This window comes from Pseudomyrmex gracilis, unplaced genomic scaffold, assembly GCF_002006095.1.
Source record: "Pseudomyrmex gracilis isolate BER0280 unplaced genomic scaffold, ASM200609v1 scaffold_441, whole genome shotgun sequence".
Lineage (NCBI taxonomy): Eukaryota > Metazoa > Arthropoda > Insecta > Hymenoptera > Formicidae > Pseudomyrmex > Pseudomyrmex gracilis.
In genome coordinates, this window is record NW_018021025.1 from 12,657 (window position 1) to 84,745 (window position 72,089).

A 72,089-nucleotide genomic window follows, 5' to 3' on the forward strand; every position below is an offset into this window, starting at 1 on the left:
TAGTATTATAATAGTATCAGAATAGTGTACTAATAAATTAGAGAAATAAGTTTATCAATAAAAATATTCACTTACTTTTAGGGCGATTGTATCCAGCATAGTTTGCTCTTCCTCAGTAATGGGTTTCTTAACCGAGTTTTTTGACAATAAATCAACAACTTTTCCACATATATCACATTGCCAGTTAAGTGACCTAAAAAAATCAATCTAATTAGATATACAAGATTATATTAAAAAGTCACTTTTTTATTATTATTTATCTAAAATAGTACTTTTTAGCAAGCTTTTGTCGTTCTTCAGTGCTGTAGTCTAATGCTCCAATAGTGCCACTGCCTGGTGTAGGCATGAAAGCTATCAGAGCCAACAAAGCTGTTCTGATACTCCATGACGGTTGCCAAGTTTCAGGATGATGACCAGAAATACTCAAGCATATTTTCTTATTGGTTTCAAAACGTCCATTTGGCTGAATCAAATGCATATTTGATGTTTTACTGTGATGATATTAATATAATTTAGATATTAGCTTATGACATATGTTTTACTCACTGTCAATAGGATGATATTTGGTGGCTTCATGGGATATTCTGGTGGCAGTAAGATTCTACCATGATAAACACCACCTTCAAAGTCTGTAGACGGTGGTCCTTGTACCGTAAAATGCCATTCGAACAGATTGTCATCAAGAGGAGATGCATAATATTCTTCTGTAGCCTCATGTAGCTCTTGTGCCTCTCTCATTAACCTTTTCACCGCTAAGATGTGTAATAACATCACAGTTTTCACATTATGCAAATATACATGAGCTGTCTATTTATTAGCGCTTTTGACAAATAAACAAGTTAATAAGTGAGTCGAATGTGATGTGTTGATAGTATTTGTTGTTGATAATATTTGTCAAAGATAACAAAACGAAATAACAAAATAATTTTTTTTCTAAAAAGACACACACATACTATCTTTACCTAATATCAATGCGATTATTGTGAAAAGACAAACCATTAACTAATATATCTACGTAGTGAGTGACGAAACTATTATGTGACAGCTTTGTAAAAAACGTCAACGCAAACGGTACATGTGTCAAAACAAAGACACCGGCGCAATTCGCGTGACGACTTCGTACATCGACTCTCGCTCACCTGGACTTTTCGCGTTATACTTCCCCTCGAATGACATTTTCGTTGAATTCTCTTCTTCTTTCGTTGTGGTCGTTTATATCTCTTCGGGTCTTTCTTCTTTACGAGGGCGGCAGGGTTACACAGATCGAACGGAAAAAGGGAATTACGTGCTCCGCAATGAAAGACAGGGAGAGACGAAAAAGACGACGTGTCTTACGCTATCTTCTCTCGCGATCTATGTACGACGGATGACCTGCCAATTCGCGTCTCCTATTAACATATTTCTTATCGCCGCGATGCCTACTGCACCGCACTGATAATTCGCGATGTTCTGCGAAATTGGAACTTAACGAATTGTAACGTGGCCCGAGAACGCGCTGCTGCTCGCGACATGAAGTCCGACGTGACTGGCCGCGCCATCGCCGCTATTTATTGCTATTTATCTCTCTATTACGCTTCATTCAAATAGCTACGTCAGATAGCAACCGCGAGAAATATAATTACACGATTACATGTTTAATTACACAATTATTATTTTGAAAATTACCTCAAGATAATACTTTCAATTATTCGTCTTTCTTTCTTTACTTAGTCACATATATATATATATATATATAACTTATATATACATATATATATATATGAAAACACAGTTACATCTATATTATACTGTTGTGTTGTATATCATATCATTACCATTTATAGTAAAATTTTTTAAAATATATTTTATTTTGTAGATTTACAAAATAAGGAATCAATGAGTTTTTAATTCAAAATTAATGAATGCTGAACTAAAAGGATTTCTGAAAAACTAATAATTTAATTAGTTCCTTTTAATTTAATTAATATTTTATAAACTTAAGATATTTTGCGATGGAAAAGGGAAATAATAGTTGTTTTTTTTTTTTTTTTTTTAACTTTGTTTCGAATAAAACAAGCTGTGTGCAACTTAACAAATTACTCAGTTTTACAATTTTCACAGTACACATTTTTTACTTAGATATTTATTCTTACGTGATAGGCTTGTCGTTAGGAAAGATAAAAATATCATAGAAAAATCTCGTGACATCTCATATATCAGTGAGCTATCGTGAGCTCACGTGAGAAGGAGAGCAACTCAAAAATCCGAACATTCTTGCCCGGACTCGAACCTGTGATCTCTTGGTTACTGGTCCTGCACAGACCTGAGATCGCTCCGATAAAGATAAAATATAATTCTTTTTTTAAGTGATTTGTTTTTAATTAAAAATTATTCACGAAATATCTTTACATTAATTTTTTTAAATAAATAGGATATATCTTATTTTCATTGTTTTAATAATAGAAGCAATTATATACACATATGCATTCCACAAGTGTGAAAAGTGCTGCAAGGAAGTGTTCAGTATAATAACACGCATGATGAAAGTTTCGTGGAAATTATATAGACTTTATTTTTAGAATATTCTAAATATCTCATAAATCAACGTAAACATTCACAACAGAGATGGGAAAAAGGTGTTATTTATAATAATAATGTCATTATACATGTTATCGTAATAATTAATCGTTACGAATATATCGTCATGACGTATTTATAATTATGTATAAGTAAGACTTCCTTTTAATTTAGTTTTTTTTTTCTCTTTATAATAATTACTCATCTTGTATCTCTCCACGCACGACGACAATAGTGAAGACGATATCAATAATGATAAGAACCGTGATAACGTTAACCATAATAATGATAATAATAATAGTACCGATGTGTCTATATACGCGTGTATCATGTATATGTATATATAAACAAATATAATATATATATTTATTTATATGTATATGTATGCTTATTTTTTTCTCTTAAAGAAGAGGATAGAATGGCGCGCTAAAAGTGTACGCGATGAGGTTCTCGCTTTCTTTTGTGTTGTTTTCTTTTTCACGATCAGAATCTCATTTCTATAAAGTGGTATTTTTAGCCAAAGATCTTAAGAGTAAGTCTCGTAATAGTAAGTAGATAATAGTAAACGCATGTATATGTACAGTTCATTTTTTATTTTATCGTTGAATGCCATTCTTTGAGAATGCCGCGAATATATATATATATATATGTATGTATATATACATATATATATATATATATTAATAAATCCGATGCTCACGGCTCTCTCTTTCGTGTGATGCGCTGGACATGTCCGATGGATGTGTTCTAAGGATCAATCCCCGTTTTCGAATCTCTTTTCTCTCTTGATTTATACAACGTCGATTACCGATAGCGTTGTTGAGGGAAATATACATGCAAGATGACAAGCACAAACTAATTAGCAATTTCTTTCATATGGTAAAACAAACATACACACACCCACCCACCCACCCACCCACACACACACACACACACATACGCTTTTAGAAAATAAACTTTCGGGTTCTCCAATTTCTAAGTCAATCTCATTCCGCGCGCGCGCGCGTCGCCTCGAAGCCGTTTTTTTCATAAGTACATTAAATATACATTTGTTACTTACCACAAAAAACATAGTAAGAAAAAATTTTTTTTGTCTGTATATTATATTATAACGGCGGTAATGTAGGAAGATATTTAGCAAATTATGAGCAAAAGAGCAGTTTTGACTGAGAAACATTTTTTGTTCTAATAATATATACTTTCTTCATGAAGTAGTTCCTTATAAAAAGCTAGCTATTTTTAAAATTTCCATTTGTAAATTTTCACGACTTTACACTACTCTTATATATTCGCAATAAAGTCTACTTACTTTCTTAAGTCACACGGCCTTTTCTCACACACATATCTCTCGAAAATGTGGCGATCGACTCTCTTTTATCGATTTCTATCTCCGCGTTTCTTTGAATCCTTAATTTCTATATATTCCCGTCGTATTATAAATTTTCTGTACTTTACAGTTTTCAAGCAAGAAAATCACGTCACACATCCACCGGGCGATGCTCGCGTGAAAGGAACGACAGGGAGATGAGAAGATGGAAAACAGAGAGTTTAAGATTTATCTCTGTTTTCGTTTGGAAAAGTAGTTAAAATCGCGATCTCTTCAATGTGTTCTTGTTTTTTTTTTTTTTTTTTTTCTGTTATTTCTCCGGCGCTCTTTTTCACATTTTCCGGACGACGCGATTCGGTAATTGTTTTTTTTTTTTATATATTATGTAAAACGCCAAAAACACGATGCTGGCAGAGCGTAGAAAATAGATCTAATTAAACGACACACTATACAGGTACAGTTATTTAAATAGGGAAATGCGAACCACACACGCCGTGCTTGCAGATTACATCGCGAAATAATCGGAGAGAGGGAGATATTAAATGAATAATTTAATGTACATACTCGTAAAGAGAGGAAGTATATATATATATATATATATATATATATATCCCGCTTATAACCGCGAGAAAACTTTCCTGATCGATAGAATACGCAATCAAAGCGTAAAACTAAACGCAAAGAGAAACAAATAAAAAAACACAAGAAATCTCTCAGTAGTATTACGTCAATAACGACGATACACGTGTAATGTATCTATAAGACCGATCCTTTCGTTTCTTTCGGGACACATTTACGTTTTTTTTTTTTTGTTTTTTTTTTTTATTTTTTCAGTCGTTCGTTAAATATATTTACGGTAATATCTATCTTCCGCGCATCTCATCTGCAAAACAATCGTGCAAGTGATATGCAGGCGAACGCCTTTTTTTTTTTTTTTTTAAAACAGTTGGGCCCATCGGTGCGTTTTGTACGACGTGAGCCCGTTGCACCCGATATAATTCACTGTTCGCTTAAATGTTGTTGATTAAAATGCTATATATTTTATTGCTACAAACTTGGATTTCAACGCTAGGATCAAGATTATTTTTACTCCGAGTGTCGAAAAACTTTTTTTCAGTGCGTTTCAATTTTACACTCTCTCTCTCTGCGTTTCTCTTCATCGCGGTTTACGGAAACGAAAGAAAAACTTAAAACGTAAAAAACCACAAAAAATATTTCCGACGTAGCTAACTTTGTGGTACAACTGACTCACCCCGTGGTTCCACACGCTCTTTCCACGCGCCCTTCTTTTAAAACTCGATATGTACATACGGTTCAGCGATTGTAGCTAGCCGATCGCAAGCCGTCACAGTAACAAGCAGCCAATGACATTTAACGATAGTTACAAAACAATTGTAACAGTACAATAATATACTATATAGATATATATACATACGCACACGGGCATGTGTATGTACATACATATACACGTATTGTTCTTTTTTTCTCATTGCCCTTAGCGATAGTACATGATAATAATCAGTCGTAACAGGTACACAAAATTGTTTCACGGTTGAACCCCGGTTGATTGCGTTCTCGATGGCGACTCAACAAGCAGATGTGAGTCTTTCCGAAAAATCTTCATTTTTTCTTTTCAGAATTATCGCTGATGATGTGAAAGGAAAGAGAAAAGAAAAACGATTCTCTGAAAAAACTATGCAAAGAAGCGCTCGTAGATCTCAACAACAGCGATAAAGAGAACGTCGTGAAAGCGCATGATATATCAGGGTGACACAAAAATGTAATTTGTCTAATTGCAAGTCTGCGAATCATCTTGCTATTCGTATGTATATTTCTTACGTTACAAGAAAATTATCGTAATCTTTCGATTACATTTATCGTAATTCTTTGATTACATTTATCGTAAATTCTTCCGATAAAAGAAAAAGTGTTACACGAAATTATCTTCCGTATCCGATAAGATTTCTGCTTATCGTCCGATCAATAATAAATACGACACGAATAGATAAATAAACAAAACTACACGCCAACAAATTTACATGTTAACTATAACGCACAACCGTGAAAATTACACGTAGCACTTCAATTCGATTGATCGTTCGTTAAAAAAAACAAAAAGAAAAAAAATATGTACGAGATTGTTGCACTGGATCTCAAAATTCCTACTTTATGTATTATATAATACATAAAGAGCATGAAAAACTTGTAAACACTATCGCATTTATTGCTAATATCTTTCTTGACGATATATAAACACGCGTATTTGTTTCGGTAACGACGCCGTATTTCTCGAACAAAGAACAAACGGGGATGTCCGTACGCGTTGACGAAAAGTTGACCTATTTTATGCAGAATTTCTCAGACCGAGATGCGAGATATCGCACACTCACAAAACAATTCGAAATTAAGCATAACGCTTTTATTATGAACATACACTACAAAAAAAAAAAAATCAATATTTTTCACTATAAAAGTTACTGAGGAAGACCGTTTTTTTTTTTTTTTTTTTTTTGATAGAAAGAACGATAGCGAGAGTATATATATAATCGAATTGGATTTTATATTGTTCATATTATTTGTGGTAGTTCCCTTCATAAAAGAACAATCTCAGATGCATTCATTCGAGAGAGTGCGAATCGAGGCGCGAGTTAGTCTGCAAAAAACGATTGGAAATATCTAAACAAGGCACAAGTCAAGACTGTTATCCGAAAAATGGATGGTCCGAGAAAAATTCGTATATGTGCAAGAGGGAAGTCTTCTTTGGTTTTTTTTGTTTTCTTTAAATCCATTCTTCGTGTTAAGAGTTAAGTCGTTACTAAGTTCCGCGATCGTTCGTAGATGACGGTGGAATGATACTCTGTTTACATTTTCCAACGAATTTGTTTTATTTCTCAAAAGTTAGCCATTCTATAATAAGACATTCGGACTACAATGAGTTTGTTGAGAGAAGAAATTCGAAACGAACGAAAACTCCGTCCGTTTTTCGCGCATATCTTCTCTACCTAAAATATCTCCACAGTAATTAGCTGCCAGTAATTTCGCCAATCCCGCGTGCAATGCTATTCCCACTTTGCTAGCTTTTCTTCCCCTGTTGGAGGAAGAAAATTCGGTCGATTCTCTTTTTTCATTGAACTCGGTGTTCAATTCTGTAATCAAAAATATTTGTTTATATTTTGACTCGAAATGATCTGAAAAAGAACAGCAAAATACAATATGATGAATGTTTTTTTTTCAGATGTCATTTTGGATCAAAATAAACAAATGGTTTTGACTACAGAAATATTTTGAACTATTTTTTTTATTATAATAGAATAGTCAAAACTTTTGAGAAATAAAACAAAATCGCGCCGAAAAATAAAAATTTAGTGTATCCTATCGCCATCTACAAACAATCTGCAGAACTTTAGTAACGACCAAGTCAAACCACTACCGAAACTAGTGTTAAGTGAAAAAATGCGAAGTTCTCCCTCGTCCTGCTTTCCAGACAATTTTCCAGACACTGCACTTTCGCACTATTATCTCTTCCGTTCGATGGAATAGTCTGAAAGAACAGCACTTCAAAAAATTTTGACAAAGTGAGAAATTAGGTCGATAACTATTTTGCCTCCAAAGAACCATAAGCTTTTCGTTGTGAAATTTAACTTTTGCCGGAGAAAGGAGCAAAGAGATGGCGGCCGTTATTACATTATTATTCAACAAAAATTATAATTATATTATTTTACAAATATTTTAATAGTAATTTTTATAATTTATAAACTAAAAAAATCCGCAGAACTTAGTTAACGACCTAATATCTTCGTGTTCTTTACGTTAGCATATTCGTATAAAAGTGATTGCTTTTATAAAACCAAGAGTAGACAAAGAGAGCGACTCTTCAATCGCGTTCTGAATCATCATTATCGTGTCACCCTCGTCGTATCGTAGCGCAAATTGACGATCGCACTTATAACGTATATGTAAATAACATATACACGTATATATATATTTAATTAGACCCACGTGTCAGTTTTGTTTTGAAAATTTACTAGCGCCGAACGTATGCGCTTTGTGTTTTTCATGATGGCAACAATAATAGCGATGATTGTAGCGGCGACGATAATGATAATGGCAATGATAAGATCATAATTAAAGGAGCAATAATTATCGTAATTATGATTGTAGTAATATTGGATATAACCAACGCTATATAATGTATACACGTGTGTGTATGCAGAATATCCCGGAATTATATCGAAAGTTTTTCTTATCCTAGAATTTTTTTTTTTTGATCGACTCTTCGATGTGTGGGAAGTAAAAAAATTTGAATACGACAATAACTCTTTTCTCTAAGAAATTATAAACGAGTGAGGATGAGAACCACTTTTTATTTTATTTTACATATATTTCACTTAACTCTTCGAAACTACAAATTACAGAGAACTGCGATGTGATAATCGTAAAAATTTTTTTAAATTGCCGAAAACCACAGATGAAAGGAATGACGATAAACTCTGGGACATTCTGTACACGTTGTAGTGTTCCTTTTTTATGTATATATATATGTATATATTTTTATATATATATTTATATTTATAATTATATTATGTATTATATTTATAATTGTGTTTATATTATATATATATTTCATTATTATTTAACACATTCTTTTGTACAAGTAAATTAATTAAGAATAAGTACAACTTGGTAGCAAAGAGAGATAGAATTATTATTCAATATGTATATATATATATATACATATATATACATATGTATATACATATGTATATGTATATATATGTGCGTATATATATTTTATATATCATAGTAAGAAGAGAAGAGATGTATGTATATCTCTTATTTCATTCATTATAATATTCTTTATTTTTTATTATGTTTCAGATGACTGTAATTCTGACGATGCCGCCGCTCGGCTTTCCGAAAATACACGTCTACGCTTTTCCTTTTCTTTTCTGTTTTTATTATTATTATTTTTTTTTTTTTTTTTTTTCATACCGGATATGACTAGGCTTGCAATCTTCCGCGCTGCTTGTTGCGTTAGTAACTTAGCTCGCAACAAAACTCGCTTGTAATTACACAACGTCTCGATCTCTAGAGAAGAGGTAGAAAAAACAGCGAAAACGACGACAAAATCCCGTGACTCGATCGCGGGCGATTATTACTATATAAATATTACACGAGAGACGAGAGAGTATAGCCACTCTCGGTTCTGATTATCCTCGGGACGTCACGTGCGAGAACAGTATGGAGGAGCATGACAGCGCGGATGACTGAAAGCGGGAAGCGTCTCGACGATCGCGCATCTACACGAAACGGTTAAATCCCGTGCTTCACGTAAAATCTTTTCTTCGAAATAAATAACTCGCAAAGACTCGCAATATTCACGAAATATCCGGCAACGTCGTTGTGTTCTCGCGATACGCGATTTCTGATTATTATCTCACGCTCGGCCGTTCTGTTTTGCTATCGCGAGCTGACTTATCGGGAGGTCCATTTCCGGCGCCTGGTACAAGCGAAGTGCGACTGCGTGATACTGTCCACAGTGCGACTGTCCGTATAATAGGAGCATATAATAATTGATTAATAATAGTTTAAAAATAATAGATTAACGGCGCTCCCCCCTGTCTGCGGTCTGTGACGCAAGACGTCGCTTCTTCAAAAACGCTCTCCCCTTTTCTCTAACTTGTACCACTTACTTTGCGCATTTTCTTCAGCACCATTATGACCTACTATCGGATTTTAATTTCGAGCCTGCTGGCCGAGTTCAGCGTATTAACGATTTATATCCTATGGGCTTGCCCGCGTAATCGTTTCAATTTGCACGTCTCATTCTAGCAAACTTGTGCTACCTATTTAGGATAAGAGATATGCGTCAAATGTCTTAAGCACGAGAGAGAGCGTACATATCATTTAACTCTCTCACTGATATATATGTATATATATGCGTTATGAAATTCCTTCGTTCGTATGCGATCGAGTCTCTCTGAGGAATCAAAAGTATCTCGTTTTCGATATATGTATACACATACACGCAGACATACATATGTATATATAAATCCTAAATTCTCATCTCTACGCGATTCAAATATAACACAAACGAAACGAAAGTGTGTGATGTTAAACGAAATGAAAGTTCACAGAGACGACGTATTATTCTAAGGGGATCATAATTCAAGCCTGATGTTATACCGTGTACGATACAAGCGAGATTCTTGCCGTGATATCATAATAACTGATGCTTCGGTTTAAACCGAAAAAAAAAAAAAAAAGAGAAAAAAACGAGATATTCTAATGGCGATTTAATGTGCAGCGAGATTCATTTTTATAACTTATACAGATAACGAACGTCTTGCATGTTCCCTTTCGGTGAAATCATCATGTACCATGCGCAATTTCGTAAGATCGACATGCAACGAAAACGAGATAATTTTTTTGCGATATTGCACGAATAGAAGAAGAACGCTCGAATGAATCCTCGAGGCAGAACGGCCGAGAGATAGATAGTCGTTAATAATGAATGTGCTTATTAGAAAACGATGCATGCGCTCGTTCGTTGCATTTCTTTCGCGTGTTAATTATTTCGCGCGACCGTTAACGGACGTGTGTGTGCACGCGCGGCAGCGAAACATGGTATTCAGATTACATAATGAATAATTACTGATGATAATAATTAATAATTATTAATAATATATATATATATATATATTATTTATAATGCGTTTTATGTATATATGTCAAATAAAGTCTCCGGCGTTACATGTATATAACTCACGACTTAAGAGAGAGGGAAAGGAATTTAAGTCAAGCTAAGCTTAAGGGCTAAGTCGCGCGCGCAAGTTATATATAAAAAAAATCAGAGAATTTATTTAACGTATACACGCACACATGTATAATTAATTTCCACCCCGTGGTGCCGGGAGATGCCCTTATACGCGTCATCTAGGGCGGACATATCTTAAGAACCTAGTAAAATCCTAAAACCGGAAGCTCCGCCGTTGACGACAGGCCAGCTGCCTTTTTGTTTCTTTGGCGGAGACCGTTCGTCCGTTCTCTCTTTCTCTCTTTCTCTCTCTCTCTTTCTCTCTTTCTCTCTCTCTCTCTTTCTCTCTCTCTCTCTCTCTTTCTCTTTCTCTCTTTCTTTCATTCTTCCTTTCACACTGTCACTATGCGATTCCTCTCGTTAGACAAACGACTCGCAACCACGCACGTATCGTTCTCATTTCGTCCCTCTCTCTTTCTCTCTTTTTCTCTCTTTCTCTTTTTTTTCTCTTTCTGTCGTTTTCTCCCGCGTCGAGAAAAAAAGACGAGAAAAATGATGCCCAAGAAAGGAGGCAAGAGGAACAAGAAATTATGAGAGACAGAATCAGTAAGAGGAGAAGAGAAAGAGAGAGATTATATGTGTTTTATATATTTCACGAATGTGTGTGTGTGTGTGTGTGTATGTGTTTTTTTAGAAGAGAGATCGGAGAACGTCACGCGCGCGGTTTATCGCAGAAGAGAGGCTAACACATGGTCGCGCTCTGTTCGCAACAAACAAAAACCGGAGGCAGATCTTCGAAGAAGGAGTCCCGATGGACACGCCCTCCCGGACGTTTCATCGATGATCGTGCGGTCACATTTAATTTCGGCTGGTTACTAATTTCTTGAGCTGTGCACAAGCGGACGATGATGACCGTTGAAAATTGCATCAATGAGAAATTGCTTTCCATTTCGCGTCCGTCCGTTCATTTTGATCATCCTTTTGTAATGGCGGTAACTCCTCTTCTGACTCTTCGGTGAACAGCGTATTTGTAACAGCCGGGGAGTAGGGGAAGGGGGGGGAGAAAAGACGAATTTTTGCAAATGTTCGGTGGTAGTGGCGGGATTTTAAGACCCGTCCATGCCATCTGAAAAAGAAATTTATTCTGCGATATGATTCAAGTTTTCTAAAAACATTTTTGTATGTTTTTAAGGGGATCTTAAAGTGAATTTGTGTTTTATCGATAAAACTGAATTTGTTGTGCGCACTAATCTGTTTTTTTGGCTGTGTATGGATTGACAAATCCTTTTCTACAATTAAAGTACATATACGATAAGAGATCCGGGAAATTTATATAACAAAATGAAAAAAAGAATCTTTGTATGTGAAAAAAAGAATGTTTAAAAAATTTCGATTTTTTTCATTTTGTTATATAAATTCGAGCTCCCCTTATTGTATTGTACTTTAATTGTAGAAACAAAGATTTATTGATACAGCTAAAAAAAGATTACTGTGCTTAAAATATTTTTTCTATAAGTGTTGTGTAGAGTTAAACTTTGGCTAAAAAAATTTATATCGTTAAAAATAATTCTCACAACATGGTTTCTCGCACTGTCAGTTTTCACCAAAAAATTGACTTATGGAATTAAAATTATTATTACAAGAGATAGCCAACGGCGAGATTTGAAAAATCTAAAAGCTCTGTAAAATTTACCGGGTGGAAAACGTAAGTTATCCTCTGTCTCTCTCTCGACGTTTAGAATCTGCGAATATAGCTTGGGCGCGCATACCTTGATCGGACGAGTGTGCGGCTCACGATTGCGGTTGCGGCATGTTATGGTCCCGCTTGTCTCCCGCAGAAGGCGACGGCTTTGTCACGGGCTTCTCCTCGTTCACCGGTGTAGGCGGAGCGTCCTTCCTCGGTGGCATTCTTTCGTTTATGGCGTCCAAACCCTTGGCCTCGGCGAATGAGGTAATTTTGTGATTCGGTGAGAAGCCTTGGAGAGCTTGAGAGAAAAAACACGTTAGTACGCGAGATTGATAAAAAAAAAGTCTTGTGCTGGATACATTAAATCACTATTGTGCGACAATATTGCGTCTATACAAATCTAAACATATCCTATTCTAACTTTGCAATTGTTTGATGACGATATATGTGTTCGAAAGAGTGCGGTATGTTAAAAATATAATAATACACATATATATATATATCTCTCATATTTTTATCAGAGCTAATACCTCATGAAACTCTTACCGTTTTTCAGTGAGGTCTTTCCACCAGATAATGCACCAAGCGGTAAAGCTCCAGTCGGCGTCAAGCCTTTCAACTGCAGCACGCTCTCGCTCTCCTCTCTGGAAGACAAAAAAAAAAAAATGACACCGTCGGACGTGCGCTACACACTTGTGATTTTATAATAATACATTTTTTTACTCGCAAAAGAAACCGAGAAATCAAAATAATTAAGATTTATAGTTTTAAATAAGATTTTAAATAACATTTTATCTATTTTATGTATTTTAAATCTGTAAAATACATGTTTTTCTTTTTATTTAAAAAGTATGTTGTGCGTGTGAAGAAGTATAATTTTGTAATTCGCTGACCTCAGGACGGAGAACACACGCGCCATTTTGCCGATGGCTCTGATCTTGTTTCTGATGACTTCCTTACGTAGATTAGCTGCTGCACCTATAAATACGAGAGACACATTATGTAGCATTCGGATGATAGTACGTAACAACGCGATAGTAGCGTATCTACATCATCGAATGACGATCAACATAGCGAAAACAATTCCGATACATGATTTTGTGTAAAAACAAAACACAATGTTTGAGAGAGAAAGGGAGATAATTTTTAAATATAAAATTTAATATTAAATTCAATACATTGTGACAATATTGTTATGATGCTGATGTGTAAATCACGCGCGAAATAATATCACATCAAGAGCCCAATCAATAAATGTCGCAACAACATCGAAAAAAAAGCTGATCGATTAATTCACAATACATTTTAATCAACGGACTTAATGGCTTCCGCTATGTCGCCATCATCGATTTGCCTCACACGTCTTTCGCTGCGCATTGCAAATCGCTTGCGATGATTTTTTTCTCGCAGTTTTGGGGGGGTGAGATGTACATTATAAACCACTACGTTATATCATCACAGAGCTTACCGAGCGTATATTACGTTATTATAAATAATCACTTGTTATTTTCATCGGGTCACGGGCAAGACAAATCACGCCAAACTACAAGCAAGAAGATCTGTCACGGGCGTATCATAAAAAAGCAGCAACTGCGTAATAATCAGAAATTTCGTCGTAGCGCTCGCAAATAAAACGCACGCACTCTTCGCGATAAAAACACACAAATATATACTTCATTTATTGAATCAGAGAAGAGTCGAAAGTACAAACGAAAAAACTAATTGCGCAAAGAGTACGTAGAAATTGCGAGTGCGTGCGTGCGCGCGCGCGCGCGTGTACACTATCAAGCTGCATAAAAAAACGTGCGCAATAAATATATACAGCGTGTATGTAAATATCTCGCAAAAAACCTACTACAACGTGTGTGTGTGTGTGTGTGTATGTACATGTGCGTGTGTATGTACATCTGTGCGTCTGTAAAATCTCAAGCGCATATCCGAGATTATTATATGCTGCGCGTGTGAACTCGAGATGCGAGAGAAAAAGAGACATGCAACACATGCTGGAATAAGCGCGAGAAAACGTACGCACCGTCGGTCACTACAAACTCTTATCGTTTACCACTTTCCCTTTGCAAATCGCTCCGGCTAAAGTAAATCCGTCAGGCTCGGTGATGCGCCGTCGCGGTGCGTAAGAATCGCAACGCAAAAACCAATTTTATACTTCGATTCTCTATCGCGATTTAAATTACCGAAACACGCAATCGTTAATTTAAACGAATTAAACGATTCAAAGTTTATTGCCTCGCAAATCGTTGCGCATTGTGTTCGACCCGTTTGAATCGCTCGCCTCACACAACCCCCCGATTGTGCGTACAGGAAAGACTCGTTTTCCCGCAAACAGACAGAACCGTTATACATAGAGGCATTCATAGGTACCCGGGGATTTACGGTGGAATTTTTAATCCGCATTAAAAAGCTCACGGTATTGGAGCGCGCGGCGACTCTTTTGCACCGCGAGCCAATCGATTTATCTGTTTGCTCGTTAATTGCACGCACAGCGGCCGAGCTCGCCGCCTGATCGATTGTGTACACGGTATCTTTAACAAGGATTTTCTGAGCAGAAAAATACGTTTTTCATATGTGGCGACCGCGTTTAAAAATCTTCCGTTATAGCGAGAAATTCACAGCGGTGCACTTTTTTGGGGGGATTACCCACTTCTTTTTTTGTTGGTAAACAAACAATTTTCGGTAAAATAGCGAATATTTAGTCTCGTTTGCGTTTCAAGAAACAAAATCGCGGAACGCGCGATCGATCGATGGCATTCGTTACAGGAAAAAAAAAAAAGAAAAAAAGAAAAACAGAAAAAAAATATCTCCCCGCGGCAGGTCCGATGTGTTATTCTGTTAGCTCTAATGGCGATTTCATATCCATCGCTCACAAATTCCATTCTGATGCGTCCATCAACGCGCCCCCGTATCTGGCAAAAAAAAAAAAAAACAAAAAAAAAAACTCGGTTAAATCGAACGTATAGGAAAAAGACGTCGCGCGCCGAAAATATCGTTTTCTTCGTCCGTGTGCGTCGAGAGTCGAGCGAAACACGCGCGTCGAAGTCGTCGTGTGTCGTCCCACACGGTTCCCGATCTCTCTAATGATTTACGACTCAGATCCGCGCGGTTCTTAGGCCGCTGTCACGATAACGGATCGCGCGATTTGTCAGTCCGAAACGGCGGAAAACGAAATTTCAATTTCTCGCTGTCGCTTGCGGCGAGAATCTTTGACCGTGCGCGACGAGCATTTTGTTTTCGAAAATAGCGAGGGAGACGGAATCGATAAACCGTCACGAGAGAGGGAATAGAAGATGAGGAACAAAGATTACTGAAAAAAAAAAAAAAAAAAAAAACGAAGTATCTCCAAGATTTGAGATTATGGCGATTTGTTGCTCCGTTAGATTGATCAGTGAGATATATATCTCACAAATAGAGTCTCTATCGGGCTATTTATGAATATTGCGGCGATTACACGTCACGGATCAATTACACGATGCTTCTTGTATGAGTAAGCGAGATTACGAACGAGATTAGATAACTTTACTGTTGTCTTATCGAAATTTATTTGATATTAGGCGGTCACGCACACACGCGGAGGAGCGCGGCGTATTTTTCAATCCTCGCGTAATCCGAAAAATCTCGCAAATGCCACTGAGATTTTCACTCGGGGGGGGTTATGAAATTTTACCCATGCGTTCCCAACGTCGCCGCGTCGAAAAAAGAGAAAGAGAAAGATCGTCGAGTTTGTTCGCAAATTTTTTCGCACGTAATTATTTTCATTGCGAGTGTGTTATCCGAACGAAAAAAGGCAAAAAGAACGCGCGCGATCAACAAAACGATTTTTTATATATTATCGACGCGACATCGTCGACAAAATGCTCGTTTCCGCCGCGCGCAAAATCGATAGAGTCGAACGTGTCAAGTATTAGGCGTGTTTTTGGCCTTCGAGCGAAGAGCGCAATTTTTGAAACTGCCTTTGCGACAAAAACAATTTTGGCGGGAGATTTTTTTTGTTTTCTAGCGTAATTTTTTTTTTTTTTTGGAAGTTGGAAAATTACATATCCGACAATTTCGACGTCGACGTCGACGTCGATCGAACTCGACTAGTTTTGCTCGCGTAACGAAAATGAAAACGCAATATTGTATACGAGCGTTAAATAGTGTACACGAGGAAAGCACAACGAGAGGCTCGTCGCTCTTCGATCGAACTCGCGTTTTCCATCGAAAACAGAATCCTGTGGGAAATTTTCCTGCGTTTACAAACGAGAGGATGCGGCACATACAATGACGTATACGTCAACTACAAACTTATACAACAGATCAAGCCGTTTGCTTTCTATACACATAAGTGTCAGCGCACGGTTACGCACACGTTAAACACGTTGTCGCAACGACGTCATCGTCGCGCTCGAAATAGACGTAATTCGAATTAATCCGTAAAATGATGCAAATATATATATATATATATATATAAACCACGCTCGCGTGTAACAATATTAACAATAATCTCGGGGCAACCAATTTTCACAAGGGAGAGTGTAGGAGCGAGAAGAAAGATGGTGAAATGGATGCGTGTTGAAAATAGAAAACATACAGTTACCCCGAAACTCGATTATTATCGAGCGTAACAATGATATTATTTCAGCGAGTTTACGTGAACTTTGACGATTCCAGGTGTATCGTATTCACGAATATTAAATGCGCGAAATTCTATTTTCAAGCATTCAAATACGCGAAGCCAATGACGAGCCGTTTGAAATTTCCTCGAATATTCTTTTTTGCGATCGTAAATATGTATCACTGTCAAATAGTAATTCTGTGAATATATATTGTAATACATGTTGTAAAATTTCTGCACACACGCGAAAATTAAATTCGTTCGACCGCGGCTCAGCGCCGAAAAACACGGGGATTTTGTAATGATTAGTGTCCGTAACGTGATCTCCGATGTTATTTTCGATGGACCAAGTGTGTGCACGCCGTTGCGACAGTTGTCTACCGAACTAACATTTATCAAAAACGTAATCGAGTCTGGCACCGAGTTTTGAGCGTGCAAAGGCCTGTCGTAACAACATAACTTTTGCGAAATTATTCCTCGTTCATTTTCTTGTCGCCATTTTTTATCTCTACACAACTGATATGTAATTAATTTATGTGTGTGTGTGTGTGTGTGTGTGTGTGTATATGTATGTAAATACGTTTCTCACAAATGTGGATACGCTTATGAAAATCGGAACAAGAGAATCTGTAAAATTTTAATCTTACGTCAAAATAATCAGACATTATCTTTATGTACTTTTAATTACAAGCTCTCTTTTATTTTGTACTCTCTTTTATTGATATACGAGAGGGTATTGTTATCAACAATAATTATATTAATTGACTAATTAATTGACATTTAAGTTTGACAAAAAGGTACCGAATGCTATAAAATAAGCCTGGATTTTTCGCAGTCAATCGATTTTCGTTCCAATTCGACCTGATTCAATACGATTTCTTTCTTTCTCGTGAACCTGTGCTCAAACCATTAGCGCAGGGCTACTAGTGCTCTATCGATATTTCAAAAGCAATTTCAAAAGCTGCAACTATCTCTTCAAACCGACTTGTGCGAGAAAAACATAAGTGTTCTCGAATGGTGTTTTTAAATATTCTAACAGAAATAATTCACACATTATCAACGTTCATGCCGATCTTCCGTGTACTTTAGAAAACAATTATAGATAACACGATCCAAGTCGGTTTGAATCGTTAATTTTGTTGAATACAGGTCAAATGTATCGTCGCAACGACAAGCCTTCGACATTGATCTAATATCATAGGCGCCGCCGCAATTAATTGTCTCAAATAAATGTTCTCTTGTTTTGTTACGAGAAATGCGACGCCTATGTCTCCTCATGTGAACCGATCATCGAGAATACGGAGGATTGTATACCCACAATGGCGAATAATATTTAACCCTCGATTACCACGACGCAAAATTAAATCTTATACTAACGGATACTAAATATCAGAATTTTTACTTAAATGTTTAATCGTGTATAGTTTAATTTTTAATATTTATTTATTGTTTGTGTTTCAAAAATACGCGTGTGATTTTTATCACAATTTTACGTTTAACGTCCGACTAACTCTATGGGCAGCAATCGAGGGTTAACGATCGAGCAACACGATTAATCGAGTATATCGACATTGGGGTGCTGGACATATTCCGATTTATACACTCTGCTTTCGTATCTCGTGGACAACTGCAACCGGGGAACTGAACGCCGCACTAATCAACTTACGAACCGAACTCGCTAACCCTTTGATATCCAACACCTAGAACTTCCTCGGTCTCGCCCCTCTCCGGAGAAGCGGAAGAGGACTCGGTGGTTGTTAACGAGGTTTATCGCTCGTTAATGCGGATCGATGTTAATTCTCTCTCCCCGGCTTGGTGAATTATCTTGCGTACCGTAATTATCGAAACTAGTTTACGGAGAGATCGAACGGGAGGAAGAGAATTCACTTTCGCGTTAAAAGCACCACGCACAAAAAGAGATGAAGATAGAACGGCGTTTAGTTCCCGCGGGTTTTCGTCATTCACGGTCGAGAAGTAGAGAGAAAAGTAGATAGTATAGTGTTTTTTTTTTTTTTTTTTTTCTTATTTTGTATATAGGTCCTACTCGCACTTTCAACAGAAAATAACTCACCGTACGCGATGGTAGGTGGGGTCATGTTCGGACCGGACCGTCGGATTACCATCGGGTTACCATGGCGGCCATGGGTGCGCCCATGGTGTTTGGTTTACCGATGGTTGAGCGTAGTGGACGTAAGTAAAAGGACAGAAGTACCAACAACATGTGAGAGCAGCGTCAAATGCGGCCGAAGAGAAGAGATAGAGAGTGGCGGAGATTTTTGGTCGTTTTTTTTTTGGACACACAGCCCGTACGGGAAGACGAATTGTTTTTTTTTTTTTTTGTTTGGTGGATGGTTATTTGGTTGATTGGTAGTTGGTGGTAGTAGTGGTTGTGGTGAATAGTTGGTGATGGCGAAGAAGTGGTTGTAGAATATTGGCGTAAAGGAAACAACACATAGAACAGACAAGAAAAGACAAGTGTGCACAGCGTAAGTGGCATTCAATCAAGCATGTGCGTTAGACGATTTGTAGATGTATAATTGTTTTCTTTTTTCTCGGTTATATTTATATAGGATGTACAATATACACAGTAGCGGATTCTGCAAAACAATGTTTTTTTTTTTTTTTTTTTTTTAAACAGTTAGAGACAAACTTAGAAACTTTTTAAATATCTATATATATATAATAAAAGTTTTCTTTTTCTAACAAATAAATACTTTTAACAGTGTTTAAATATTTTTTTTCTTCTATTTTAATCCGCTACTGAAGTCCGAAAATCGGCAAAGTCACTCGCAAGAATATATACATGTATTTGGAATGGTTTTTTTTTTTTTTTTTTGCGTAAAAAACGTTGATTTGATGCGAAGACACGATATGTTTTTATTGCGCAAAAAAGAAATGTTTCTTCAATTTTCCGAAAGTATAAAAAACAAGCTTTCAGGAATCAGCGAAAAGTGTTTTTCGTGTCGTTTTGCACCGACGAGAAAATCCTCCCGAGAAACGCACTTATATTATGCCATTACGAGTATGACGAACGTGGAAAGCGTTTCGCATTAAAATTCATCACATTGAAGCGAGAACTCCGCTAGGAATACTCGCTATTTTATAAAACAGACTTGAATTAGTAAAATATGCAAAAATCATTGCACGAGAGCAACTTTGCCGATGTAAAAAAAAAAAATGTCTGTAACCGAGTACAAAACGTTTGCGATGTTGCCGTCAAAGACGTGAATACTGCAATTATAAAGAAAATAGTCGATTAGTGTGAAAACGATGATTATAGCTTGCGAAATGGATGCTCTTAAGCGAGCAATTTAATTTCACGCATTTATAATTGTGTGAAAAATTGAATTTGGCTCAATCGTAAAAACAAAAAAAGATTAAAATCATCAAAATTTTGCACGAGTTATTTCTTATCAAGATTTTTGAAACTGTCAAATACAAGCGACTTTATCGCGCGATTCGATACGTTAAAAATCACTTTATCTTGCAAATTGAAAAATCGATTTTAAACGCTCAACAACGAAACAATGAATCTGTTTTTAGAATCTGATAAAAAAAGATATCGTTCAAAAATGTGATTATTATTTGTTCGCATTACAAAAATTCTGGTGAAAAGTAAGAAGTACTGTGATCTAGAATAGAGAAAAGTGTGATCTTGATATACAACGCAAGTTATAATCGTATAGAATTATTATATTATTGTGTGTCACAACGCCGCTATATAGAAGTTTTCCTGGAGCAACTGTTTAAGAGAAAAAAAATCGATTAATATAAAATTATCGCAGGATCATTCGAGGATCGTTGCCGAGTCATCATGTGTTTTCATGAAGAAAACAGATCTCACATTGATTTTCTCTATTTATTATTATAACAGATTAAGAGAGATGACGAAGAGCAATCCTCTCGTAATCCCCGCGATTATTATAAGTACTAATTCGCTCAGTTAATCTTAAGAGACTAAATATAATACACTAGCATGCGCAAAAAAAAAAAACTGGTAATCAAAAGATATAAAACTTTTCGGCGTCTGGCAAAGACCGAATTAAGAAAAGATATATATATATATATACGTACTCAACTTAAAACTCAAGACAGAGGTAACTTAAACATAAAAACAAAACGATAACAAATGAACAGATTCAGGAGTAAAGAGAAAGACGAAACACAAAAAAAAAACCACAAAAAACGAAATCAGAGTGACAGAGTGAGAGAGTCGGAGTGTGTGAAGGGTGAAAAAAAATGAAGATAGAAAGTGAGCGAGCTAGAATATAATAACATACATGTGTGTGTGTGTGTGTGTGCGTGTGTTTGTGTACACAGGAGGAAGAGAAGAGAGAAAAATTAAAGCGCGCGACGTCGGATGTCAGCCAACGTTGGGAGTGACTTTTTCGTAAAGTGGAAAGGTGTGTCCGGCAACTTTGCGCAACCGAGACACAGTATGCGTTGTGCATCGGCATGAATCGCGTAGCACATTTCGTGATGTTTTTTTTCGAAATATAAGTCATAGCGTTACGAGAGAGAAATAGAGAGAGAGAGAGAGAAAGAAAGAGAGAGAGAGAGAAAGAGAAAAAGAGAGAGAGAGAAAGAGAGAACAAGAGTGAAGTGGAGAGTCGAGGAAAAGGGAAAAGCGAACAAGAAAAGAAAACGAAGACAACGACAATGCGAATGTCGCGGGATAAAGACAGGCTTAGGGAAAAATATTGTGGTTGAATAGCTTGCTTATTAAAAGCCTTCAATAGAGTGTAAAAATAAAATAACAGACGCAGAGGGAAGACTCTTCTCAGCTTCGTTCACAATGCGCGACGAGAATCGCTTCGCATCAGCCAATTAAAGAGAAACGTTCGAACCCGTTTCAATTCGAAAGCATAACCATCATCAAGACGTGACACGGATTCCTTATCACTCTCGAAGATTACAAAGGTTTTTTTTTAAATCGCCCATCAAATCTATCAATTATTCTTCGTAGAAAATATTATAAAAACTTTAAATCTCAAGCGTTCTAGAGAAAATGATTAACCTGTAGAGAACCGATATTTTTCCATCTTAAACTTTTTTTCACAGAAGATTTATGCACGTATATATATATATATATATATATATATATATATACAGATTAATAAAAAATAATAAAGGTTGATAAAAATAAAATATCTATTAAAAAAAAAAAAAATCAATATTACATTGCGAAAGTCGAACGTATATAAGCGCGTGAATTTATTCCGAACGCGAATTTGTATTGATCGTCCGCGGAAACGAAGTAAAAGATCGTGAGGTTTCCACGTTCGGGATGAAGAACTCGACGAGAACGTAGAAAAAAGAGAACCCCGGCGATGCCACCGCAGCTGGTCCACCTGGGGAAAGTGAAAAATAGCCTCATACTCCCTGTAGAGACACTTCCTTTTCGTTCTGAGACTTGAACTCGTTATAGCCGGACGTCGTTTCTGCCCTTTCTCGTTTCGAGCAAGAAAACTGAAGGCTTCTCGGAAAACTGTTTAACGTTGAGAGAAAGAGAGAGAGAGAGAGAGGGAAAGAAAGAGAAAAAAAGATGAATACGACAATAGGATGATCCGTTGCCAGAGAATATTGCGTAACCTTCTCGTTTGAACTAATCCGAGACGAGCGATATCAATTTTGCTCGCTGCGTTTGATATACCTTTCAAGCATCAGCGAAAAGAGAGGCTTCATCCCGTCGGAAAAGCCGATTGGCCTTTTCCTCTTTAAATCCCACGCAATTTTCCGAAGAAAAGATAAACATTCGTAACGAGATATAGTGTTCTATCAAGAAAATCTTCTTTTGATAAACTGCGTAAAATTCTACGCAGGGATAGAACCCCGAGTAATATCCGTCTCTCCCGCTGCATCGTATACGTTTCGCGTGGAACTCTCTCCACGTGCCCCTTGGCGCATCTCTGCGCGTCGGAATGCAGCCAATGCGAGTAGGAATGAACGATTGACTCGAGTTGGCATGTGCGAGGAGATGAGACGACGAGAGGGTAAGATGCCGACGGAACCGACCGCGCGGCGCTCTCGAAAGCCGGCAGATCAACCGGTTGATCGATGCTCCGCCGCGGCCTTCCCTCGTTATCTCACAAAACTCTACTCACGGTGCGTTCTATCGATCGGCTACACCTTCCCGGGCCATTGCGGAGTCTCTCTCTTCTCCATAGCGACCGAAAGCCTCTTTCGCTCTCCGGATTTTGCTCCGGAGGAAAGCATCGCGGGACGACACAAACGAGAAGCGACAATGGGATCTGCAGTAAGCGGCACATGTCGGTGAAAACGACGGCGAGAACCCGACGAAAGCCCGAAGAGCTGACCGGAAATTGTCCGAAGATCTTGTCGATCGCGTTATAGTTAATTAAATACGACTTACGTGACAGTGACGTGCAACTCGGGAGAGATTTAAGCGTATCGATTTTTCGTATCAATATAGTTAGCAAATCAGATAAGAAGTTGAGGGAGCTTATAAGCGGCTTTGGACATATGTTAATGACAGACAGAGTTGCGGAACTTTATTAATATCTCAAGATAATAACGAGATCGAGTATTCTCGAAGTTTATCATTAATCTTTCAAAGCGCGAGTATTATAAAACCGCATCATTTTTTCTGACTTATTTTTTTACTTTTCATCGTTAATCACACGTATATAAGTCTACGAAGCAATTTTTTTTATTTTATTTTACTTTTTAACAAACGTAAGCCACACAAAAATTCGAATATCTATTTCAAATTAGAGCAGAACAATATTCTTGATGACTAATCGGAGATACCGATGGATCTCTCTCCGTATCAGAGGAATCTGACGAACGTGTCGGACGAAGCCCGGCACACAACTGGTCATGCCTATAAAACCGGAAGCGTTGTTAGTGGAGCGTCCAATGTGCGCTCGTCTCTGAACGTTGTAAGAGAGAATGAGCAAGCGGACACACACACACACACACACACATTCTGCAGGATGCGCGCGCGCATATACACACTCTCACAAACATATGCGCACACAAGAGCGAAATATCTCACGCTGCATCGTAAAGCGCGCAAATAAACCGAAGTCAAGTCAAACGAGCGAAACTCAAACGAGGTGGAGACACGGGGGATGACAGAGAAGGGCGAGAAGAGAGAGAGAGAGAGAGTGATTTCTCCAAGTCGTAAAACCGTGTTGCGAACGCCGTAACGAATGCATTGCGGAAATTCGTCGGCTAAATTCTGTGTGAAAGAAGAGAAGCGAGCGAGGACGTAAGCAAAAATGAGAGAAAGAGAGAGAGACAGAGAAAGAGAGAGAGAGAGAGAGAGAGGAGAAAGAGAAAGAGAGAAAGAGAAGGTTGCAGAAAACGGGAGAGAAAGAGACCGAACGATCGAATGGGATGCATATATTCACTGTAACTTTCTCGACTAATCCACCGAGAAGATTTACGAAGCTCTTCTCGAGACGAGAACATAAATTCGCGCGAATCTGCCGTTATTGTGGACGACGATCTTTTCCAAGTCACGAAACCGTGTATATAGAGGGATCGTATTTTCCATTATGCGTGACGTTACTTTGGAATCGATAGCGCGAGATAGGGTGTATATAGAAAAGTAGAGTTTGTGAAGTATCAGGAGAGGGAGAAAAGTTTTTTTTTATCGAATCTCGAGTGATTTTCATATGCTTCACCCGCATATCATTAAGTTGTTCATTAATTACTTGTTGACGATTTTCTTCAAATCGGGAAAATAATATATATTTCTTTCAGATTTTTTTTTTTTTTAAGATTCGGTGCATATCTCGTGTACGTACGTAGTAAGAAGTAGTTGATCGTCGAAAAGCGTCAAGAAGCAAGCAAGGGAAAAATTCAACGGAGATAAAAAAAAAAAGTTAATATAAAAATTAGATGGAAAGTAAGAGGAATGGGTGAGATTATCGTGGCAATTAATTCAGCGTGTAAATAGACAAAACTGAGGTACACGTGGTACAAAAGCGGAAAGATATGTTTGACACAACAGAAGCCGGTTTAAAACGGAAGGAAAAACGGAAGGGCGGCGGGTGAAAAAACGGGGACGTTCATCGGCGTGTTGTCTGACGATTAATGGTACAGTTATAAATGTTATTGCTCAATCTGAAGTCGAAGAACACGGTTATATATATATATATACATATATAACACGTTTTGAAGGAAGTAGAAGATGATGACGAAGATAGAAATATGTATAAGTATAGACAGAGATATAAAACGAACGAAGGCAAAAAAATTTCACTTAAACGAGAAAATAACTGTCGCGCGGTACGTTCATGTTTGGCGTTCATGTTTTTTTTTTGTTATTCTCATTCACACACTGAAATCCACCGAAGAATTTGTGTAAACTTCAAATTATATATATATATACGGTTCTTTGTTTCGAAGAAGTTAAATGTAAAAAGTGTATGTCGCAGAAATGTATTTACGATGTAATAACAAATGTAACCTCAAGAATAATATACGATACAAAGCTAATTTACATTCATGCCAAAAGCTATATATATATACACAACGTTGATCGTAAAAATTTATGTCATAACGTCAACAATAATAAAGTTGCAAGTAAAGACTCATAATATTGTTCTGCGTCGACTCACGGTTGATTACTTGAGAGAATTGCACAGGTATAAAGAGAATCGACAAAAATGAAATACACAAAAAAACACGCAAAACATATTACATCCGATCTGGCAGAACGCTTCACGAAGCGCACCGGCGTGACGCAAGAAACAAAGAAGAAAAAAAGAAAATCGAAACGCAAGAGAAAACACTGGCAAAATAGGAAAAAAAAGAGTTAATATATGTATATGTGTACATATATATATATATGTATATATATGTATATATATACCACAAATATATATTGTAAATATATATATATAAAATATAAATATATATATATATATATATATATATATATATGTACAAAAAGAGAGAGAAAGAAGAAGACAAAAATAAAAAATCTCTCTCGTTTTGGGTTACTCTTGGCACGCTCGAAAAAGAAGAAAAAATCTTGGCTCTTTCAAGAAAGTAAGTCGTCAGCTCTCAACACGGGGACTTACCATTCTTTTTTTGAACAACGACTTTGGCTGCGACTTTACGGGAGTTGCGGTATGCCGAACGATCGGAGTTTTGAGTGGTAGTAGTAGAAGTAGTAGTAGTAGAGAAGTAGTAGAGGTAGTAGCATAGTGTCGTGCCGAGATAGGAGGAGTCCAAGGCCAGTGTGATTGATACAAAAATAATAGAGAAGGAGTACGATAAAAGACAGTCAGAGTGCAACTTTGAGAGGGGGGGGGGGCAGTAGCAAAGGAGTTGAGAGGACGGCGCATATAACTCTCACAATAATTAAAGGAGATGAAACCAGGGAAGAGGGGTATAAAAGAAGGGGACAAGAATCGAGGGTATCTTATTGATCGAAACATCGGAACATTTTACTTGAACTCTTTTTTTCTTTTTTCTTCCGATCAAAGCGATTCAGCCGCAACAGCCAGGAGATGTTTCTCGCGAGCACGTTAGTCACGAGATCGGCTTTTTTTGGGAGGGGGGAGTAATGAAGATGAGAAAGGGAACTTTGCTTGACTTTTTCTTGACTCGAAAACCAAATTCGAGGTGGATGGATATTCTTAGACCCGATCTTTGGTGGTCCGATCTTTGATTGACACGGGAGGATGGTTGCATATCGATCTGATCTTCCGACACGTTACGAATTGCGCGAATGAATTAGTGTCTTTTTTAAGTCGCGCGTATGTGTAACGCGCGCGCGCGAACGGAATAAATCTTAGATGATTTGATGAATCATAAAAGTACTCGCGAGCTGAAATTTTCATAAATCGCGACGAGAGAAAATTGCTTCTCGCGATTACAGCCGCCGGTCGCGAAGTTCCATCCGCCCGGAAGTGGTTTTGATCATTTTTAATTTTTCGCACGTAGAATCAATTATTCATGATCGTACTGAGAGGTACATATTACATGAGAAATGCACAAAAACGAAAAATAACAAAAAAATAAATAAATAAATAAAACAGGCCGGCAGGAATGGACGGGGATGGACATGATGCGTGAGAGAACTCGAACTTGACAATGGAAGTTGGACAATGATACACAAAGTTGATCGGAGTGATAAATAAAAACGATTTGGAGTTCGAATATTATAATATTGAAAAAAAATAAAATAACAAAAAGATGATGCCGAAATGACAAATTGGTGTCATTTCTTTTGCTACGATGCATGCATGAAAACTGCGTAATGCGCAAGATGGCAAATGATATCCTTCTCTTGAATGGTTTTATCGATTTTCAACAAACACTTTGAAAGCTTTTGTAAAGGTAATAATTACTGTGCATCTCGAGAACAAGCAAAAGAGAGGATGTGCCAGTTTCCAATGCCATCTTGAACAAACGTATATATATATGGAGAGACGAGAAAATGAAAATGCTATAATGAATGTAATTGATGCAGAAAATCAACATCTACTTCATTTGGTGAAGATGTACAAATCCAGGCTGTGCCGTCAAGACACGTTGAATATGTATTACATACATACACGTACATACGTATATAATCGGAAATAGGAAGTCAAAAATAAAATACTGCCAAAGAGAGACAGAGAGAGAGACAGAGAGAGAAAGAGAGAGAGAGAAAGAGACAGAGAGAGAGAGAAAGAGAGAAAGAGATAGACAGATAAAGAGATGTAAGAGAAAAAAGACAAGAAAACCTCATACCTTGATGCACAAGAAACCGTATAAATACCATGAGAAAGATATGATCAAAGATGGAGAGAAAAAAAAACATATATAGAGAAAATGATGAATATATATATGTACACACGCGCACGCGTATAGAGATATTAAAGAGAAAAAAAACGAAAGACGTAAAAAAAAAAGGAGAAAAAAACGATAGGTACGAACGTATACGTACACATTCTGCGTCTCCCATGAAAAAATGCGACACGACGTCGCGGACAAAAGATGTAGTCAAAAAAGAAAAAAAAAAAAAAAAAGAAAGACAGAGAGGAGATAAAAAGAGACAATAAAAAGAGTAAAGAGAGGTATAAAGGGGAAAAGAAATTTGACATCGAGAAACTACTATATGAAATAGCTAAAAAATAATGATAATCAATGAAGCTCTTAGTTGTGTGACGTCTAGAAGAATCGAGCGGCGTATCTTACCATCTGTCCGTGCAGCGAGTGAAAATGCAAACAGAAAGAGAATTCAAGATTTGTCTCTGGAAGTTTCAAGAGTGAGATGGTGAGGGAATGATAGAGATATATATTTTAGATTGACTGCTTTTTTTCGGCGCGACAATATGCGCGCGGAAAAATTGCGCTTAGAGAAATGTCATTTTTCGTGTTTCTTTTTCCTCTGTTTTTTTTTTTTTTTTTTTTTTTTTCAAACTTCCGCTCGAAAAGGTGAACTTTTTTTTTAGAAGAAAGGTGCGCGAGCATTAGCAAAATTATGTGAATCGAGAAGGAGTGATATATATGAAAGTACTGAGAATATGTAAAATTCGCAGAGGTGCTACATATCGATCTAAGAAATTGCGGCTCGACTTGATCGGCAAGACTCGATCGTGCTCGTGCTTGTTGCTTGTTTCCGCGCGAGGAAAAAATTCGCCGTAACGTTCGTCGGTAAAATTAAGGAGAATTTTTTGAGTAAAATCGAATGAAATATTAAAAAAAGAAACAAAATGAAAAATTAAAAGCATATTCGTTCCGAACGCGTCCAATTTTTTTTATTGTTTAGTCGCGCCGCAGAAAATAATGCGGCGTCAGTTTTTCGTGAAAATCCGCAACGTTTTGCGTGTCCAATCCGGGCAGCACGTGCACAATCGATCTTCTTTTGTGAGAGAGAATGCGACGATTCACACAGGCGCGAAATCTCAAATTCATTTTTCATCGTTAGATCATCTCTGACTCTTTTCAAACGGCGATCCGCAGCACGGCGGAACCTGAGAGATGAATCCGCGCATTCTCTCTTTTCTCGATGCGCGACGAAAAAGTGACGTTGGCCTCTCTTAGATCGTGTCGGAGCTTGTAGATTTCAGATATTAACGAAATCTCAGTCCGCGTCTTATTGCGTTCTCTTCGTTCGTTCCTTCCCGACGGATAAAATTGAAATGTGCCTCGTTTCGCCCGCCGTTATTGGAGCGCGCCTTGAACGGAATGAATTTATCGAAGACGAGATTTGCTCAAAAAAGTTCTTCCGCAGATTGAACGATTCAGTAAGAATTACACTTCTCTTTCAACGATCGCATAATTGCGAGATTCTTCGAACACATGTAGAATTTTTTGAATTTTCAACAAAAAAACGCTTGAGAAAAATTATTTTTTATCGCGCGTCAACCGCAATTGTGTTGATTTTTTTTAATTTTTTAATTTTTTTATTTCGTGTCTCTGTACGATTTTATATATTGAACAAGAAACTCAGACACAACAAGAATAATCTCAAAATAAAAAGGTAAAAAAGCAAAGGCTCTGATCACGATATAAGAGAGACCAGTCCTGGTGTCGATTTTGTTCGAAACATCTGCAAAATAAATTGTATTCGGATTAAGATGATGGATACGCGAATCAAGTGGTGGACATTACCTTCCTCGAGCGCGTCATCGCCGTCACTCATCAACTCGTCGTCCGAGCAAATGTTCAGTACGTTCACCAACATTTCCGTGACTGAAAGTTAAAACAGAAAACCCGTTCCTTGAATTTGAAGCAAACTATATTTCTTGCAACAAATAATTTTACAGCTATTTCGACAGAGAAAGAAAGAATTTTTTTTTCAACTTTTTTCAATTAAAAAAAAATCAATATTTTTTTTTTGTGAAAATTGTGTTCTATATTCTTTCTTCGGGTGTTTTTTTGAAAAAAAAAAACAAAAAAAACAGATTAAAGCATTGTTCCCAGGGGAAGTAGATAACGTGTAAAAAATATAATATTTTTATAAAAGCGAAAGCTCGCGCGGTTTTCAAACTAACACTTACCTTTCTCACCGACAAATGGCAGGGACCATGTAAAAACGTCCATAAAATTGGGCAACCAGTAAGGATGTGGCGAGCAATTAAACTGTCTGATGTTCATCACGTTGTTTTCGTACTTTAAAACTGCCGCCTGCGGGTGTAACGATTATCGACATTTTTATGACCATGTCACTTATATGCGAACTTGTCGTTGTACTTTTTTTTTTTTTTTACCAGATTAAAATTTCATACCAAGTGTTCGTGTATTTCACAGAAACGCCAGGTCTTTCCTTTAAATAAATAAATAGCAAAACGACTCGAGAGATCGCGAGATAAAAATCGCGATTTGTGAAAAAAAACGCAAAAGACACTCATACCTTGTTGTTGTACACATCGAGATAGTTGGGTGCGCTAAAGATGGTAATAAGCGATGGGAAGCCCGTCGTCTGAGACTTTCGGTACATACGATATCCGGCGTCCTGAGCTTCGTGCGCCCTTATGATGCTGAGCAAATTGTTGTTCTGCAGAAAATCGCAACACGCCGCGTAACTGGAAACAAACATAATCGATTGTTCGCTTGAAACTGGAGGTGCTCAATTGAGACGATAATTTCGCTAAAGACGAATTTTTCAAGTTAATGGAAACACTCGAGAGCTTGTGAATAAATTTACACTTTGAACACGTATTAACAAGTAACGTGAAAATAATTGCCGCAATTATGTAAAGCACTTGGCTTAAGAAATTTTATTCGATACTAACTTTTCAAATACGCGCACCACATTTTGTTGCAACGTTCTGTTGTAGAGAACAAATAAGATTTATAAATAAATATTTTAAAAGAGAAGCAAGGATTTAAGAAAAGTAAGGAACAACCACTGTCCAACGCGTGAATAATTATTTCGAGAAAACGCGTATCTTGAAATTACGCGATCCGGATTACGCGGACGGGTGTGATTCTCGCTCTCTTGGCACCCGCATCAAAAACAATTGTTCACGCGCCAAATAATCAATCTTAACTTGTCGAGCATGCACAGATCTTTAGCGCGACTTTGTTAATACAATTTCGCGAATTTGTTGGATTGCGCTAAATAATTTGAATAAATTCTGTGTGTCTATTTATTTTCTCGAGAATGCTTGAGCGTCTCGTCTGCAAAATTGCGAGATTTATATAAATTGTCAACGTGCGCGAGTTCTGAATCTTACGCACCGCTTTAGCTTTTAATCGTGATGTATTGCTGTCAAATCAGAACACACAATGTGCGTGACGGACATGACGCGTGTGTAGGTTCCCGTAAACAAATTAAGCCACCGAAGACGTCAACACGTACAGGATGACCCTTTTCGCGCTATAACATAACTGATCCGGGCAAAGATCGTGAGAAATGTTTGCGCCACGTCGCGGCGAGATCGTTAGTAGCCATTAAGACCCGTTCATAGCGCCGACAGAGATTAATGACGCAGTGAAATCTCTCGAAAACCGCGTCGCTCGCCAACGCCGACCGGCATCGATCTCTCGGGTCGATAAATCTTAACTTCGATACGCACACGGTATGACGATAAGATGATTTATTTCGCGTTATTATAGTATAGCGCGAGATATATTTCTTTATAAAAGAAAAAGAGAAAGAGAGAGAGAGAGAGAGAGAGAGGAAGAGAGCCGTACAGCCACTTTCGAGTCATTAAAGGAAGTAATCAAGAGCTTCTTTACGGGATGGACGTTCGAACGCGCAAGTAGTACAAGTCAGGCTGTAATCGGACGACCGACAGTGATTACCAGCAGACTGCTCGCATACTGCTCGAGACACGGCGTGTGATTTATGTTCGCGTGAAACTTAATGCACGTTACCTATATCCCTCGACCGAAACACGATAATGCGGGAATCGAAAATGAGTTAACCGGACCCGCGGTGTTACCCGGAACGTCTTCATAACGACCGTTATTATCTTATCGCGATCGTTCATGATCGTGTATGTATGAATGAACAACTTGATTACTCAAATCCACTTGAAATTCCTTTTTTAAATAGCTGGCTCGAGAGATAACTTAAGCGTTAAAACGCAATATAATTCTTTGTTTGCGTGTCTCGTTCAACAACATCAATAACAAAGTAAAATGAAAGAAAACAAGGAGAAAGAGAGAAGAAAGAGATAGATAGACATTTAATATCAATCCATCGCTGAAAATTGCCCTTGGATGACGATGTATATAAAAACGTCTCGTTTTTCCACCGAGTTTAATTTATTACATTCTGTCTCGTGGACGCGCGCTTCACATCACACACACACACACACACACACACACACACACACATGGATGGATGAGCGAGCGGGAAACGTTATGAACGAGCACGCGAGACGGCTGACACTTAACGAATCTCGGTGCTCATTAGCACGGCCGTACGTACAATTAGCAGATCCGCAAGAAGAGAGACTGTCGTGTCTGCGGTTTACTGTCGTGTAACGCCGCTGTTCGTTATTAATCCTCGTGCGGGACAGTGTCCGCGGACATTCACGAATATCGAATACAAGATAACCACGTTGAGGAAGAGAAAAGGAAGGAAGGACCGCAAACGTAAGAAGATTCAGCGAAATGAACTAAGGTCAGAAGTCACCGGGGAAAGAGAGAGAGAGAGAGAGAGAGAATCCTTCTCGAAGTTTCCTCGTTTCACGCTATGTGATCACGCCAGAAGGTTGTGTTTGCGGAACACGGCGCACGGCTTTCGGTTTGCGCGCCGCTCGAGACAAACGGCGAGATAATTACCCGGTAAGGGAAGAAAATGAGCAGCTATGGCGGAGAAAAACGAGAACCGACTTGCGACGACAACCGCGAGATATATCGCACAAGCATATCGTATTTTTGCAGTAATATAAGAAGCAAAAAAAAAAAAAAAAAAAAATCCATCTCAACCAGATGGCGAAAGATCTCTCACCGTTTTTTTTTCTCTCTGCTTTAAAACACAGTCTCTATCATTACATTAACACCACGTGGTTATCAACTAGCGTTATCGTTTTCTGATTATTCAAACCACGTTTTTAAACCGTTGCAACTGTAATGTAGTTTTTCTGTGATTTACTGTTCAATATTTTTTCTCTCTCTCTCTATCAGATATAAACAGATACAAGAGTTTATGTCCGGAAAGAGAGAATCGGTTTTTATAAAAACAACCAAGTTAAGAAAAAATCAAACGGTTGTGACGAACCAGATGACAGGATGTATTGCTGATAAGTTACAAAGCGATGGTCTCAATGTGACGAAGAATACTATTAAGTATGAACTTTTATCAGATACATATTTACCGATTATAGACAAGATCTCAAAGTAATTTGCGTACAATTGAGATAAATGGAACTTTCTTTGCGCTTTATACTTCTTATGTAAAATTTGATTTTCGATCCGGTTTTGTGACGATACTTTTCAAACAATCACTTTGACTTCTTTTTAGTTTTATCCTAATGACATATCAACTTGACTTTCATTTATTTTTTATTGTTACAACACACAATTGTATCTGGATTGACAATTAAACTCACAGTATGTTTTTTCTCTATTTTTTGTTATCACTGATTTTTGTGTACATTGTGCTCTTTGCTGGAATTGTATTTTTTTTTCTACTGAAGATGAGTTTAAATAAAGTCAAAACGTCTAGAAATCTATCGCTTCGATTATCAATTAGCAATACATCCTGTTATCTTGTTCGTCACAGCCGCGTTTTATTTCTTAACTTGGATTTTTCTAAACTAAACCTCAAAGTCACCCTCATTCTTATACTTGTATTTACAAAAAAAACAGTTCTGAGTAATGTTGAGATATTTTTTTATTACTTATTACTCACCTGTAAAAGTACGAACAACCTCTGACGCTATTGTGGGAGAAATGCTCCGCATTTTTTTCGTTGCCAAAGTCTTCGAGAGGATCCGACCAAAGAAGATCGCACATCGGTCCGAACGCCGGCGGCTCTTTGAACCTATCCAACTGAAACAGCAAGTCAACATCGATCGAATTAGTTCAAGAAATTAACAGTGGTAGCACCGCTGTCCGGCGCACTCGTGCGCAAACACACCTTTAAGCGTAATTGTACGAGCAATCCCGCTGTTGTCGCTTTACCGAATTCGCAGTGGACCGGTTAGATCCACGTTACCACTTCGAACCGTTCTTCCGAACCGTATTCCGGAAGCTCACTTGGAGCACGTTACGTTAAATACTACGTTTACGTGCTTTTGATCGGTCTCGAATAACAGTTTTATTCGGTTAACGTTGTAATATTTACGTAACTTGACTTTTGTTTGTAAAGTATGATATAATCAGACAACTATCATCCTGAATCTTCGGTACTTAAACAACATCCAAGTGTTTCAGCTAAGATCAAATTATAAGAGAGAGAAAGAGAGAGAGAGGGGGAAAGATAGTGTGTGTGTCGATGTATGTCAAGTGTGATAAAGTCTCGAGGGTGACAATCCTGGCGCTTTACGTATTACGACAGCGCCAAGCAAGATGCACATAAGCCGGATTGATTGTATTAATAGCATTAAGTAGACTACTGACAGCAATACGCTCATCACATGGATTTGTAAGCGTTCTATTGATTGCTGACACACAGAAGACTAAAGTGGGAGTAAAATGTATTTTAGAAAGGTTTAAACACAAACATATTGTTAAGCATAACAAAAGTCGGAGAAACTCGTATATGTTGTACCGGGAGAGTGTAGGGCCAAATTAATTATTAACTCTCAAGTCGGTTTTTGCACGGGAAATTATTTTCCGACAGCATATAAAGATAAATAACAACCAACTATCTCCAATTAAAACTGCTCGCCGCAGCGAAAGGGTTAAAAACTTTTTTACGAGGGCACATATACTCCATATATACACACTTGTCAGTTGTAATCTGTAGGACAATTATTTATTCACGGGATACAAAACTGGGCACACAAACAGACAACAAAGTCGCCTCTGAGTTATAAAGCATTCATAACCCACGGGCATGGATTTATTCTCTTGCTTGCGCTCGAAGTCGCGAGTGTTGCCGTTCTTCTCTCACGAGCGCGAATCGATGTAACGCGGCTTCAAAACTTTATCGTCGAAGTTTCGTTGATCAACCGTCGCGAGCAAAAGTTTTTGAGCAGGGTGGATATCGAAGTCGAAGGAAGAACGCGAGAAAAACAGACAGATACGCGCGCGCGCACACACACACACACACACACACACACACACACACACACACACAAAATCGGTTCCACAACGAGAGAGTCGTGTCGCGCATCAAATATTTGTCCCGTTGATCTAATATTGTCGAAGAACATTCCCGTCAATCTCTTGAAGCAGCCTTCGAAAATCGCGTTTAATGACATTCATGAATATGAATGATTCCGAAAGAAGAGAAGGCTATCTTCAAACGAAACGTCTCGTCTTCCCTCCCTCCCTCCCTCTCTCTCTCTCTCTCTCTCTCTCTCTCTCTCTCTCTCTCTCTCTCTCTCTCTCTCTCTTTTCGCACTTCGACACACAATCAACATTGATAAAATATTTGACACAAAGATTAAAGCTTTTTTTTTTTTAACGTTAGTTATACATTTTGTTGTTGCTGCATTTTGTTTTTTTTTTCCACGCAGTTTCACAAAATTTTAAATCTGAAATACAGATTTATCTCATTCTTTCACACGAAAAACAGTAGCGATTATGTTTTGTCTTCCTTTAAATTTTACAACGTCGCGTCGTTGTTTTAAATATAAAAAGGATTTTATTGTTAAAACTTTTTATAAGCTTTTTTCTCTTTTCTACATACGTGATATTCCGCGTAAAAATAATAATTTTGAATCGTGATGCATCTGGCATGAGAATAATGCCGAATGCGCAAAGATTAAATCCTGTTCCAGGAAATGTGACCAAATATTGTATTTAGTTAAGATAAATACCATATGGCATTGATATTTGGATGCGACAATGTAAAATGTATCTCGCACAAATGCGACAGATTAGTATTCATCGAACACTTACGTGATATTTAACAAACGTAACCATACGCGTTCGTGTTATTCTATTCGTTATTCTATTTATGTTATCCTATAACAGATTTATAAATAAAAAATAAACTAATATTTAGTCATAAATTTATCATGTCAAAAACAAGATAAAATATACAAAAACAAAAAAGCAAAAGCTTTAGTAAATTAACTAATAACTCGTTTATATAATTAATTTATTTATTAATCTATTTATAATATTTATCCACGTATAAAATCAAATAATTGCGGAAAATTGAGAATGCACTTTTAAAAATAAAAGATATATTATTAACATAAAATATATATATATTACCACATGTGTGTTACTATTCCATAATAATTTATATACGTTTTTCGAAATGATTTTATAATATATAAATATGTTCGTATAGAAAATAAATCGTGTGTCACATTATTTTAAATAATCAAAACATCGCGGTCATTCATTATTTGCATAATTATATTACACGTTTGGTTCTCTTTCTGCAAATCTTGAAACATTGAGTTTCTTAATTTTTCAAAGATCGAAATTTACACGTTTCTACATATTTACATTTACGCATTCCGAAATAGCAATCGACATAATATTCCGCAAAATACGTCAGATTCAGTCTTCGATGATTAGCCGAACCGAAGTTCGTCGCACGATGTGATCTTGATGCGGACTACAAGTGACACGTAACAGGTAGCGTAATTACGTTGAATGGGTTGCATTAGTTCGCGACCTGCTTCCGCGTATACACATACAGACACGCATTGGGCGTTTATTACGATATAACGAGCAGTTAGTGTACGATAATGACAGCAACTGTATTAAGTGAGGCGAGCGCGCCTTATGTCTTCCCATCGTGTTTGCGATGTCTATAACGATTCGCAATAGCGCTCTATTTCTATCCCGAGTGTTATCTCGCCTTATCTTCGTACACAACGCGCAACGACTTTAATTCTGCGCGATCGTATAAAAAAGCTTAATTTACATGTAAAACGTAAACTCTAATTAACAAACTTATTTATGATGTTTTCTTAATATTAAATGTAATTTAATAAAACAAGTATGCGTGGCGGCATATTATCTGCGGCACAAACATTGTACATACAACACAAAATAAACACATCTAAACTCTTATAAAATGTACATACAAAATGCTTGTGACGCATGCGAGATATCATCTTTCGCGCGTCGCACTTAATAATTTTTATTAACGCGCGAGTGAATATCATAATTTTTTTTATTTTTTTATTTTTTTGAGTTATAAAACAATTCTTTCGTCGTGTCGGTTCATTTAGAGAAAGCATCAATTAAAAATATGGTTTCAGGCCAAATTACGGTTTCCACAATGGCACGCTTGCCGGGAGATGAGAAAGAAAGAGAGAGAGAGAGAGAGCTCAAGGGTGGAAAGAGACGTCGTTTCGCGGCACGAAACAAACGTAATTTAACATGGCGCTCGGCTCATTTCCTTAATGGAATGTTTCCTTCGCTCCCGACAGACATTTATGCATTGTCCGTGGATTACGGACGAAAAAATCGCTCCTCGCTTCCTTTTCGACCTTCCGCCGTTAGAGGAAAGAGCGCACACGCATAATGCGCCGGAGAATCATATGATTCTCTCTCTCTCTCACGCGTTGCGGATGCTGTCGCCGCCGCTTCGCGTTGCGTCGACGATCGATATCTCCGGACGCGACACGCTTTTTTTTGTGTCGTGTATCACACAGAAGCGTATCTCGGTATAGATATTCATTACGCGGTTTTTATGCGGAGAGATTCTCTTCAATCGCGTCTACCCTGTCTACGTTTTTTTTTCTTTGTCTTTTTCTCTCATTCTCTCTCACTCACTCACTCGCTCGTATCTGAGATAACACGTGACCAATTATCATGTGTATAATATAATCGCCACTGTTCATATATTCAATCTTCGATTTATAACAATCTCTAAAAAAAATGCCGTAAAAATTCGAGAATCAATTGCGTTCAACGAGAGTCTGCAGATTGCTGTGAATAGGATAGCAATAAATAATAGCAGATTGCTGTGAATTCTCGGACTGTGCGCGAAATAAGAAAAATAGAGGACAACTTTAATGTGGAAATCGAATATAAAAAAAGCTACAACATGCGCGTAAAAACAAATTCATTAAAAGCTTGCAAACACTTTTTGATTCTATCCACGCTATAAAAGTTGAGCGCTTTTTATTGCGACAGATTTTTCCCCAAAAAAATGCACACATACAGATCATATATCTTTCTACTAAACCAATCGCAAAAAAAAAAAACAAATTAGTTTTAATCAAATGTTTAGCGATTAAATATCAAATTAGAAGTAACTGTACAATAAAACGCTATTTTGGAAAAGTAGAAACAGTAAACGAATATATAGCTTCGCTCGCAATCATACTACGCTTAAAGCTTTTGTTACGACGCGGCAGAACTCTATTCTGAATGCGCGCGCTTTAATTAACTACGCTCTCTAATCTCGACTAACTCTCTCTTTTCCGTGAAAGATCTTGATGTTCATCCGGAAAGTATATAGCTTGGTAGTTAAACCGAGGAACACACACAAACCCCCCCCCCGCCTGTGATTTTTACCCTAACGAGGATTCTCTCGCTGTAATGTGATTACGTCATTACGCGTGATTGTGCGCGTATATCCCTATCTCAGGTCTCCCAATGAGAATTTGTAGCAACATATCTGACTATCACATCGCGTCTCGAGATTCTCCCGAAAGTTCCTCTACGCGTATCTAGTACAACACAATTCGCCTTGTTAGTCACGTAGAATATTCCAGTCCGTTATACTGCGTAACGCGATAGCGCCTTGTCAATTACACGCCTTTTCGCAAATTCAAGCGAATCGCGAACGCGAAAAATAAGATAGAACAAAACTTATTCGCGACGAGAAAACGAGCAAATGTCGCCTTTGTGTGTGGTAAAAAGTTTTCGCGCGCAAAGGCAAAGTTTGCGCGACAAAAAGAAGAGATGAGGAGGAGGAACGGTGTGAGAAATTGGGAGAGGAGCGAATATACATTAACTCTATTCAAGTGGCTCGACGAACGAAGTTAATGAAGCCGCCGGACGCGGTTGTTGTACTAAATTAACTGAAATAATAATTAGCGTTGATCTCTCTCCGGTGGAGCACAACGTTTTTCGTAAGATAAAGCGGTGGCAGTTCGTGTATCTTTCTCGCGAGAAAACAATAGCGGCGATCCGCGGCGACCGCTGCTCGCGCGAACGAGAAAAATTGCTCGATCGCGCTTCGTTGAAAGCTGATATAAATTTGCGTTCAACTATACGAGAACGTCAAGTTGTTCGACTGTATATTTCACGCGCGGCAGCGCGTACAATTCCACTCGTTTTAATAGCCATTCGATGAATAAGTTACGATTTGAAAGGTTTTACATATATTGCCGTAAACGGGAAAAACACGCGCGTAACGTATATGTTTTATTATACGGAAACGATAAATAAAATAAAAAAATAGAACGATTTTAGAGAGGATGATCGAAAGAAGTATTCAAAAAACCACATACGGAACAATATATGACCTCGATTTTCGTTTATCGTATCCGTGTCACCGCGTTATCGCTCGGACAACCTGAAGCAGGCGGCACCGACTATCGTCCCGCGTACGTCCCGCTTGCGATTTAAAGCAGTTTTGCAAAAGCCGCCGCCGCGTTATAAATGACCGCGCACAAAGTGACAAAGAAACTGCGAGAGAGAAAGAAAGAGAGAGAGAGAGAGGATCGCGCGTCCCTGTAGATACGACGATAATATCTTTAATGACGCATAATTAAAGCAGCAAGTTCTTTAACAACTCTGATCCAGACGCGCGATCGCCTCTTACGGCGGATTATATAAAACTCCGTCCCAGACGTTGATCCCACCACTGCTCTCTGCGAGAGATACTACCTCCTCCGCTGCCATCTTCCGAACCCAGCCAGGATTCCGCCAGACGCGGAGGGAGCTTAGCAACCCGGTTTTTGCGGATCGTCATCGTGTAGAAACGACGGCAAGGGGAATTATACGCGCGCGGCGGCGTCATTTGGTATTCATATCGCTATACCGGTTGGCTCGCAAAACACGCCTTTATACGGCGAGACACACGGAATAATGTATAACGGAAATAAGAGTGTCCGTTGCATACTGCATGGTGTCCCACATCCCTTTGTTCACAATTGCGCCTGCAGTAATAGCTGCAGCGCGTCGAAAAAAAGAATGTCGCGATTCTATAAACTAACGCGATAAAGAACTCCCATGTATATATATAAAAGAGGGGTCGAGCGATGTGTGAGATAAAAAAAAAAAAAAAACAGGTTACAAAATTGCAACTCGCGAATTCTATCTTTTTAACAACGCGTGCAACGCAGAAAATTGCCCGGACGAAAGTGCAAGAGATGGCTTTTCAAAACCCGAAAAAAATCCGTGCAGAAAACACAAAAGCCGTTTGCAAGCTGCATTTGTTCTTCGCAATTATCGACTTCCGATCGAAAAAAGCAAGAGAGAGAGAGAGAGACGAGAGCGCGCTCAACACACAGTCGCGATAAATGTACGATCGAAGAAAGAACAGTGAAAATTTCTTCGATTTCCTTTCGTTTTTCTCAGCTCTCGCTATGTACCCGCAGCCTCGTTTCTCGCGATTGTTCGCATCGGGAAAAAGAAACCGAGCGATCACGAGAACGGACAAGAAGTGGGTTAACTATCGCGTGATCTCCCCCGAGATATAGCTCGTAATCTGGAAGAGTAGACGCAGTTCTCATCCGGTCTTTCTTTCCGCTTTAGCGTCGTTTTGTTCTTCGGAATCTTTCGAAATTACTTGGACATTTTCTGTATATTAATTACTTCGCGGAACAAAAAGATATAAAAAAATTATAAGTAAATGCAGATATAGAAGGATATAAATAAATCTAGAACAAAATTATCTATTTTGTTATAAATTACCATCTTCTTGTTGACGCTAAATTCGATTACAAAAAAAAACAAAAAAACAAAAAAAACTACGCAGAAATCTCTCGAAATCTGTGAGACAAAATAAACGTTCGATTAGGAGATAATTATAATTGTGTTCGTTTCTTGGAAAATGTACTATTGGAACATTAAACACGATCATTAAACACGTTGGAAAATTACCAATGCTCGTTGCAGAGCGGTCTTTTGTTCTCTCTACATCTATCACGCCTCTACCGCGATAAAAATAGACACATGAGTGAAGAACCCTCAAGAGATTATTAATTGTTAGATATACGTTACGTACAATAGGATAGGCTTTTTGCAAAACACGTCACGAAATGTAATTACATCGCGATCGGGAAAAGAAGCGAACGGAATTGCGATCGCGACAACTCCGTGTGTCTCGCAGAAGTAAACACACACACACACACGCAAAATTGTTGATATCAACTTTTAAATATTTATACGATGTACGTATACAGAGCTCGTAAAACGATTTGTATCTCGTGACCTGACGTGTGCGTGCATTATATGCGTGAGTATAGTTTCGTGTTCTGCTTGTCGTCATCTATAAGAAAATAATGTCATAGATTTCTTTTTCATGGTTTATACAACCTAATAGCGGGATACCACACAATCAAGAAGAAACACTTTGATGAAGAGAATATCGATATGAAAATATCAAAGTTGAAACCTACAAGATTGCTCACTCAACTTTTTTTTCCGAAATAAAATATATGCGCTGAGAATGACAAACAACATTCTTGTACTTCACGAAAACAGAAATATGATTATTAATTATTTTAACTCGTAAAACATCAGTTACGACATTTCTGAAGAAACATTGACCATTTATATAGCGTTTTTTCTATTTCTTTTTGTGAAAAATCTAAGCGATACTTATATGTATCTATCTCCGGCGCGAAGAAGTTACCATCCAAAGAAATTTCCCGTTATGTTATTTTGTGTCAAAAGAAATATATATTTCAAATGAAAATATATTTCTGCGATTTAAGAATAACGAAAAGCGATGTATTTTTGCGCAATTGAAAATTTAAAGAAACTTCACACTGCAAAAAAACTTCATTCAGGATAATTTTCTCAATTAATCTCTCTCTCTTTCACCGAAGAAAGAGAGTTCCAAGGGAAACGTCGTTGCGGTGCTGGGTCAACGCGTTTTGAAATTGCTTCGTTTTTTGTACCTCTCTTTGCGGAGAGAGGAGGAACTTTTCTCCTCTCGCTCGTGTAATTATTATTCTTATTAAAGCAGGTTCTCGCACGCGTACACGTGCCATATACGCGCGTGCGAGCGTGCAAGGCGATTAACTTAATAGTGGCGGCGCGATAGCGCGAACTCGCCCGCTATTTAAAGCGGCCCCCGGAACACGATCGCATAAATCGCGAGTTTTCAACCGATAAAATGCACGCGCCCTGCACGGATCCTATATATTCCATCCCTTCTTCTCTCTCTGTCTCTCTCTCTCTTTTTCTCTCTCTAACTCGGCCCCTCCCTCTCGTCAATATAAATTAAGCGGAATTAATGCGGCATGACCGGTACGAAATTGAACGGCTTTAATACAGATATACGGCTCTCTTGCGCGCTTCTCGAGATCGATACCGACAATTTCTCGGTGTTCAACGGATTTCTTGAAATGATTAATGATTAAGATTTTGTTCACACTGTTTACGTCACACAGTTCACGTTCAATAATCATCAAGTATTCTTACATAAGTTTTAACGGATTTCTTGAAATGATTAATGATCAAGATTTTGTTTACAACATACGTCACACACACACACACACATACACACAGTTTACGTTCAATAATGATCAAGTATTCTGACGTCAGTTTTAAGTAAGATTATTTACATATTATTATTAAAAAAATATATAGTTTTATATATATTATCATAAAATGCTGCGACTCATTAAAAAGATGTTTGGAACATATCTAAAAAATAACAAAACTTTTTGAAACTTGAGAATCTTGATCATAAAATAAAACTTTACAAATTGTTTAAGTATTTGGTAATTATACAGCGGCTTTTCCCAATTTTGGCTATTTCAATACGTTTTTTTTTTTTTTAAAACGCTTTATTTCATCACCTAAAATTAGGAATCAATCGAGGGAGCTCAAAAGAAATTTGTTTATTAAAAAGTTATACACAAAAAAAGTTTTATAAATAAACCTTTGTTTTTAACATTGTGCACAAAAGTTTTATAAATAAACCTTTGTTTTTAACATTGTGCACATTTTACAAATAAATATTTTGTTTGTATCACACACTGTATCACGTACACGTGTGGGCTTCGCTTCTCCATCTGTATCCCTAAAAAAAACCTAATCTAATTCAACCTATACTGTGTTATTCACGAAAGTAGCATACATTGACAAACAATATGCATCGTGATATTAATGGTATTATAGTGACATAGATTGGATTAGGTTTTTTGGGAAGAGAGTGTGAAGAAAAAGACTCCGCCCACACACGTGTACGATACAGTGTGTGATACAAACAAAATATTTACTTGTGAAATGTATACGATGTCGAAAAACGATTGTCGCGAAACACGTATAGACAGGATTCAGTGTAATAGTAGCAAGTTTTTGGCAAATATCTTGGAAACTAAGCGCCCAAACGTGGTGGTTATGTGTAAAGAAAAAAGTTGTTCAAGATCTCGTCTTCTATAACATATTTATATGAACGAAGCTAAACTTTTCGACGCTTTTACTGCATTATGAAGATACGCATACGTAAAAAATTAATTTCAGTCAGAATAACAAATATGCTACAATTTTTAATAAAGCAGATTTTATGCAAGAAATGCGGTTCACATTTGCGGTCGTAATATTGTAGAATTTTAATAACGTTATATTTGCAATTTTACACAAACATTTTTTATGATTTAAAAATCTGATTCTTGAATATATAAATATTTTGAATATATAAATATACGTACACAGTTGTATGCGCGTTAGGTAAAAAAAAAAAAAAAATTACACTCTCAAATTTAATTATTTAAGAAAACGATAATGCGAGCATCTTGACGGTCCCACTATGGAATTGAAACTCTTCTGAAATTTCTTTTTCTCTCTCTCTCACTTTTTTTCTCACCGAGAAGTCTTCGTGCGTGCGAGTCACGATCAAAGATTCAGAACGATTATCCGGATAGGAGACGGAAAGGAGGTTAAAGCGTTGCTGAGAGCATTTCTAAGGTGCAGGACGCGTACGGTCACGTTTTACGGGCTCTTGCTCTCAAAAGACTCGCGATATCGTCCAACTGAGGATGTCAATTTCCATATCAAACGCTCTGAAACGCTGGCGATAAAACCGCTCGGAAATAAAACATAACCCATCAAAATTCCGACTGATGATGAGAGAAAAATCGTAAAATCGCGATCAGAATTCAGCGATAATACTTTTACAGTGATAGTCTTTTTTGCTTATCAAATGAGAGAGAGAGAAAGAGAAAGAAAGAGAAATATTGATTATTGTCTCTTTATTGTTATCACCACTTTATTACAACGATTTATTTTAACGGAATTAAGTTTTTCATTTTGTTTATTGACAGAAGACAAATCTCTCGTAATCGCGCATATGCAACTTTTTTTTTACGTATCTCATGTACAATTAAATGTGCTCTCCTTTCAACATTTTACTCGAAACGCATGTCATGTTATTCGAAATTGTTGCTAACAAGAAATAATCTACATTCCATGTTGTCGTGTCGTTATAAACGTGCATTGTATCATTTCAATTAACCAGAAAAAATATATGGAAAAAAATATGGAAATACAAAAACTCGATCATCAGGTAAAATCACCATCCAAATCTCTTTATCTATCTCTCTTTCTTTCTCTCGATTTCGACCACAATATCGAATGATTATAAGTTCTTCGCGAGAGAGTTTGCGAGAATAAAAAGCGAAATGCTCCGAAACGATACGAAATTCCATTTTAGACAATCGACGTGAAAACTCGGCGCGATGCTTCTCGATGACAAAATGCTTGTATGAAAAGAGCGCGAATTTTCACGAGCGCGGCGAAATACGAAACTGCTCGTTTCTCTCGCGCGTATCCCACAACACGTCGATCGCCGAGAAATACGGGTGTCATTCGGGAATTTCGATTGCCAACGTGAAACGCGACACCGCGCGTACGATATGTGAAAGACACGCAAGAATTATCAAAACGAAATCAGAAGGTAGTAGAGATACGTGGTAGAGATACACGTCAAATCGAATAATTTTCCGATTTGCGAACAACAAAAGAGTTTAGGATCCCGATGAGACGTTAATGTGGGTTTAGTTTTTAATCACAACCTTTTAATCGGTATTTTTGCATCGAGCGTCGTAACAATCACACATCAGATAATGATGTGTACACATAGAAATTTTACAACATGTGCGATGTGTAACACAAAAGTACCGCTTACACGTTATTGGTTTTAAAATATATCGCAATATAGATGTTGTATTTCAACGCACGTTGTATTTTCTTCCTCCGGTTTGTATTTAATAATGTATGTCTCCACTTTTATATACAGACAAACCTTTATTTTTATTGTTTATCTCGCGCATCTAAACGCAGAGGTAACGCGCGATCCGCTTCGTTGAGATACTTCGAAAACGAAGGCAACGACGAGTCGACGACAGTGAGACGCGATATCGGTGTGAGTGCGCACACATACATACATATCGCACACGCAATGCCCGACCGCGTGCACGCACGCCCGTGTATGTCGCACGCAATGGAGGAAGGTGAAAAGGCGTAGGTGGATGTGGATCGATAGAGCAGGTGGCAGCACGTCGGTGCTCCCTGGCTCGCTTCCGGCGCGCCGTAGAGTCCAATGACTGCCGCCGATCGAACGATTGGCCTCGGCACAATTACGAGAAATAATATCAAGGCTAATGTACACGCAGGACACACGCGCGTTTATCAATCGATCGCATCCTGCCTCGTCAAGATATACAACAAAGCGCAAATGGCTCTTGCACACAGCTTATATAGTCTTTCGATTGCGTAAATTTGTTTAAAAAAAAAAAACAGACTCGAGGCCACGAACAACTAAATTATCGAAGATATCATGTGAAAAATAAATAACGTACACCAAGCATTAAAAATTCTTTTGCATTTTTTTTCTCTCGTGTATGTACGCATGCAAACGAGGCACGCAATGATCAAAGCGAAATAGTATCACGTGATAAATTCACTTAAGGTAAATGATCTACAGTTCAGTTATTCTGCGCGAGACTGACAAGCGGGGTGATCGAATCCGAAGTTTTACTTTCTCTTTCGACGTACACGCAATTTGTCGAGATGCGTACTTTGACAAAAAAAAAAAATGATGATCTCCAAACAGAAAAAGTGTCTCCGGCACTATTGACATGGCATTCGATATCTATGTGAAACTGTAGATTTTCTCTCGCTCAAATCCGCAATATCAAGTGTAAGAATTCTCTTCCCGAGATAAGAAAAAAGAAATAAACTTAAGGGGACGGTTGCCAAATGGTTGCACAAATATATATGCCGTGCAAACGGCAATATCATGTTTTATCTCAAAAAAAAAATAAACTAAGAAAGAAAAGCGATTAAAAAATTGAAGCAATTGCAAAAATTGAGATCTACTTACTTTACGAATATCTTCTAAATTGTGAATTTCCGGCGACAGGCCGCCGTGCACGCACAGAAACTGTTGATTCATGAGGGCTGCGAGCGGCAAACAGTCGAACGCGTCCATACACGCGTCGTATACCCTCTCTGAGTATTTTATTTTACCTGCAATCAAAAAAACAAAACAGATCCAACTTGTTAAAGTGTACGATGACTTTTCTCTTGTATGCGCGATGAGAAAGAATTTTGCCTTCTCTTATCTTTCGTGCGCGACATTTCACGACGGCACGAAAGTGGTCGGGTCGCTTCCAGCTAATTTCATGCGAGCTAATTTTTTACTAGACGAGATACGAACAGAGAGAAAGAGAGAGAGAGAGAAAACGGAACGGCCAATGTCTAATCCGTCGTCCCGAGTGAAGAAAGCGCGGCGAAGACTGTGAGACGGACGAGAAACGTAAGAGAGAAACGACGTGAGGGAGCCATGAGGAAGGACACTGACAAGCGAGGTGGGATACGCATGGTCGGCTACGGACTATTCCGCGAACGAGTCGTAAAAAGAATGGCGAACACGGGAGCCATTTTACGTCGCACTTCTCCCGCGCGTGTCCTCGCAGAATAATGGATACTACTCTCCTCTTCACGGCAAAGGTTTCGCGCGCCCGCTGTCGTCCACGCCCGTTCTGTGTTCCTTCAATTTCGCTCCACAGTTTCTTCTCCTGGCGCGCGCTCTCTTTCTCTCTTTCTCACCCTACAAGTGCAACAAAAAAAAAACTTATATGCCGAGCGATAATCCTTTGCCTCGAATACTTACAAGGAATGTTATTCCCCACACAGTCGTCATTCCTCGAAAATAAAACGAACCAAATCTCAACGTGGACAAAATCGAGTTTTGTTTCTCGAATGTTCGAGTTTTCTTTGTTTTCGAGTAATTGGATATACACGATGTTACTTGTTATACTAGCACAACACAGGCGCGCGCTACATGCTATTATTGTATTTATTTTAACGTGTAGTGTAAACACAATATGTCACTGCGATGACAGTTGTTAGTATATACGTCTTACAAACCATATAATACACATGATGGACATACGAGAAATGTCAGAAATAACTCATGAAAATCAAAATAAAAAAATAGTTAAAGGGAGGAGTAAAAAACAACACGTGACTAAAGTTACGTGACAAGGAAAAGAGTAAAAAAGAGAATATTACATATATTATATATAATATTCTATATTTATATATAATACACACACACACACACACACCTCCCGTAATCACGTGACTAAAGTCACTGACCCCGCCAAAGTCGCGCGGCCGAGGTCAGTGACCCCGCCAAGGCCGCGCGGCCGAGGTCAGTGACCCCGCCAAGGCCACGCAGCCGAGGTCAGTGACTTTACGGTAGTATGTATATAATATATATAATATACAATATAAAGTATAATATTATAAATATATAATAAATTATATGTATAATATATATATTATTTAATGTTATATATAATATAAATTACAGTCACGTTACTTTAGTCACGTGTTGTTTTTCTCACTCTCTCCTGTCAAGTGACTTTACTTTAGTCACGTGTTTAATTTTCTCCACATATATGACGAACTGTCAGAATCGCTTTTCTGTCATTATTTACTTTCTCGATCTTACCGATTCGATTCGACTCGACTTGACTCGATCAACCAATCAATCGGCAACGTCGAGAAGAGGCAACAATAGATGCGATACATTCGATATCAAAACGCGCACTTTGCGGTACACATGGATTTTTTATATAGGAAGAGGATTACTCAGAGTGTTTGCAAAAATGAGAAAACGTGACAACTTTGAAATTTTCAATGGATTTTTGTGAGAAGCTCTCTCTCTCTCTCTCTTTTTCTCTTGCTAACCCGTCGTTTTCTATCTTCAACATGTTTCACGCGATGTCTAATCTCAGGGTATATGGCGGTGTTATATCCCGGTTCCCAATATATATTCGCCACGTCGACGAAATAGATCGTCGAATCGCGCTGCTTCGAGGTGACGCGCGAGAAGGATTTCCTGCCAATAAAGCAGAGTAGTCCCGACAGGATAAAGATTTGTCGGCACTGAAGCTAAACGGATTGCTGCTCGAGCTTGCCACTTTCGAGAGCCTTCACAAGACTCGCAAATGAACGATCCGACGCTGACCGGACATGAGAATCTCTTTGAGATTGCAGACTGAAGGTTAGAAGAAAAACGGGATGTGCGGATGTGTCGTGTCAAGTACACGCCTGAGACACAATGTTTCCATGTTTTATTGAATTGACGGTTGAAAGGTTGCTTAAAAATTTCTATTTTTGTTAAGAAAAAATATTCTATCATCATTTAGCTACGACGTAATAAATAACGCTAAAAAAAACACGCTCTTGTCAACTTATTTTATTTTATTTTTTTTTTTTTTTCAGAAATTCTTGCCAAAATATTTGGAACGGGTGGAAAATAGAATGGCACAATAACTTTCGAGCGAATAATTTAAGCAAAACTTACTCAACACAAACTTATTGCTAACTATCTAATTATACAATATAGCGTCAACTCTGATTCTCGCAGACAGCGTCTTGTTTTATTTCTGTATAGTTGCGGAATGCGCGCGACGGTATTTGCTGCGATGAAAATGGTTTCGGCGAAAATCGTCGACAATTTAATTGCGCGTTCGTTTGTGTGTCTCTCCCGCGTTCTCGCTGAAACAAACGATCGTTTTTGGCGGCGAAGTCCATTTCGAAACGACACACATACCAACTCTTGGCGCGCGGCCAGCGCGTCTCGGCTTCTTGCTCTCTCGAAATGCGCACACAAGCGATAATAATGCGTTCTCTCCGAGAAATGTGCGCGTCTCTCTCGCAGGATGCGCGATAGTTTCCAGCGCATCGCGAAACGGAGCTAAGTGCGGACGCCGCAGTTACGAGACAATCGCGTAACGTAACATCGCGATCAAAACGAAGAAACACAAAATGAACAAGAAAACAAAATTTGAAATAATATAAAAACAATAACTTATATAGTGATACAGTAACTATAGTCATATACATATGGTGTAATTGTTCGAAAACATTTAACAAACATAACAAATAACAATCTAACTAATCATAGAACAAAAAGCGCTCGAAATTTTCTTTCGTGTATGCTGCGAGGTCAGGTCGAGTTAATAAACGAGAAGAGAGATCGAAGTCGTACCGCCATTCTATATTATAATAGAAATGGTAGTATATGATGTATATAAAAATGATGTATTTGAGGTGTACACACGAGATAAATGGCGGCAAGGAGCAACCGCACATTTATCTTGATAGAATCCGGTATCGAACTTCTCTATATGTCACGGTTAAGCGCGTTATATTTTTCTCGTGTCATTGTTGACCGAATTGGCGGAAAGATGTGTAGGCGGTGTCGCGCGAGGAAAAATGCGGGTGGAAACCGCACGATATTTTTTTTTGTCGCGAACTGAGCGTATATATTCGCGTTAGGAAAAAAAAACACGATAAGACGCATTGTCACAAACTTTTTACCGTTGTTACAATTATACTTGACATAAAAAAATAAAAAATAAAAAAAAAAAAAAACTGAACGCACGCAACGCATGTCGTACTCCGAAGTATCGAGTTCTGAGGCTTGCTGTCGGTGTTTTGTTGGGAAAAAAAAAAAAAAAAAAAAAAAAAAAAACAATAATCCAAAGAAAAGAGAAAAAAAAAATCACTGCGCCGCTCCTGCTCCCGCGCGAGCGTGCTATCGCGGCTTCGTATCGCGAGGAGGAAAAGCCCGAGCCGCCGGAGATAATCGCAATTTTCACGATCGGCTGGCACGTGAATGCCGGCGTAATAGCAGCGCGGGGTAACTAGGCCGCGTAAATAGGCGGTTGCGGAAAAAGGAGAAAAGGGAGGAAAAGATATACGCGAGCGAGCGAGCGCACGCCCTCTACCTCCACTCTTTCTCCCCTCTTCTGGTCTGGCTGCTCCCAAACGCCCGCCAATAAATGCGAGGCAAAAGCCCCCGCGTTAAAACGATGATTAAAGCGCCAACCGGTCGGCGCGCGCGCGCCGGGATTTTCGCGGTTATTGCGGTTATTAAACGCGTGCGGAATTGGGGTCACAATGCGTGCGCGAAAGCGACGTTTTTATCAGGCGGTCTCTCACACGCACTTTGTTTGAACATCGCGATTGAAAAATGGCATTACACCGATTTCTGAATACGTAGAAAAGTAATCAAAACTGTTTTCCGAACGATACGTACGAAATGACGCACGGTTGTATAAAAATGTGTAATACGAGTGACGTTTCTCTCGATGATCGTTCCGAGTCAGTTCAATAATGGAGCTATATATATGTATACAATTGTATAGAATATAAAAGTAACACGAGAGAAAGAAAGAAAGAAAGATATACGAGCTCTCGGTAAAATACGAGACACACAGCATATAAAACGCTTATACAATATACATACAACCGTAGGTAGAATACGTACGAGTTTTTTTCTTTTAGTTCCTTTAAACACCTGCGAATTTGAACGTGTTGTCTAAAATTGCTGCCTCGTAAACTAACTACGCTATTAGTCAAATTAGACGCAAACTCTCTAAAACGATTACTAGTTCTATGTGTGTTCTTCCTCTCGACAAATTCATCAGCGAGAGAGATCTTGGATGTATCATTTGGCGCAAAGCTCTCTCGAGAGAGAGAGAACCTCGCGTGCGCTCTGCAGAAACCGGCGTCTCGCGGAAAAGTGTATCGATCGCGGAAAATTGTCCGATACTAGGTCAGCCTGCGAGTATTTGCGAGGCGCCCCCCGCGGCTTCCTGCTTCCCGCTCTACGTCGTTATAACGTTTTACGATGGCAGTGACGATACAACGCATTACGACTCGCGACGCGGGAACGAGGAACGTGATGTACGACGCGGGCGCGGTTTCTTCGATACCTGCAACATTGTAAAAGACAAGGACATCGAGATTAAGCGAGTGCACGTCGGAGATGGATGCGTCGAAGGACCATCGGGTATCATCGGCACAGATGCTTCAAAACGCGTTATCAAATATGCGCGCGGCCCGATGCATAGAGCGCTCTGCTTCGATCGAACGCGCGCGCGGTCGTTCGACTTTTTTTTTTTTTTTTTTTTATCGCCGAAGGCTCATTTGTCTAATGCACGATGCATATTCCATGAGAGAGAGAGAGAGAGAGAGAGGAGAGGAGGAGAGAATATCGTAGTCGAACAGCTGCGTTTGATATCAAATAAAGTTGTAAATTTTACATTCTCATATGGTATTGGTGAATATAAATTGCAACGTAGTGGCAGAAGATGAGATTCGCGCGATTAATGTAATCCCGAATCCCGTCATAGTTCTCGTAACTAAAACTTGAAGCGATTGAGCGAGCGAGCATCGTACGCGTATGTGAGTTCCATCGTTCAAGCAAATACGTATATAACGCTCCGCGATATCCGGCGTTTTACGATCTCGTAACTTATTTGATATGGTGGAGGTTACACGAGACTCGAAGACCTGAAGGGACGCGTATGCGAGAGTTGCAAGGTCGATATTACAGCCCGAGTTATCGCTGGCCCGATCAATCGAGGGTGTCGTTGTAATACAGTATTTATATGACGTTAATATTATTATGCGGCACGGTACCTTTCCAGAGAAAAATTTCTAATAAACATTTTATATATATTATAAATTTTTTATATCATAATATTAACTGCGCAAATAAGAGAAGATCGTAAATAAAATATTGTACTTAAAATCGCAAGTTTTTTCTCGTGTTTATCTTTTCTCGAGAAATGAAATCTACGCGGCGCAGAGAAAATGTCGTATATTTTCTACACTATTTTACTTTTCTCTCTGTAAACTCCGCGCTTTTGTTACTTAAGATTCGCTAATTACAGTGCGCGCATATGTGGAACACCGAAGTTCGTGATGTAAATGAGACGCATAAATTCCGCCGCAGAGTGCGGAACCTGCTAATCCACCTTACAAGGCAGCGACGTCATAACTAACGAAGCAAAGGACTTAATCCAAGTTGCGAATTATTAAACAGGAAATAATTTCTTATTACAACGCGAAACAAAGCGAAACTGAACTGAAAAAGCTTGCAGCGCTAGAACCGCGCCGCGTAAAAACCATCCCGTAGGGAGTGAGCGTTTCGAGAAAGAAAAGAGACAATTTCCTTTCACCATATGAATCATTTAAAAAAAAAAGAATGATTTCTTAAACAATGTATAATATATCCCTTTTTTCTGTTAGACTCGAAGGAAAAGACAATTTAATTGTCAAATATTTTAATTGCAATATCGAGAATAATTATTCATTCTCGTTACAACATATCAAACAAAAAAAAAAAAAAAACAATATCGAACATTTTTCTACTTACATTCCTGTTTAAATGTGAAGTATTCCGTGAGATGACGGCACTCATGGTTACCTCTGAGGAGAAAAAGCGTGGTCGGATGGCACAATTTTAGCGCCCACAGGTACAATACGCACTGCAAAAAGTACAAAGAGCAAGTGTTAATCGGATAGTTTTCCTGAACCAGCGCATCGTATATACAATCGTGACGACACTGTTTCATACAACTTTAAAGTGTGAATATTGGCTTATAGACAACGTGACACGCGCTTTAAGATAGAAATCAATCTTATTATCGATTTCATAAACGCCCGGTTTTTTTCTTATTGTAGAAACAAAACATGGGAAACATTTACACTGACGTAAGAAAAAACAGCGCATGTCTAAAACGCAAATAAAAAACTTCAAAGAGTAATCGACACAAGCAGTTCATTCTCGACGAACTTGTCCCGCGAGCTCGTTTTGCTTGTGTGTGATGTTGATTTTTTAACGGTAAAAATAATATACAATACTTCGCGGTGGTAAAACGAGAGGGCAAAACTGTCAAAGACAAAAACATTCAAACTAGCTTGCAATTGCGCGCCGCATCTCTCGACAATATCGAGATTCTCCAATTAAATCGAAACAATTCACTCGAGCGCGGTTCGTGAGCGCTTCAAGATACCCCCCCGGTTTGATCGGCATTCCCTCGCTTTAATTGCAGAACTTGCATCGCATGAATTCGAGTGACGCGCGCGCGCCCCGGCAGATTGCATCGCCGAGCGCGCGCGCGTTCGGGGCCCCTTGCGGGGGGGATTTCCTCTATAATTTAACGCGCTATTAATCGACACATCGGCGAGGAGATGGACGACCCAAGTTGAAACTCTCTCCGTCCTCTTCCCCTTGAACCAGCTCCACCGACAACGATGTCATTTAATAATCTCTGTGCGAAACGCGATGTTAAAGGTGAACATTTTGGCAACGGCGAGAGACAGTTTCTACGGCGCGACCTCGGGAAAATGAAAAATTGAGTGCGCAAGTCGCACTTGGCTTGCATTTCGCGATAAAAAAAAAAAAAAACACATACACCGCGTAGCTGCAGAAGCGTAAATTAAATGTGCAGAGAAAAATATGGCGTAAATTAATTGACGTTAAATATCGTTTACTGACATTTCAGAGAAAAAATGATAAATAATAAAAGTCTAAATTTATATTCAGAGAGAAAAAGTGTGAGAGAGAGAGAGAGAGAGATCATCTCTCTCGCTTAACCTACACCCCATACGCTGGATCGTGTATATAAACTTCCAAATTTTAACCGTTTCCGCAAGAGCAATCGACGAAAATCGGTTGCTGCCGACGTGTATAGAGAAAGAGAGGGCGGCGAAGGGCGTTACGCGCGGATGCATCGCTAATTAATATTATTCGTTGTAACACACACAGACCACTGACCCGCATTAAATTGCTAACGGCCAATGTTGCTAACGAACAGACCGGTGAATATTTCGCGCGAAAATTTTGTGTGTCTGCGCTAATTTAGTTCGGCCTCGAATGCGGCGTTTGTAATGACGACTCCATTAACTGCATAGTACAGCGAGAGAAATTTTCGGGAATGGGGAGAGAAGGAAAATGAATCGCGCGCGCGCGCGTACGATCCCGTCGAAGCTCTTTAACGCGGCCAACATTCGTTCCGCACTCGTTGTTCGCGGCTATTTAATAATCACGGATGAAGCACACGGCAAGTTTTAAATGAACTCAATTACGCACGAACAGTGCGGATTATCGCGTTTACAGATGCCGTGTGTGTGTCAGCGTTTTGTCAGTTTTCTCCGTCACTGACAAAATTCAATTTCAAATTCCGTTGTGAGTAATTCCGAAACAATTCTCGCCGTAGTTCGCTCAACACACATTTCTTTGTTGCTTCCATAAAAATTTTTTCCAAATTTAGAAATAAAATATACAAAAAAAAAATACTTGACACAAAATAAAGACCTAGCAAGTTATATTATTGTTCCTTCAGAGGATATGTAATTTTTCTTTTAAAAAATTGTGTTTTATTAAAAAAATTAAATAAATAAATAAAGATATAGAAACATAAAGTTGATTTCATCTCGAAGCGTGTCGCATTATCTATAAGATGTGATTGCGATTGAAACCGTCGAGCCGGAACGTTTAACCTTTGTGCATCAAATCAATACCATGGAACTACCGATACCGCACCGCGAGCTTGCAGATGGGAGAAAAGAAATGTCACACGTTCAAGATATATAGGATATTTATCTCTCGCGCTCTCTCCTTCTCGCGTGCGCAGATACTACGGAAGATTGCGCTGTACCCCCCTCGACGCTACTACGTCATGGTGGAAGAGAGAGAGAAAGGTATGTATATATATGTTGTGATACACATGGTTTTTTCGATCTTTGAACGAGAGACGCCGCCGCCGCGGAATAAATCCCCGGCATGTACCTGCCCGGTGCCATAAAAGCCACGGCGGTGATTTTTTTCTTAGACTTCGAGGTCAATTATTTTCTCCCCGTTGAAACCCGATCGACTGTCGTCTACCGTCGTCGTCGTCGTCGTTCTCCTCCTTCTCGCGTCCCGCGGCCCTTCGTCCACCGTCTCTTTGCGAAGTCAGCGGAGCGGTTGCTTGACTCGCTCGCTCGTTTTCTCTCTCTTGCCTTGTCGACGCCGCTATAATTACACGCGAGGGCCCTCATTGGCATTGTAACGAAATAACGCACTCGGCCGTCGGTATATCGGCCTTCAGATTCTGTCGCGACACTCGCTTGTGAGAACGTGTGTGTTACTTGCGCTCTTTGCGAGCGCATTTCCGATCGCGCGGACGTCATTTCCTTCTCGCTTCATAATTCTATATAAATGCGCGCCCGTGACAATTACATTCGTAGATACAATTCTTAGATTTGAAAATGTAACGTACAATCCGCACTAATGTTTATCCCTGAGAGAAGACAGCGTGCAGAATGTATAAATGCTTCCGCAAGGGAATTACGTGCGAGAAAGAGTTCGGAAAAATGTTTCTTTCCGAATATGTGATTTTCGAGAGAGAGTGAGAGAGAGAGCGGAGAATAAGATTTTCAAAAGAACGATTGTGGAATTTCCTTCGTGTCTTCCCTTTAAGCTCTAGGATTCCTCTCTTTCTCCTTCTTCTTAAATGATCAGGGAACGAAGGTTTCGCCAACGAAATCCGTGCACGTGTACAGCATCGAAGGAAAGGATCTATGAAGGAATCGTACGTAGCATATTGCAGAGAGTATCGATCTCAAGATTCGACATGCGGCTCTGCTACGCTGTAAGATGCGTACACACGCCATATTTGCTTCGTACACACGATCGCGCGTGTATATAATATAATATATATATATATATAAGTACACATACACACACACAATGTATATATATATATATATGTACACCTCGAGGATAGACCCTCTTAAAACGTAAAACAAACCCTCTTTCTTCAGGCATCGAGCCATCGAGCCGAGCATCCTTAAAGGATCAAATCATCTTAAAAGAGGGAAGCAGCCACGCGACACAAACCCTTTTGCATACGAGGAACGCACGCGACTCTCGATCAATTTATAATTACACATTATGCCATTTACTGGACACAAAGAGAAAGAGAGAGAGAGTGAGAGAGAGAGAGAAAAAAAAAGAGGGAGAGACTCATTCCGTTCTCAAACATATAGTGTCGTAAAATAAGAACATACAGTTTGCTTTATCTCGTGTATCTCTCCCGCGAATAGATCGGTTCTCTCACGTTGCAATACATCGAGGAGTCGTAAATACGATCGAGCCCGCATCCGCTTGCGCGAAATTATCTCCCTGGAAGTTCTCAGTTCCGTTTGCGCGACCCGAGAAATTCCGCGTTATTTCTCCGAGTCAAGAAAATGGAAACTGCGTGGTTCAACGAGCAAAGAATTTCTCAAATATAATTTAACTCGGGTATATGACGAGAATGAAGTTGATGAAAAACGAGAGAAAAGTATAATACAAAAAGGAAAGTGTAATAATAATTATTTTTGTAACAGTTATTTCCGACTCGAATAACAAAAGCTCTCGGAGAAAAAGAGCATCTCCGCGCGATATTATTTCACGTTCGGAGCGGGTGTATCGATCGGTTTTTAAAAGAAGCTGTGCTTGAAAGATTCCATTAAATTCGGTCCATCAGTGTGATTGGAAACAGCGATTCCTTGTGACTACGACTTTTAGATCAACGCGCGACATTCGCCTGTGTGTTGTAACAAATCTGACAGCATCTATGTTGCGCTTCACAACGACACGGCGGAGGTGACACGTTGCGTCTTGCATTATTCAAAATCCAACGAAGACGCATCTCGATCTGAATAACGGCAACTGCGGAATACATCAAGAGATTTTCGTAAAAGGTGCCATCTTGCAACTCGCTGTCTCGTATATAAGAATGTACTTTACGAAAAATATATTTAAACGTTGATACGTGCGGCGCCACGTGTGACATCACGTAGGAAAGAGAAAAATATTGTGTCTCCTGTGTTTCTTACCCCATAAATTTTTACACTCGACGGAAATTGTCGCAAAATCTGATGTGTCCTTCCGCTACTATCTATTACATGTGCATATACGCACGGAGTTTAGAAATATTGTAAGTCTATCATTTACGAAACTGAATAAAAAAAAAAAACAATAAATAATTGAAAACATCACTTTTAAATTATTATTATTTTTTTTTCTAGTATATTGTTATCTTATTCTCATCTTGTTCGTGAATTAGAGCGCGTAAGAAATATTTGAAAGCACTAATGTAAATCCTATCGATGCAAAATATTCTCTCTTCAAAATATTCTCAGAATCTTTATGCAGTCAATATTGGAGCTCGTAGTGTGTACCGCAGATTTCCTTCGAAACTAGAGAAATTGTATTCGCGAATGTCTGGCGCCGTCGATGCGAAATTTTTATTTTGCGCATCGCGCGATTTAGGAATGATTATACTCGAAACTTCGTGTAATTTTTCTTTTCTCTCATTTTTTTCCGGTTACGAAATTTGCGAAGTGGAAATGATTCGTTACCTTGGTACGAAGTGTAAAAATGTCTCGTGACTCGACGGAAAGTAACATTCGAGTAACGCTTGCCTGCACGCGCTCTCACAATATACATCGAGCGCAGCTTCTCTTGCGCATTTTCTTGTTCCAATAGCACGCCCGGAATATTGCATTATACTTGACATCGAGCTTACTCGCCGGTGACAAAATTTTATCTCGCGAAATAGAGCGCTCGCGTCGGATCGAAGTTGATTATTCGTGCGTGCTTCAAAATTGCATTCAAGAATGAGCGCAATGCTCCAAGTAACAAATGCATTCTACGTGTACATATATATATACGGGGAAAAAGAGTATCTCTTCTCGCCCTTTCTTTGTCTATTACGTTTCCTTCTGTACGAGAGAGATAAAGATTCCTTACACTCGGAGAAAATTTAAGGCGCATTTACCGCTCGCAATGGATACGCCGAGGGTTGCTGCAAATAAAAAAACGCTCGACTAAAAAATCGAGATGAAACTCGGAGAACGTAAAGTGCAAAATGGAAAAACAATTGAAGTGGAGTAGTTTTTTCCGAGAAATATTGTTTGTTGATTTGCGTAAGAAATTACGCTTTTTTTTTTTTTTTTTTTTTTTTTTAAATAATGTGTTCTTCATAAATTGAGAAATATAATCGAGATGTACGCGCGCAAATGGAATCGTCGTAATTAATCCCGATGCAATTAAACTGACGCGCAAACAAGCGTTCACAATTACGTTTTTTTTTTTTTTTTTTTTTTTTTTAAATAATGTGTTCTTCATAAATTGAGAAATATAATCGAGATGTACGCGCGCAAATGGAATCGTCGTAATTAATCCCGATGCAATTAAACTGACGCGCAAACAAGCGTTCACAATTAACCGTTCTTTTAAAAGGCGGGGGACAACTTTCTAAGAAGCTTGTAGCAAACTGTTAAATTACAATTTTAATAATCTACTCATAGACGTTACGACATTTGCGACAATCGCGCGATATCAAAGCAAGCCTCTCTCTCACAGGATTGACGCTTTCGCACTTCGCCGCTTAAGCTTGGATAAAGCCAACGATTTAATAACTAATTAATGGACATGCGCTAATTAACAAACTCCGATAATTGAGTGCTTTCGTGTAATTCCTGAAACGAGCAAAATTTTCCGCCAGACAATAGAAATAAAATTATCATCATCTCTTACATCTGCATTATTTGCGCAACACGGCGCATTAGGATAATTTACATAGAAAAAGAAAAAAAAAATTGGTGTAATAACAGACTTTTAACTACCGAGTGTGTTGTTATAAATTAACTACCTACTTCTCTCTCCTACGTACTCACCTCGATACTGAAATAACCTCTGTCAACGTAATCGCCGAGGAAGAGATACTTGGTCGAGGAGGGTGGACCGCCCACTTCGAACAACTTCATCAGGTCGTAGAACTGTCCGTGAATGTCGCCGCATACTGAAACACAAAAAGTGCGACGATACAAATTAAAGAGACGGAAAAGCTCACGTACTCTACTGAAAGAAAACGGGCAGGGAAAAACTTATAAATTACAAAGGAAAAAGTTTCCACGCGACATGTCGCACGTGTGACGTCACACTTCGTGCGCGAATACCCTTTTCGAGTTGTTATCGCGCAAGCGAGCGAGATAATAAAAGCGCGCATATTCAAAAAAAAAAAAAAAAAAAAAAAAAGTAGACGAAATTACCAGCGCGCGCGCGATATATTAATATAGCGCGATTAAAGCACATCTTGCGTCAAATATATGTAGACATTAGCGACCCTTGAGAGTCGGTAAACTTGTTTGCGAACGTTTCAAAGTGAAATTACGCTCTCGTGTCGCAGAGGATACCGGGACGGAGGAGAGCGGGAGAAACGTTGCGAAACTTCAAGTTTCTCGAAACCGAGAACTATTAGCGACCAGAACCCTAAAGTAACGTCGGAGTTACTTTGCCGCGGTTCGCCCGCTCGTCGTTTCGTTCTCAACATTGTTGTCAACCAAATTTTCAATCGCGTCTGTAGAAAAAAAGCCAAAATTTTTATCAAAATTGAAAATTATTCGCACGTACAAATTATCGCTTCAATTATTCGCGTTCCTATTCACATCTGTCGTCTGTGTTTACTAAGATAACATCGAAATATATCGTACAAAAAAATATCGAAATTTATTTTTATCTCTCTATTTTTTGCTTTAATAGTCTGGGAATCGTTTTTTTTTTAACAACAATATAAACGCTTGACCGTGTGCTCATAGAATTTTTCGATCTTTAGCGATAGAGAGATAAAAGAGATAGGGATGAAAAAAGTTTTTTTTACGAACACGTAAAATAACGGCTACGGAAAAAGTGACAGAAAGTACGACACATCTAGGAGAGAGATAGGTAAACCGTTATACACATGACGATAAATGAAAGTGCATAAACACGCGCTGCAACTCCGGGAACTTAGTTTTCCGCTATCCAACGGAAACTATCGGAGGTCTGAATATGTGCACGCTGGCGTATAACATCGTAGCTTACGACTATCAACTATTTTTATTATTCACCGCTTCGCAGTACGTTTACGGGACCTGCTTTCGCAACATTTTCCGATACCGAGCGCACAGCAGGGCTACACACCAATAAAGTGTTGTCCTCGAACTATGCGTAACGGCGGTTGTTCATGTACAATATATCGTTCGTTGCAGTAACCAAATTAAAAAAAAAAAAAACCATCTATGTTCAGACTTTACGCCTTGATTCGCGCGTGCTCGAAAAAAAACGCGAGATCTGACGAGGACAAAAAAAAATATTTTTTTAATAAAGGTTTATTAGCCTATTATGTGTCAGATTTGTATTGCGCGTGATATTATGATATGAAGACTGATCCAACAAACGTGTCGTTGCTGAATAAAATTTCATCTACTCAAACGCTTGCGTCAGATCAGATCAGGTGTTTGTGATCACTCCACTTTCACAATGGGTTTCACGAAAATATGTAACGCGCGCGAGAAAGATATGAAATACATCCGCGCGCGTTTCCAGCTTATAAAGAGAGCGCATCGGCATTTTCATAAATAATATATCGCAAAATAAAGACGCACGCCGACGAATAACATCGAAACGACGCTTTTTGTTCAACATGTGCAATATATAATTTTGCGCTAATACCCGGGTTCGGAAAACTAGAACGTCGTTTTGCGCGTAAAGCGGCAAAATATGAGCAACCTGATGGCGAAAAGCGATTACATGTACCTTTAAAGATAATTAAATTCAGAACGCGCGTATATAAAGCAGGTGGAATAGAATAATTGGCTGTAAAAGATGAATAAAGGAGATACGGGTGAGTGGTGAATGATTGTCGGTGAACGCACAGGGGCCTGCCGTTTCAACGACGCAATATGGAAAAATGAAATATACTGGGTAATAACATTCAGTTAGTTACAAATCGTAATATTCCATAAAAGCGGATACGCGATTTTATTCCGCGACCAATTTTACAGCGCAGCAGATTCCGGCAAGAAGTCACGAGAGGGAGAAAATCAAACTCGGGAGGAAAATCGAGTGCAAATCTACATAAGCGTTAATTACAAATCCACATTTTGCGATCTCGTGTAATATCGTTGATTCTCGCGCTGAAATACGCGAATTGACGACTCCTACGGAAAACGAGATAATTTCTGTCGATTCCGACCGGCGCTTTAAACTCGAGTGGCGAGAGAAACGCGAAAAGAGAGAGAGAGAAACTACTGGAGACTCGCAAAAGAACGGGAAGAAACTAAACTTTGCTATGTAGTTTTCGCTCCTTTCGCTCGCGGTGCTTCTTTGCTCTCCGCTTTCTTTCTCTCTCTCTCTTTCTTTTATATTCTTAAGGTTTTCTCTACGAAGAGCAAACAGGAAAGCAAAGCGTTGCGTGTGTGCTGTTATAAATAATATTTCACACACACATAGAAAGGAAGAACTGTTTTATTTTAAAGAGACACATTAGAGCCTCTGTTGAACAACTTTTACGGCGTACATTGTTATATAAAAATATAATTTTTATAAAACCTCGCAACCCTATGGTTTTAGAACGCTGGAAATGTTTGAATTACATTTTTTTTTTTGCGTTTTTCCACGTATAATATTTATCATCTTCGGGCTCTTTAATTTTATATTTTTTAATTTTGGTAACACTGTTTGCAATTTTACTTTTTGCGTCATGAATAATTTGCGGTAACAGAGTGTACGCATGCAACTACATTGCGCAAACTTTGAAAATTTCAGATAACTTGGCTTGATCCTTTTTACTCTCTCTCTCTCGCTCTCTCTCTCTCTCTCTCTCTTCCAACATCGAGTTAATTATTCGCCATACGGATGCTGTGGTGCACGGCACGGAAGCAAGAACGTAATTTTGGCCTGGACCAGTAGTGACCGGACAATGTTACGTGCCACTCTATTGGCTCAGCTTTTGTCGCTGTGTCACGGGCCACGTGATCCAACTGCATTTTCATAGAAGCCGGAAAGCTTATACAAGGAGCATCTCGCGCGTATACCGTATTCGCAATCCGCGAAATCTAATTATTTAAATCGCACACGTCATTGGGACTGATCGATACTGCTCGCTATTGTCACACGAAATATTCGTAAGATACAAAATTGTTGCAAACTATATCTGTCAGTTTCCGCGCTATACGAGAAACGATGGTGGTATCTTTAGTATCGTTTTTCACATCAATTGCTAAAAGCTCTTAAAGCAAGTTTCCACCCATTTGGATCCTTTTACCGTAAGTTAATAAACCCAAGTTACGCGGTAACTTAACAGAACTTCCGAGACGTGCGTGCCAAGTTCGCGAACTTACATTGCGCGATGCGTCTAGGAAAACCAGGAAGAGAGATATATACTTCAAGGGCGCGGCGTACTCACGTAATCCGTTAAGTCGAAACGACAGAAGCGATTTGCGGTCGCACAAAGTGAATTAAACGGATACTCCACGGCGGTTTCGCGGCGACGACAAGGACCGCTGGCTAAGTAAGCACAAATTAACATTGCCGACGACATGCCGAAGAGCGGTTAAACGCGCAGGAGGGATGCGAAGACACGAGCCATTAATGCAAACAGCCGTCTTGATCGAATGCCGATCCCTCGCTTATATATGAAGCGTTCTAATATTATCCCGGAAATTTGTCAAGGTCTTGAATAAGAACTTTCTACATCTGTCAAATTTACACTCTAACATTAAATTTTGATAAATTTTGATTAGAATTCTCGCTTTATTTTGAAGAGATTAAGAGCTTTCTATTAATTTATTTATATATTTTTTTAAAACTTCTGGTGATTACTTATTCTGAATTTAAGTTTACAAAATGAAATGGTCACCTTCTAGTCAAAAATCGTGATGGTGCAATTCTGAGCGGCTAAATAGATTTGTTTTGCGAATATCTAAAGTTTTTGATAGAAAACATTTTGATTACTCCAAAAAGATTAGAAAATTTGAAAAAATAAATTTTTAGACGTAATAGTTTTCGGAGCCATTTTGTTTATTAACATTTTATTTATTTTGAAGAGTTTTTAATGATTTAAAACAATTTAGACGCGCAATTAAAAAGTTACAGACTTTAACAAGTTGAATGCCATGGAGGTAACCGGCGACCGGCGATGCTAAACTTAATAAAAACACATAATTCAAGTAAACAATATTTCTAAAATTTTCAATATTATCATCGTTATTACAAAGGTGTAAAAAAATTTTAATGTATTATAGAACATATAAAAATATGTTTTATTTAAAATCACGCACACGTTATATACGCATCGCATAGCAAAAACTTCATTCCAGCGCCGTGGACAAGTCACATATAAAATTGGTACGACATTCAACGTGTTAAACAAATTTTCAAAACTGACAATTACTAACTATATCTTCTTACCTACTCATTTGATTGCTTTAAGTAAAACTTTAAATAAAACTTTGTTGGAACTCGTCGAGTACTCAGAACTACTCGGAACTCTAAAAAAATATTTATCCTCAGAACTTGGAAAATTTTCACAACTTCACAACTTCAAATGTCGTGTATCTTGCAAATCACTGATCAAATCGCTTTAACTCGTCGTCAGACTTTTTGATAAACCTCATCAAGAACTGAACTCATTGTCGGAACCCCTATCCGAAACTCTCAAAAACATTCGCTCTTGAAACTTGGACAATTTTTGTCACAGTATCAAACGTCGTGTATCTCGCAAATCATTGATTTCTACGAAACTCGATTCGCCCTATGTGAAAAATTTTATAATTTTAAACACTAGTTGTAAACGGAATTTTCATTTTCCTTTTTAAAGTTTGCTACCAAAATATTCGAAGCTGTGACAAAAATGTTCCGAGTCTCGAGAGGGAATATAATTTTTTTTAGAGTTCCGCGTAATTCTGAATAGAGTTCTGGTCAGTTCTCAAGATTAATCAAAAAAACCGAGTTTGAACAAGACGTTATTTCCGGTTTTTAACGCGTTTACCAATTAGGAAGTCGCGCGATCCGAGCACGATGAAGCCATACGGCGCGTTAGTCCGCATGATGTTTTTATTATAATCCGATTAAGCAGCCATTACGATTTCTAACCGCCGTAGCGCTGTTTAATAATCGGTTTACGTGTTTTGCAATTAACAATCTGCTCATCACAGCGGTAAAGCGGATTTTCGTGCACCCCCGGTTGATCATCGACGATAAACGGCAGAAAGACATCATCGTGGACAGTCGGTGACGCGGAAGAGCTTTTAAAAAAACCTTACGACTCGTAGCGGTCGTGCGCGTGAATTTAACTCACGTGCATCGCGAAATTTACGACTCCGAAACTGATGAATCGGAGATGTAGTTATTTTTTTCGGACGAACGTATGTATATCACGGCGCTTGTACATCGCGAATATTATGCGACAGATGTCATCGTTTTGTACGAATATACATTATGCATAACGTCATACATACACGTGTCGCATCAACACGTCGTCGCATTCACTTTGGATCGCTGTATGTTTCTCCACGCGTGTCATCTTTTTTTTTTTTTTCCGACAAACGAATCTCTTTTATCTGCAGCCTTTTTTTCCCGCTGAGCTGTCGTATTTACAATCGTATGACATGTTAGATTACATGTAGAGCCAAATATAAGCTTCTTTAGATTCGCCGGCAGATGCGCCACGTATACCTAGCCGTGCCACGTGCAGCATCATCCCCTCCCGTTGCGGGAAAAGAAAGCAGCGGAGGATCGCTATTACATACACACGCAAGGTTGTACGTTCAACGAGGCGAGCGCCGACTTGCAAGACTACGACGACGGTCTCGGCTGTGAAACGGTGCATAAAAATGCACTTATTTAGCCGCATATAAATCGATCCGCTCGCTGTTTACGCCGCTACGTGGTGGTGCATAAACTCGGTCCCTTGCGCGCGTCCCCTCTCGCGCGACGATAGCAAGTAACGCCATCACCGAGGTAAAATACACGGCCGACCGCGCGCGAGGAGGAACGTTTTTCCGGAGATGACGCCGCCGTCATCGCGGCGCTTATATATTTCCGCACGTTGTGAATATGGAATCCATTCGGTTTCACGCGAAAATGCGAAATTTACGACAAACATAACGCGCAACGTCGTCATATGTGGGGGTGGACTCGCGCTATAGCCAATGCGCGCGCGCGCGTAACGAATCTTTACGAGAATTCACATAAACCTGTTCGGCTTCTGGCGATAAACGACAAACGACGAATAACGATCCCACGTGCGGCGATTCGCGCGGATGACGGTTTCAACGACGGGTTATTGTTTTCCGATGTTGCGTATCGCGCATTGCGATCCACGCCGCACAATGGCGTCTCTCTACATCTTCCGCGCATCCGCTATTTCTGCAAGAACGGCTCTTACGATGCCGAGATGCTTTATTAAGAGATTCAAGCCACGTACGAATGTAACTCGGTTTGTCGTAATCTCCGACAAAACGTTCGTTGCACAGTGCGCGATGCAGTTAACCCATATAACAACGAAGCCGTACAGAAACAAGCATTGTCGCGCGACGAACGGAGGCATCTTCGTTAGTTGGCGCCGCGTCGATAACGATAGGTCTGTGTAAAGCAGTGAAACGTAAAGAACGCGTGAGGGCGAACCATAAAATATATCTTTTTATTTTTGGTTTTTATTGAAGAAAGGAAACTCAAACGGTTGGAGGAGAAAGAAAACAATCGACTATTTTGTTCTCTCAAAAAAATCGTTTCGTTTTCTCGAAAAAATTATTAAAAAACACATGTGCATGTGTAAACAATGCGTAACATTTCCAAAGTTGCATTTAGTTCGAACACTCAAAGAAATAAGGTAATACTCCCCCGGATTTGGACCGCGTCGCGGATTTAATGCCGCATGGATCAGATAAAAAAATAAAAAAAATGAGGATAATTTGTGTGCAACCACTTTGTTACGCGTCACGTTAGTATTGTTATAATTTCAGCTTTTTATTGTGTTACTAGTAACGACGTTACTGTTAACCATCGTTAGTTTGGTCGATTTGCCAGCGCGATAAGTAGCTCAATTATATTATTCTACGGATACGTAAAATGATCACTACAAGATTTTTATAAAACGTTTTTAGCAGTTATTTTGCAACATACAAGTGTAGGATGACAACATACGTCAAGATCATTGACTTCTGAAGAAAATGATCTTTTCGAAAATTTTCGAATATTTACTCATAATTGCACCGAAAAAATTATATTCTTGTAAGTAGAAGATTTTATACTTAAAAAATCTTCTTAAAGATTTTAGATGATATTCTTCTGAAATTAAGAATATATTCTTAATTTAAGAATATAGTCTTTTTCGATAGTGAGACATATATGTTTTTCTATAAAGGCTTTTTATATTCTGATCAGTATATATTCTTATCAATATTACTATATTTAGAGGATTTTCCTCTTAAAATAAGAAACTCTTCTTGGCGCTTATTTTAGTATAAAATATACTTAAAGTAAGTGGGATATCTCCTCAAAACAAGAATACAATTTTTTCGGTGTGTCGATAGTAAAATATATGATTATAAAAAAACTATATATATAAAAATAATAACTAAAATTACAATTAAAGACAAGTTTCGTCAGGAACGGCGCGTTCGAGAATCCGAGAACAATCGCGATTATTTTGCGTTTTTGATTCGCGGAGGAGAGAAGAACTTCTCCTGGGGTAGGGAATATTCGCTATCGAGCGAATATAGCGGAATGCGAACTCGCTAGGCAGCTCGGAGCTATTTCGGCCATGATTATTTCACGATCATATAAATCTTTTCCCCCGGATGAAAACGCCGGGGACACGCACACACGGCTTGACAATTTAAGTTACACGCGCGGTGAGATCCGCGCGGGAGCTAGTTTCGTCGGCGAAGAGTCGCAATCTCACGTACAAACATCTTCTTGGCACACGTTGTTTGTTTGTACGGGGTGTTTGGAAATTGGCGTCAAATATTTTCGTTGCCTATTTTCTTTCATCGAAGCAATAGAAGCGAGTTTGTGCAAGACACGTTATACGTTTCGAAATCTATTTTTCGAAACCATAAAGTCGTTTGCCGCTTGACAATATATGCTTCAATAAATTCAATAAAAAGCGAACATCAAACAAAAATCTTTCGTTGCATAATTTTACAAAATTAAACAATTTTTATAACTCAATATTGCAATGACAAAAACTGTTGTATTCTCGAACCACCTATGCGCTCCATTAATTATTGTGTTTATTTGCGCGGCTCGGCGCAATTTTCGCGAAGAAAACGCCGTACGCCAACACTTTCCGCACTGCGCCACTATATGTCAGCCAAATTCCCCGGACAACTCTTACAATTAGCTTTTTAGCAACTTGTAAAAGCAACAACGGGGAGTGGGGCACAGCCGTCAAGTGCTCGGGACCGGGTTTGTGCTGTGTAGCGTTTTCTATTCTTCATCCACAAGAGGCCTTTGTAGAACGCAGTTTCTTCCGTATTTCCATCACGTACGATAGAGGTAACTGGAAATCGTTTCGAAGACGATCGTCGTTATGCGACGGTAAGACACTATAAATTCTCTTCGCGTCGTCGTATTTTTGGACGACGATGCCTGTGTGAACGCTTAGCGAAATGAGAGACCGCGTCTAAATGGAACTTTTACGATTATTATCCGGCGATAGAAAGCGCGACATGGTCGCATAGCGAAACGCGCGATGAATTAATTGTGCGATTGCTCGACATTTTTTTTTTTTTATGAACAATTAACCTCTAAAACGTTACAGTATACGATATTGTACAAAAGCAGGAAAAACTTGTGCGATTCCAGTCTTACACCAGTTGTATACTCGCGACGTGTCACAAGCGATGTTCATAGAACGTGTTCCGACTCGCGTACTCACTTCTCCAACTATTTCTCCGCAACTTTCAAATCCGATATCGGTGATATCGACATCGAGAGCGCTTCGTTTAATTCCTGCTAAATGCTGTCGGGAAGAGAATCGAATAATTTCAGGCGCTTTTTGCCACGACGCGCGGTGGTTTTTGCGGCAAACGCCTTTGCGACAACAAATGCCGGGAAGATCGAACCCGAGACCGAATAAAGTGCCGCAAGCTGCACTCTCTATGCACATTTCCCTCCTCTCTCTCTCTCTCTCTCTCTCTCTCTCTCTCTCTCTCTCTCTCTCTCTCGGTTATTTTTTCTTGCCTTCTGACCGGAATGCAAAAACAATCTACTCTGAAGAGCTTGTGTCCGGAAATTCAAAGCGATCGCGGTCGGTCTCGGCTGTCGCCTGGCCTGTCGAAGCATTTTTATCGCTTCATAGCAGAGTTTTTTCCGCTTTTCGCTCAGATAAGAGGAATTTCAACTCTCTCGTCGTGCCATGGATGTTTTTCAAATTCAAGAGCACGAGCACGAGGCGCGAGGAAATAATCCCGTGGTTTGCGATAAAACGATGACAGCCGACGAACACACGTCAAATTGATAGAGTATATATTTTCCGCGTGTGTACGTTGATTGTTAATAAAATTTTCTAAAACTAACTCACGCAAGTTTGCGCACAATAATATATATACACATATATATACAATAATGTAAATTAATATAACATTTATTTTGAGCTCGACGATCGTTGCGTTCGCCTCCTCGGCTAATTAATGAGTTTTACGTGAGCCGTGACGCAAAACAATCGTAACATGAAAATAATTCGTTATCTTACACTTTTAAACATGTTATACGTCGCACGTCCATATGCACGCGAGGATTCATTTAATTAAAAACATAGTAGCAAATTAGTCGATGTAACGAACCTTTGAAAAGGCGGTTTCGCTCTCCCGGAGGTTTCCATAGCTTTTTGCCCCGTAGGCGTTCTTTGCTCTCTTTGATTTTCGTGGCGGGCTGAAACGACGAGTGATTGCCAAAGCAAATTCAGGCATAACGAGCTACGGTCGCTAACCGTTTGTCCTCGAGGGCTTTTGCAATCCTCTTCCCTTCCCCTTCCTCCCCTCCTCCCGAATCGAGTTGTAGATGTCGTCGTTTCTCTTTATTTACCGACGAATACCGATACCGGAATTAATTAAATGCGAACGGATTGTAGAGCCTCCTCCTTGCTGAAGATAAATAAAAAGCAACGCGCGTTCGGTACAGTGAGAACAGAACTGTGTTCGGGAATGATGTAAACGGTACGGCGATATGTTTCATCGATATGTGTGTAACAATTGTTTGCAGATCGAACGCGTTCGCAGTACGCTCACGTTTCGTTATGGAGGAAATAGAAATTTCCGTAGTCGAATATGACTATCCGAGCGTAACGGCGGCGAAACCATCCCTCGCGTGCATTTGACGCGCATTCGGAATACAGGAGTCATCGGGATAGTGGTTTTGTCGGTACGCGGCTCGGACCCCCGGCGGCGTTTCTTCGGCAAATTCAGATTCCTCTTTAAAGCGAAATCTCGTTCCACGTATTGTATCATATATATAGAGAGCCTGGACATAATACGGGATAGTATAACGCGCGCGTATCTCTGTCCGGTCACGTACGCGGGGCTCTCGTGTCAACGTAGGCGGAACGCGCGGATTCGCGCGCATCGTGCGCGCGTATAACACAATCCGGTGGCGCGCGGCGGAAGGATTGTCGTAGAGAATCGATTAATCCGAGAGCGCACGCGGGAGAGAGGATGCGGTTCCGATAGAAGTCTAGGTTAATGCCTGACATAGTTCGTCCGCAGATTGATTTTCCGACGCGACGCGCGTGCGGTCTGGGATATTACAGGCGAAACGTGTTCGATAGATGTCATTAAAAATTCACTCTCCTCTGTGAAACGCAAACAACAAGTCAAAAACAATATAGGGTTATAATGATCGTTTTTGCAGTTTATCGGCTTTTTTTTTTTTTTTTTTTATTCAATTGTGCTATTTTTAGACACCACGTTTTACGCTCGCGCCACTCTATTTTGCGGTAAATCTAATTGTAAAATTATCAACTGCAAAATAAAATGTAATTTTCACAAAAACCTTGTTTTGAATCTCTGTTCTCATTTTTTCTGGAGTTGCGTTATTAAATTTTCTACTAATTAATATATCCATGTTACGATAAGCTGTACATATATGTGTATATGTACGTACATATATTCATATGTGTGTGTATATACATACATATATATATATATATATGTATGTACAAAGCAAAACTAGACGCATAATATATTTCATTCGCTGCTGCAATCAAAACTGCGATGAAATAATTTTGTTGTTGAAACGGAAAATGCGGATCTTATAATTATTCATTGTCACCGGTAGAAAGAAAACAATCAGATAGATAATAAACATCTAATTTTATCAACGACGTACAATTGTCGAAAGCTTCGATTGGCATGCGGCTGGGACAGGCCGGGGATCGATCCCGAGACGGAATTGGATTCCGCGCGCGAGGGCGATCCCGGCAGACTAAATCATAACAAGTGCTCGCGTGCCGAGAGGAGATGAGACTCACCACTTGTGTGTGTCTCGCAGAGAAGAAGATTTTATTTCGAGCAATTTACGACCACGGCCAAGAATGCCTCTACGTGATACGGTTTCGTTAATGAGTTACGCGGGTTTTCGGCCTCCCGAGCTTTCGTCGTTCCGGCGCTAAAGATAGGCACGCGTGGCCATCGGTAACGCACCACATCAAAGAGAACGCGCGATTGTACGGGATATAAATAAATCGATCGAAAGTCGTACGTAACGTCCGCCTTGGTTCCGTCCCGCCCTCGTCGTGCGATCTTCTTCTTCGTCGCTCGCTTATTTTCTTTCTTTTTTTTTTCTCTTCCTCGGGTCGTCGATCGTGCCGCATTATAAATTCACGACCTGACCACTGAGGTCAAGTCCCTAACCTGTTTCTGGAGGACGCACGTGTGCGAACTTCATTGTCTGCTTCTTGCACACGTGATTGTGCCTAACCGCGCGCAACAAAGTATTCTCGATTGACTAGCGCAGGCGCAATTTCTAGCCCATTATTTTTTAATCATATTCTTCTTTAAATGTGTGATAAAAATACCATTTCTATGTCAAAAGACAATCTACGACGAAAATGATCTTTCATTGATTTCGCAAGCGAGTCACTCCCTTCCTTACTTCCAGATCCTTTTCTCATTCTCGCTTTTCCTTTTCTCCTCTCATCAAGAAATCCCAGACTTATCGTTTGTCAACATATGACGTTGCGTTTAATCGCCGAACACGTTTATGACAGCCATAAGTTCTCGCGCTCAAGCTTCTCAAGAAAGAAGATTACGGGAAAGCAAGGTTATATATATTTGAAGTGTGTGTACCAAAGGGTGGAATTGCGTGGATGAAATGAGAAAGTAAATGCGCGACCTCGAGAGTCTACGATGCGTGGAATAACTCTTCGATCTTGACGATAATCGTGAGAAAAGGCACGATATAATATTGGTTCCGCTTAATAATCTTTTATATAGCCATTCACACACCGGTTTCTGATATTACTTTTATATTTGTAAGCTGTTCAGAATGACGTTCTTGGCAACATATTTTAGAGGCATTTAAGTAGGTGAGAGATGAACTACTTTCTAAACTCTAATATTATCGAAAATATTTCCTAAATTCGTAAGAAAATTCGTAAGAAAAATGATATTTATATATATATCGTTAATTTTATAATTTTCTCAAAATTAAACAAATATGTAACATGTATGGTATGATGATGTGAGAGCCGCTGACGAAGTAAACTATGAAGTGGCTGATGCCCGAAGGTAGCTTCTGATGAAACGAGCAGTGTCGTTTTCCCTTTACCGCATCACACGGAGA

At 38.8% G+C, this 72,089-nt stretch overlaps 2 protein-coding genes across 2 annotated transcripts in view; both read right to left on the bottom strand.

Moving 5' to 3' along the window:
• The window catches only part of LOC109860646 (ubiquitin-conjugating enzyme E2 J1-like), a 2,694-nt gene extending 1,087 nt beyond the window's left edge, over positions 1–1,607 (bottom strand). The window contains exons 1-4 of the mRNA XM_020439878.1: positions 1,140–1,607; positions 547–752; positions 273–463; positions 76–193 (exon numbers count right to left, since the gene is read on the bottom strand). Of these exons, the coding sequence (XP_020295467.1) occupies positions 76–193; positions 273–463; positions 547–752; positions 1,140–1,176 (552 nt within the window). The 5' untranslated portion in view covers positions 1,177–1,607. The remainder of the gene's footprint in view (positions 1–75; positions 194–272; positions 464–546; positions 753–1,139) is intronic.
• An 8,990-nt stretch (positions 1,608–10,597) lies between these two features.
• On the bottom strand, positions 10,598–59,342 carry LOC109860650 (serine/threonine-protein phosphatase 2B catalytic subunit 2-like; the record flags this gene model as incomplete). Its single annotated transcript, XM_020439883.1, has 13 exons — positions 10,598–11,766; positions 12,410–12,625; positions 12,874–12,971; positions 13,221–13,305; positions 25,993–26,025; positions 28,100–28,102; positions 29,519–29,599; positions 29,908–30,034; positions 30,261–30,432; positions 33,717–33,856; positions 46,458–46,603; positions 52,821–52,932; positions 59,159–59,342. Coding segments are annotated over 12 exons (1,375 nt in total), but the record flags the coding sequence as incomplete, so codon positions are not given.
• Positions 59,343–72,089: the final 12,747 nt, after the last annotated feature.